The sequence below is a fragment of the Oncorhynchus mykiss genome, chromosome 7, assembly GCF_013265735.2.
Source record: "Oncorhynchus mykiss isolate Arlee chromosome 7, USDA_OmykA_1.1, whole genome shotgun sequence".
Classification (NCBI taxonomy): Eukaryota; Metazoa; Chordata; class Actinopteri; order Salmoniformes; family Salmonidae; genus Oncorhynchus; species Oncorhynchus mykiss.
Genome location: NC_048571.1, coordinates 58635401 through 58706000, shown reverse-complemented (window position 1 = coordinate 58706000; position 70600 = coordinate 58635401). Strand labels below are relative to the sequence as shown.

Here is a 70600-nt window from a genome sequence, read left to right as displayed (position 1 = left end):
ACAGCAGTTTTCAGTTCTTTCCACAGATTCTCGATTGGATTCAGGTCTGGACTTTGACTTGGCCATTCTAACACCTGGATATGTTTATTTTTGAACCATTCCATTGTAGATTTTGCTTTATGTTTTGGATCATTGTCTTGTTGGAAGACAAATCTCCGTCCCAGTCTCAGGTCTTTTGCAGACTCCATCAGGTTTTCTTCCAGAATGGTCCTGTATTTGGCTCCATCCATCTTCCCATCAATTTTAACCATCTTTCCTGTCCCTGCTGAAGAAAAGCAGGCCCAAACCATGATGCTGCCACCACCATGTTTGACAGTGGGGATGGTGTGTTCAGGGTGATGAGCTGTGTTGCTTTTACGCCAAACATAACGTTTTGCATTGTTCAATTTTGGTTTCATCTGACCAGAGCACCTTCTTCTACTTGTTTGGTTGTGTCTTCCAGCTGGCTTGTGGCAAAAACTTTAAACAACACTTTTTATGGATATCTTCAAGAAATGGCTTTCTTCTTGCCACTCTTCCATAAAGGCCAGATTTGTGCAATATACGACTGATTGTTGTCCTATGGACAGAGTCTCCCACCTCAGCTGTAGATCACTGCAGTTCATCCAGAGTGATCATGGGCCTCTTGGCTGCATCTCTGATCAGTCTTCTCCTTGTATGAGCTGAAAGTTTAGAGGGACGGCCAGGTCTTGGTAGATTTGCAGTGGTCTGATACTCCTTCCATTTCAATATTATCGCTTGCACAGTGCTCCTTGGGATGTTTAAAGCTTGGGAAATCTTTTTGTATCCAAATCCGGCTTTAAACTTCTTCTTCAGGTTTTTTTTAAACCTTTATTTAACTAGGCAAGTCAGTTAAGAACAAATTCTTATTTTCAATGATGGCCTAGAAACAGTGCCTGTTCAGGGGCAGAACAACAGATTTGTAACTTGTCAGCTCGGGATTTGAACTTGCAACCTTTTGGTTACTAGTCCAACGCTCTAACCACTAGGCTACACTGCCTCCCCAATGCAGTGCCTTAGACCGCTGCGCAACTCGGGAGCCCCTCGTCCTCATGAAAGTACTATAAAAAGTTCAAGTTAATTGTAATGTCACAAGACAACTTTACATAACTTACATTTTGAAAGTGTGGTGACTGTCAAAGTTCCCTGTTGAATTCCCTCCATTATTACAAAAGTATATTCCAGTCTTTCTGGGTGTCTGTGAAAGCTCTGCGTCTGGACACCACCCTCTGCAACTGGATCCTGGACATCCTGACATAGACCGACAACACCACCACTCTTGTCAAGATGGTGCAACAGCGTTTCTACTTTCCAAGGCGGCTGAAGAAATTCCGCATGTCACCCCTGTCCTCTCCAAATACTACTGCTGCACCATCGAGAGCATCCTGACCAGTTGCATCATGGCCTGGTAAAGGAATTGACCTCGTTGAAAATCTGTTTGAATTGAAGAGGCCAATCCATAAGCGCAGAGGCAGGATACCAAGGACCTGGGAAGATTCTGTATGGAGGAATGGTCTAAGATTCCTCCCAATGTGTACTCTAATCTCATAAAACATTTTAGAGGAAGGCTCAGTGTCATTATCCTTGCAAGGGGAGGCTGCTGGAGTATTAATCATTTTGATCCCTATCTTTTTTAGATGTTTTTTTAATTACTTGTTTGACTAAACCTCTATATCTCTGAGCAATTGTATTAGTATAAAATATAATTTTCCCATTTTTGTGAGAATACAATTTAGTTCAGTATGTGCATTATTTGTTTTATACAGTCTTTTTTGCTTATCTTTGTCAGGGGAGCCAATCATTTGGGACCTGACTGTAATACCCTAAAATAAAAGGTGACACTGTACTGTCTTCTCATATGAAACATTTCATCTCAAATCCAAAATAGTGGAGTATAGAGGCAAATTTAGATTGCAGATTCACTGTCCAAATGTATCTGGAGGGGAGTGTACCTTCTCGTTTAAAATGTCATAACTTGCAAAGGAACCAAGAGCCCCTGTTAACCTCCTGCATTGCTAAACAAATGGGTTACTGTCCCATGAGGCTGAGTTTCTGGTCATTAAACACTCTTTCATGAGAGTAGGTCAACTGTCAGGGGTCTTTTATTTGTGGCTGCAGTGGGAAGAAACCGGGCAGGATGCCAGCAGGAATGAGGTTGGCTGGGGCGATCTGTGGAATAGAATGGAGATAGTGTGGCAGCCTGATGTTTTGGCTGACACAAGCAAGCCTGACTTCGAGAACAGGTAGATCAGTTGGAGCTAGCTCAAATTTCAGCACAAGATTGATCTACACCATGTGGAGTTGTGGGTCCTTAAAAAGGGTCCATCTGTAGTTGCTACATCCATTTCTTGACAAATAAATGAATGCTGTATTCTTAAAGAATCAATGGGTATATAATGTATAAATACCTCATAAGCTTAGTTCAACTGTCAAACCCCCAAAACACTGTATAGCCTCAAAACATTCTTAAAACTAAATGTAATATCTTGGATGGTCAGTTTGTTGTTGCATAGCACAGTCTATACATTTCAGAGTGGTTGCATTTTATACACGCATTGGCTGTTTATTTATTTATTTTTATTTATTTTACCTTTATTTAACCAGGTAGGCAAGTTGAGAACAAGTTCTCATTTACAATTGCGACCTGGCCAAGATAAAGCAAAGCAGTTCGACAGATACAACAACACAGAGTTACACATGGAGTAAAACAAACATACAGTCAATAATAAAGTATAAACAAGTCTATATACAATGTGAGCAAATGAGGTGAGAAGGGAGGTAAAGGCAAAAAAGGCCTTGGTGGCAAGGTAAATACAATATAGCAAGTAAAACACTGGAATGGTAGTTTTGCAATGGAAGAATGTGCAAAGTAGAAATAAAAATAATGGGGTGCAAAGGAGCAAAATAAATAAATAAATTAAATACAGTTGGGAAAGAGGTAGTTGATAGGGCTAAATTATAGGTGGGCTATGTACAGGTGCAGTAATCTGTGAGCTGCTCTGACAGTTGGTGCTTAAAGCTAGTGAGGGAGATAAGTGTTTCCAGTTTCAGAGATTTTTGTAGTTCGTTCCAGTCATTGGCAGCAGAGAACTGGAAAGAGAGGCGGCCAAAGAAAGAATTGGTTTTGGGGGTGACTAGAGAGATATACCTGCTGGAGCGTGTGCTACAGGTGGGAGATGCTATGGTGACCAGCGAGCTGAGATAAGGGGGGACTTTACCTAGCAGGGTCTTGTAGATGACATGGAGCCAGTGGGTTTGGCGACGAGTATGAAGCGAGGGCCAGCCAACGAGAGCGTACAGGTCGCAATGGTGGGTAGTATATGGGGCTTTGGTGACAAAACGGATTGCACTGTGATAGACTGCATCCAATTTGTTGAGTAGGGTATTGGAGGCTATTTTGTAAATTACATCGCCAAAGTCGAGGATTGGTAGGATGGTCAGTTTTACAAGGGTATGTTTGGCAGCATGAGTGAAGGATGCTTTGTTGCGAAATAGGAAGCCAATTCTAGATTTAACTTTGGATTGGAGATGTTTGATATGGGTCTGGAAGGAGAGTTTACAGTCTAACCAGACACCTAAGTATTTGTAGTTGTCCACGTATTCTAAGTCAGAGCCGTCCAGAGTAGTGATGTTGGACAGGCGGGTAGGTGCAGGTAGCGATCGGTTGAAGAGCATGCATTTAGTTTTACTTGTATTTAAGAGCAATTGGAGGCCACGGAAGGAGAGTTGTATGGCATTGAAGCTTGCCTGGAGGGTTGTTAACAGTGTCCAAAGAAGGGCCGGAAGTATACAGAATGGTGTCGTCTGCGTAGAGGTGGATCAGAGACTCACCAGCAGCAAGAGCGACCTCATTGATTTATACAGAGAAGAGAGTCGGTCCAAGAATTGAACCCTGTGGCACCCCCATAGAGACTGCCAGAGGTCCGGACAACAGACCCTCCGATTTGACACACTGAACTCTATCAGAGAAGTAGTTGGTGAACCAGGCGAGGCAATCATTTGAGAAACCAAGGCTGTTGAGTCTGCCGATGAGGATGTGGTGATTGACAGTCGAAAGCCTTGGCCAGATCAATGAATACGGCTGCACAGTAATGTTTCTTATCGATGGCGGTTAAGATATCGTTTAGGACCTTGAGCGTGGCTGAGGTGCACCCATGACCAGCTCTGAAACCAGATTGCATAGCAGAGAAGGTATGGTGAGATTCAAAATGGTCGGTAATCTGTTTGTTGACTTGGCTTTCGAAGACCTTAGAAAGGCATGGTAGAATAGATATAGGTCTGTAGCAGTTTGGGTCAAGAGTGTCCCCCCCTTTGAAGAGGGGGATGACCGCAGCTGCTTTCCAATCTTTGGGAATCTCAGACGACACGAAAGAGAGGTTGAACAGGCTAGTAATAGGGGTGGCAACAATTTCGGCAGATAATTTTAGAAAGAAAGGGTCCAGATTGTCTAGCCCGGCTGATTTGTAGGGGTCCAGATTTTGCAGCTCTTTCAGAACATCAGCTGAATGGATTTGGGAGAAGGAGAAATGGGGAAGGCTTGGGCGAGTTGCTGTTGGGGGTGCAGTGCTGTTGACAGGGGTAGGAGTAGCCAGGTGGAAAGCATGGCCAGCAGTAGAAAAATGCTTATTGAAATTTTCAATTATGGTGGATTTATCAGTGGTGACAGTGTTTCCTATCTTCAGTGCAGTGGGCAGCTGGGAGGAGGTGTTCTGTAAGTCGCTTTGGATAAAAGCATCAGGTAAAGGTCAGAATTTTTTTTTAAACTCAGTCCCATTTTTACCAAAACTGAAGCAGGGTGCCCGCTTTGTTATTGTTTCAACTAAGGATTACCCCTTTAAATACACTACAGTAGACATAGGCCTTTGACCTGCGGCCCTGAACATGTGCTTCTGGTATTCTATTGTTTGGTATTCTGTAATTCTTTTGTTTTTACACCAGAGTGACTCAAGTGCCTCTGCAACTCACTTCATGACATATATAGGCCTACACAGACTTTTATTCAAGGTCCAGGGAAGTCACTAATACAAACAACTATTACAGTATTGTACATAGGCCTAAATACCATATGTGAGTAAAAGAAATAGCATAATCCAGAGACATATTACAATGTAGGCATGTAGCCCAAAATAGAAAGGGCACAACTGTGTGAACTGTGGGTGGGAGAAGTCTACTCTCTGCAATGTCACTCGAATAATCAGGCCAACCTACAAGAAGTCTAAGCCAAGTGAAGAAATTGGTCTGGACTGGAATTTACTCATACTGGAAAAACTTGGGAGAGTTTGAATGTGTGTACACATGGTTGTTTACTGGACGAAATACACATGCTTAACTCAGCCTTTGCACCAGAGAAAATTAATCACGCCCCCCAGAGTTTATGGAAGTCGGCTTCTGCTTAACCGCCACTCTGCCAGAACAGTACACTTTGAGAAAGTATCAAGCAAAGAGAAGACATCAGTGAGAGCTTGAGTTGCTTTAGTTGTGCCTCAGGCATTTAGTAAAACATAGTTTTTAGAAAACTGATATTCAAAGCAAAAGTTTACTTAAAGGAAACCGTAATTTCATTCATTTTATTTTCAAAGAGTAACCTGAAACCGAGAAAGGGAACTCTTCCTGATGTTTGGATTGCAGTTTCACTGTATGTAAAATCTTCAAATATCTATGCATGCTACTTGTTATGTAAATGTAAATAATGGTAACTCAGAAAAGCCTCGTCAGGCTATAGGCTTATTGAAATGTGTTATTTCATACAACTGAACAAAGGAAAGGTTGAATCATTATCAAATCAAAGTTTATTTGTCACGTCCCCCGAATACAACAGGTATTACAGTGAAATGCTTACTAACAGGCCCTAACCAACAGTGCAATTTTTAAGTAGAAAAATAGGTATTAGGTGAACAATAGATAAAGGAAATAAAAAACAACAGTAAAACAAAACAGTGAATAACAGTAGCGAGGCTATATACAGGCACCGGTTAGTCGGGCTGATTGAGGAAGTATGTACATGTAGCTATGGTTAAAGTGACTATGCATATATGATAAACAGAGAATAGCAGTAGTGTAAAAAGAGGGGTTGGCGGGAGGCGGGACACAATGCAGATAGTCCTGGTAGCCAATGTGCGGGGGCACCGGTTAGTTGGGCTAATTGAGGTAGTTGGTACATGAATGTATAGTTAAAGTGACTATGCATATATGATAAACAGAGTAGCAGCAGCGTAAAAGAGGGGTTGGCACACACACAGTGCAAATAGTCCGGGTAGCCATTTAATTACCTGTTCAGGAGTCTTGGGGGTAAAAGCTGTTGAGAAGCCTTTTGGTCCTAGACTTGGCGCTCCGGTACCACTTGCCATGCGGTAGTAGAGAGAACAGTCTAAGACTGGGGTGGGTGGGGTCTTTGACAATTTGTAGGGCCTTCCTCTGATACCGCCTGGTGTAGAGGTCCTGGATGGCAGGCAGCTTTGCCCCAGTGATGTACTGGGCTGTTTGCACTACCCTCTGTAGTGACTTGCGGTGGGAGGCCGAGCAGTTACCATACCAGGCAGTGATGCAACCAAGCATTTCTCTATCCCTCGGTTGATGAGAAACCTTCACTGGTCTTGGTGGCTCTACTGCCGTTGTTTCTTCCCCGCTACTCGTTCCTTCCATAGCTTCCAATTTTCTCACCGCCTCCAGATGGGAGATGCACTCGATGCTGCAGCTGTAGGACCTTTTGAGGATCTCAGGACCCATGTCAAATCTTTTTAGTTTCCTGAAGGGGAATAGGCTTTGTCGTGCTCTATTTGACTGTCTTGGTGTGTTTGGACCATTCTAGTTTGTTGGTGATGTGGACACCAAGGAACTTGAAGCTCTCAACCTGCTCCACTACAGCCCTGTCGATGAGAATGGGGGCTTGCTCGGTCCTCCTTTTCCTGTAGTCCACAATAATCTCCTTAGTCTTGGTTACGTTGAGGGGTAGGTAGTATTTCTAGAACCACCCGGCCAGGTCTCTGACCTCCTCCCTATAGGCTGTCTCGTTGCTGTTGGTGATCAGGCCTACCACTGTTGTGTCGTCTGCAAACGTAATGGTGTAGGAGTCGTACCTGGTCACACAGTTGTGTGTAAACAGGGAGTACAGGAGGGGACTGAGCACCCCTGAGGGGCTCCAGTGTTGAGGATCAGCGTGGCAGATGTTTTGCTACCTACTCTCACTACCTGGGGGTGGCCCATCAGGAAGTCCAGGATCCAGTTGCTGAGGGATGTGTTTAGTCCCAGGGGCTTTAGCTTAGTGAGGAGCTTTGAGGGCACTATGGTGTTGAACGCTGAGCTGTAGTCAATGAACAGCATTCTTTGGAGTGGATGGAGGGTTTCTGGGATGAAAGTGTTGATGAGCCATGATGTCATGGTTCCTCCTGGCGGCAGAAACCGCCCTAGAGACTTTTATTGGACTCAGGTGTGTCTTATTAGTTCATGATTGTGTCCCTGTTGAAAAAGGTACGTTTTCTGTGGTCCTTTGTAGAAGCTTGACTTGTTTACCGTGTGTGTTCGTTTCCTGAGTGAGTTTGAGGCTTAGTATTTGTTATTTTTCTAGTGTACTGTGATCCTGCTTCTACTGTTTCTCAGTAAAGTATTAATGTTCATCCTTATCCACTAATTCCTCATCTGGTCTCTTCGCTGCACCTGGGTCCAACCTCTCCACGCCATACATGACTAGCTACAGACGTGAGTGCTACAGATCGGTAGTCATTTAGGTAGGTTACCATGGTGTTCTTGGGCCCAGGGACTATGGTGGTCTGCTTGACTCACTCATCACTTAAGGAGGCAAACATATTGAGTGAATTTGTTTTCCCCAAATAAATACAGTCCCTGTCCAACAATACTCTATTGTGGCTCTTTGTTTCCACAAACATTCAGTCCAGGTTATTTGTTTTGTTGCATTTCTCAGTTAGCCTTTGGCAGTCCTTTTTGGTTCTGCTGAAGCACTTATTGAAGCAGTTGAACAGCATTCATTGTCAGTGTTCTGACTTTTGTCCAATGCTGAAGGCATTTGACACTTAAGTAGTGTCCTCCTGATGATCCTCAGTCTCTTGAGTAAACGGCTGAAGCCACTCGGTTTCCTCTAAGTTGTGATCCATGCGCCGTTTGGATCTCATAGGAATGCGGTGCAACTTCTCTCTGCACGTGTCCTTGCTGCATCCAGGTTCCCGTTGTGATGTCTCTTGAGTTTTTGGTTTTTCCGTTCAATTAAAACCGACAACCATCTTCACTTCGTCTTCGATGGGGTAAACGGTGGTTGGCGACAGAGCGAGAAAGTTGCATTACCACCACCAGCTGGACGGGATATTGAATAAGAAACTAAAAGAACAGTGCAGAAAAGGGGGGAAACTACATCATATTAAAATAAAACATGTTAACTAAGAAAACCCATCCCACTTCTTCAATCCCAGTCCACTCTAAAATACACCCCTACACAGGCTCAGGGGCCTGACATGGCGGTACATTCACGTCAGGATTTCTTGCACGGCCTCGGCTGTGAAATCACATAGACCCCAAAAAACATTCAGCAGCATTCACAATACCACTTTGATTAGACTTGTTATCTGCTTGTGCTGTACAGTTTATGACCATTGCAATAAATAATACAAAGTCCACCTTTTTAACATGCAGCATTTCTCTATCCCTCGGTTGATGAGAAACCTTCACTGGTCTTGATGGCTCTACTGCTGTTGTTTCTTCCCCGCTACTCGTTCCTTCCATAGCTTCCAATTTTCTCACCGCCTCCAGATGGGAGATGCACTGGACACTCCTTACCCTTGCCACCTCATTCTCCTCCACCCTAACAGGGCACTCCAGAAATGCAGGTGCATGTTCACCTCCACAGTTGCAGCATTCATCTGGCATAAGATACTCTTCCCTTCTGCACACACTTGACACATAACCAAATATTTTACATTTATGACACTGAAGGGGGTTGTGCACAAAAGCTCTTACAGGGTATCTCATGAATCCTAACTTCGTATGAGAAGGGAGAGACTCAAAGAGTAGCATGGATGAATTGAATTTATTTTCTCCATACACGTCAGTCGATTTGCACCAACCACTTCATCGATGTCTTCAGTTATATTCTCTGCCTTTATTTCTTGCGCCACCCTAGAAATCACCCCCTAGATAGCACCCTGCTACGAAAATCCACACAGGAAGCATTCCACAACAATATCTTTGAGTCTTAAAACACGCTTCTTCTCCTCCGCAGACACAAACAATCTAAGATCACTTCTTGTGACTCACCGAGTCCACACTTTCCTCCAACACATTTCACATTTTCCTGGAGACGTTAAACGGATTTCCTAAGTAAGTATTGATCCCAAACCCCAAACCCTCTCGTGGTTTCCTATTTTCCAATACTGCTTTACTTCTCGTTTCCCTTTTTCTTCGCCACTGTAACCTAGTATTCTCACTTTCTGTATTATTAGCTTCACCCGACTCACTAGCAGTTTCAAACAAAACCTCAGTTTCCAACCATCTTCTCAACCGATGATCTTTCGACCTAGACAACCAGGAGAGGGGAGTTCCTTATTAATTAGTGACCGTAATTCATCAGTCAAGTACAGGGGAAGAGCGACAACCCGAAGACGCTCGGCCCTCTGTGGAATGAGTTTGACACGTGACATAGATTTACCCAATTTCAGCATCTATTCATCTACTGTAGTTAACTCTGTATTGTTGCCTGACATCAGACAAGTTTTCACGAAGCTAGTTTGGAGTGAGATTTATTTTCTTTAATCTGTAAATGTCTATCATTATCTGTGCGTATATTCAACATGATTCACAAATGAAACTATGATCTATGAATATATTTAGTAAATAAAATAGGATCTGTAAATGTGTAAAAATATTTCACCAATTAACCTTGATCTGTATATGTATTCAATATAGCTCACAAATAAAGCGAACATTTTAACAAATATAGAACGATGTTTGAGCAAATGTTCAGAAACATTTACAACTGTGGAATGTGCATTTTGCACAATCAAAAAGTGCTTGTGGATCTCTGTATTTTGTTTGTCAAAAACGAAAGTTATGGGTTAACACTGGCACCTAGTGGTTATATGTAGTACTACAGCCACAAGAGTTGACGTCCAGGACTTGTCTTTACATGTCGCTATAGAGGTTTGCCCAGGCATGTACTGTACTAGATCAGGACAGTAGGAGGGCTTTATGAATCATAGTCTGATGGCAAGCAGTTAAATAGAACTGCAGCATCCTGAACACACAGTCCAGTTTTTTGAGAGAGATTTACTTGTGCATAAATGGTAAGTTCTTTATTGGTTGGGGAAGGCTAACTATACAACTTCTTACATCTTGTTGCATTAGCTAGTAGTGTTTCAGTGATTATGGTGTGATATTTGGTTGTTATTGGAATATCTGATTTATTGATGCCATTTACTAACATTTGTTTCAGTTTGATTGTTGGTGATATGATAGGCCGATTTAAGATACTTTAATTGGGTTGCTACCTTAGTTGTTGATGTTTAAATCTGAGAGAAACAGTCTTGGTCTTACATAGCAATAATCTATCATATTTACCTTTGTTCACAAGTTCAGAGGCATCTGATTGAAGTGAAACATTTTTTTTTTTAAATCTAACTTAAGCACTTTTAGATTTGCTATTCTATAGAGTAGAAGACACAAGAAATGGACTTGTGTCACATACTAAGGATATTTCAACAAACTGTCAACTCAAACAATGTACACTATATTTACAAAAGTATATGGATACCCCTTCAAATGAGTGGATTCGGCTATTTTAGCCACACCCGTTTCTGACAGGTGTATAAAATCGAGCACACAGCCATGCAATCTCCATAGACAAACATTGGCAGTGGAATGGCCTTACTGTAGGGGCTCCCTGACTTTCAACGTGGCATCGTCATAGGATGCCACCTTTCCAACAAGTCAGTTTGTAAAATTTCTGCCCTGCTAGTGTAACGGATGTGAAATGGCTAGCTAGTTAGCGGTGTTCGTGCTAAATAGCGTTTCAATCGGTGACGTCACTTGCTCTGAGACCTTGAAGTATTAGTTTTTTCCCCTTGCTCTGCAGGGGCCGCGGCTTTTGTGGAGCGATGGGTAAGGAAAAGGTCAACAACGGATGTGAAATGGCTAGCTAGTTAGCGGTGTTCGCGCTAAATAGGTGACGTCACTTGCTCTGAGACCCTGCTCTGCAGGGGCCGCGGCTTTTGTGGAGCCATGGGTAACGATGCTTCGTGGGTGTCAGTTGTTGATGTTTGCAGAGGGTCCTTGGTTCGCGCCCGGGCTGTTACACTAGTAGTGTTATTGTGAGGTGGAAACGGAACGGTGGGAGCAACAAGGCTCAGCCGCAAGCTCACAGAACGGGACCGCCGAGTGCTGAAGCACAGAGCCCCAACCTCAACCTCATCGAACACCTTTGTGATGAATTGGAACACTGACTGCGAGCCTGACTGCGAGCCAGGCCTAACTGCAGTGCCCGACCTCACTAATGCTCTTGTGGCTGAATGGAAGCAAGTCCCTCCAACATCTTGTGGAAAGCCTTCCCAGAAGAGTTGAGGCTGTTATAGCAGCAAAGAAGGGTAGGGGGAATGAGATGTTGGATGAGCTTTGGGCCTTGTAGTGTAAATGTAGTGTAAATAATGGTCATGTAGTGTAAATAATGGTCATGTAGTGTAGATCAGGTTTGACATGAGATCTTTTTTGATGATCTTATTGATGACATTACTGTTTGCTCTTGCTGTGCCTAGTGGTTAGAGTGTTGGACTAGTAACCAAAAGGTTGCAAGTTCAAACCCCCGAGCTGACAAGGTACAAAGCTGTTGTTCTGCCCCTGAAGAAGGCAGTTAACCCACTGTTCCTATGCTGTCATTGAAAATAAGAATTTGTTCTTAACTGACTTGCCTAGTTAAATAAAGGTAAAAAATTAAAATAAAAAGTCGATATCCGTATACTTAAATAACCATGCTGTTCTCTCCCTTTGTCCCCTGCAGTGTAGAACCAGAACAACCATGGCCAGTTCTAAGTGGATTCTGAGCTCCCTGGGGAAAGGTCCTGCCAGACGGAACCTGTTTGGCCCAGTGGACCATGAGCAGCTGCAGCAGGAGTACCAGAATGCCTTGCGCAGAGACCTGGAGGACGCCTGCCACCGCTGGGGCTTTGATTTCCTGTCAGAGAAGCCTCTGGCTGGGGGAGACTTCCAGTGGGAGGGGGTTCTAAGCACCAAGCTGCCTCTCCTCTACCAACCCTGCCTTTTGGGTCAGGGGGAGGCACAGATGGAGGGAGGCCTGGTGGCCATCACAGGGAGGGTCAGGGCAGGGCCTTTGCACCGTGGCAAAGAGAATATCCCTTGCACCCCTGAGAAGTGCATAGCCAACCACCAGAATCTGGAGAAAACACCAGACAAGAAGGAGAACACCAACCACAATGAAAACAGACTGACCACGAAACAGACCGAAGACTAAACAGACCAACCTCACAGGCAGGAGCGTTTGTGTCGTGTGTGGATGTAGAGGTTGGTTTTTGGGGATGGGTTATAAGTTGGTAGGGTTGAACTGCTGGTTTACTTTAAAATTCCGTTTTGAATACGAAGTCCAATGCTGACAAGGCCTCTATTGGTTTCTGTCTCTGCAGATTTCTACCAAGCCAAGAAGAGAGTGGTGGGTACGCAGTGTAAGTCAGACCAGTGATTTCAGGGCACACAGTCACAGCTGCCAGGGAGCCAACATTCGGGACAGAACCACAGCAAACACTACTTCTCGCAGGAACCCACACAGACACTGGACACAGAGTGGATACTTACCTGGAGGAATACATAACCAATACTCTAGACAAATGCAGGGGGAAATTAAACAACCTCTTTTATTGCATCCATTACCAATGCATACTGTAAAAATAAATGCATGAGATCCATGTATGGTTAACCGATGTACTAATGATTTCAATGTAAGGGGGCTTGTGTTCTTCCTGTGGTAAGGGAGGGACATTCAAGCAGTACAAATGATGCATCCATGTTCATTTGTGAGTCATGTAAGGACATCCTCTAAAACCCTATGACCTTTTGGTGTAAAGGGGACTTTTGCTATAAGAGCTCACCGTCTGGACAGGTAAGTTCCTGTATGACATTCCACAGCACTGAAATGGACCAATCAAAGCCCTGCCTCTGGGTCTACCCTTAACCCCTCTTGTCTTGATGACATCTTGAAATTATGAAAACATACTGTTTATGGTAGAGGTTGAATCTACTACAATATACTGTCACATTGAGAGGACTCATTGAAAAATGACCCCAACAACACAATAGCTTTTTAAAGTATTTCTGGTTCATATGTCCAAATGTATTGATTGATGTTATTTTATTTCATGTTTTTTCATTTTGCTGTATTTCTTGTGAAGAACGCCAGAATCATGTTATTGTCTGTCTTTTGCAAGCACTTCCTGCCCAAAGTATGTATTTTTGTACATATTGTGTAAATTTGTGAAATCTCAACATGTACTTATAGGAAACTAGTGGAAGAGTACTGTAATGAATAATACTGTTATGCTTATAATGCAAATTCCTATATAGGAAATGTCACCAATGTCCTCCACCTTCTATCTAACTAGGGCATTTTGCTATAATACTCCTGGGAATTTGTTGATGGGTACCTCCCCAATACTCTTTCATGCTTTTCTGAACACAAGGCCAGACATGAAAGTTTCCTTTGAATAGTATCAGAGATGTATGTTTTCTTTCAGTATTGCTCAATATTTTTAATTTAGCCCACAGCAGGTGCATCAAGGGACTCAAATTAGTCAAGTGCATGTATGGTATTTTAATCTAAACAGGGAAATTGATTCCTCAAAAACACGTAGCTATTTTAGAGTAAGCTACAGCCAAGTGTAAGTGCAGTAAAATACACATTAAGTGTTTTTATCTGCCTCAAACTAAGGTCCATCACGGACCACGGTTATTTTATGATATGATGGCTGATCCTTCTGCTATTGGTCATTTGAATGGGGGTTAGACACGTCTCTGTCATGACAATTCTTCATGAAAACGGAAATTCTTCATATTCTGCTAATAACATGCATTACACCAAAACATGCATTTGTTTTATAGATGTTGGTGCACAAGTCCTACATAGGGTTTATGCTCAAAGCTACAACTAAAATATGATTTATTGTGAAATAAGGTAGATATGTGTAATTGGTTATTAGATTATTATTTTTTAAATAAATACAGTATGTATATATTATCCTGAAGTACATTTATTGTTTCACCTTTGGGTGTCATGAAAATCTTTTGACCTGAAGATAAGTAAACAATATTTATAAAAATGTTTCTCTCCACCTCAGTCAGGCATCGATTCTGAAATCGAACAAAATATTTATGTAATACAGATCGTAGTTCTATGGAACCATATTTATACTGAACAAAAATATCAATGCAACATGTAAAAGTGCTGGTTCCACGTTTCATGAGCTGAAATTAATTCTCCGATTTTGTGCACAAATGTGTTTAGATCCCTGCTAGTGAGCATTTCTCCTTTGCCAAGATAATCCATCCACCTGATAGGTGTGGCATATCAAGAAGCTGATTAAACAGCATGATCATTACACAGGTGAGCCTTGTGCTGGGGACAATAAAAGGACACTCTAAAATGTGCAGTTTTGTCACACAACACAATGCCACAGATGTCTCAAGTTGAGGGAGCATGTAATTGTCATGCTGACTACTGCAGGAAAGTCCACCAGAGCTGTTGCCAGAGAATTTAATGTTCATTTCTCTACCATAATCCACCTCCAACGTTGTTTGGCAGTACGTCCAACCGGCCTCAAAACTGCAGACCACGTGTAACCATGCTAGCTCAGGACCTTCACATCCTGCTTCTTCATTTTTGTGATCATCTGAGACCAGCAACCCAGACAGCTGATGAAACTGTGGGTTTGCAGAACCGAAGAAGTTCTACATAAACTGTCAGAAACCATCTCATGGAAGCTTATCTGCATGCTTATCGTCATCACCAGGCTCTTGACCTGACTGCAGTTCGGCATCGTAACCGATTTCAGTGGGAAAATGCTCACCTTCGGCACAATGGATAAGTGTCTTTTTTTAAAGTATCTGTGACCAACAGATCCATATCTGCATTCCCAGTCATGTGAAAGCCATAGATTAGGGCCTAATGAATTTATTTCAAATGACTAATTTCCTTTTAGGAACTGTAACTCAGGAAAATCTTCATAAAGAATGAAGACGGGGCCAAGCGTACGTTTGATTACATTTCTAAGTACCTCTATACATTATACATCATTACCACATCATGAACTCTTTTTAATCATGCTCATCATATTCTGAAAACTGAAAGCTCATCAAATATAAATTATTTGCATAAACGATGATTAAAAACTAAATCCCTAGTATTTTTGTATTTATAGCATAATGATTACGAATACTATCATGTCGAGAGCTAGAATAAAAATAGGATTTGTAATTATGTTACTGCTATTAATAGTTGACAGAGCCCATTGTGGTTGTCAGAGGCCTCACCTTGGTCACTCCTCCACTCCTGTGCCCATTTTTCACCTTGGAAACAGAAGATGACCACTGAAAGTAGTGACAACATCGGGATCATCAAGGGCAACTGCTCCACTCCTGAGTTGAACATACACATTCTCCCCAACCTAAATATAAGCATTAAGATATTAGTGATTTAGTTGATGAGACAGTGGATTGTGCAGTCAGATGTGTCACAGGCCGGCTCATAGCCTGTGGCAAAAATGAGGGGACCCGAACAACAGGTATAGGCCAATCAAAAAGGTTCTTTATTATAAACCCAAAACTATTAACTTTAAACAAAGAAAAAGGAATGAGGTGTGAAAGTATCATAATGTAGAGTGTATGTAAAGTGCAGGGATGCGTGAATCTGTGTGTGTGAATATGACGGAGTGAAAACTACGTAAAACTACAAAGGAACAAACAAAACCGGATCATACCTGGAGGAGCAGAGAGAGAGAGACAAAAGTGGTTAATGAAGCAGTTTAAATACCCTGAGCCCAGGTGACTCCAATCACTAACGACCCTCCTCTGCCTGCAGGAGGAACCGCCCCTGCAATGCAGAGGAGGGGCCGTGAAAGATGGAACAGAGTAAACAGGCATTTCAACGTCATAGATTTACCAGGTGGTAACTTGTGTAATAGACAATGGCTGGAATGCGGTTTTAACCAATCAGCATCCAGGATTAGACCCACCCGTTGTATAACATGTACTTTTTACTTTAGATTAAGATGTACAGTGCATACCCACTGTTACAATTTATAGCATGCATCATTTGACATATGCGAACCCAGACACATATACACATATACTATACATACCAGTAGAGGAATCAAAAGCCCCACCGATGTTGGTGTGAGACTCGTTTGAAGACCACAGTGGTGTGATTGTTATAAGGCCCTATGGTGCTCCCCAGTGCAGAAGAGAACACCACCGCTGACCTCTCTGTGGACACAGGGCAGGGACCCTTACCAAAAAGTACCAAAAGGGAATGATTATCAAAATGTTGCTTTGTGCATTACAGTACCAGACATTTCTTTCTTCAGCCCCGCTACCAAGCCCTCACTGACTTTCAGCCTGGCCTCCATGGCTATAATGACAGAAATAATGTTGAAGGATATAAATTAAATAAAACCAACCAAAGACAGTAGTTGAGTTGATCTCTTACTGTACCTTCATTAACTATGGTGAGTTTCTCCACCACACCCTTGGTGGCTCTCAACTTGGCATCTGTGTTACTCAGCTTCAAGCGTTGCTCCACTACCATGTCTCTGACAGCCAGGAGTTCAGTCCAGATGTTGGGGGGGCAGCTGTTCTTTTCATCCATTGTGTTTGCAGGAGCTGCAAGAGCAATGGCCTCCTGCTTTGTGTTGCTCATGGTTCTAATGTTGTGTCTCAAAATGCATTTTCTTGTTGTGTGAGGTGCTCTTATGCCTCTGCTCTGCGCCTCACTTCTGATCAATGATTAACTTGCAACTAGGAATGGCGATGTAGACTAAGACCTCTACGGAACCCAGGTGTATCTAGATTGGGCGAAATCAATCATCAACAATTCTATTCTGTGATAAGTTCAAAAGCTTTATGGTGGTTATCACATCCACAATAATCATATTTTCAAGACATTGCTCGTATAGAGCGGTCAATGGCTGTGATAAACAAAGCTTGGGCCACCACAGTTGAAGTGTGTGATGGACTGTGACAAACTCCAAAAGATCTTAACAATGCTTTCAATTAAAACATTTATTCACCTACTTTGTGAGGGAGAGGGTGGGGTACATTTTCTTCTACAGTAATATACCATGATGAAATTGTTTTGTTAACTCCTACTTCTCCCTGTAAGATCATAACGTTGTGTACTCTGTAACTATGGCGTAAACTCTTGACAGTTTGCAAATAGTTATATCGCTCTTGAAACTTAATTTTGTTTTTTTGTGGATTGTCATGATTGCTGATATCTGTGATTGGACCCTCCAGTATGTGTGCATTGTCTATTATTGAAAATAAATACAAATGTTGATAGAAAAAGATTTATGTTGCTTATTCATAAATAACCCACAATGAAAATTCCTTCTGTCATAAATACAGCTGAGCATGGAAGCATGGCTGTGTGAGACATAATGTATCTGTGGAGCTTTTCCCCAAGGAAGTCTGAGGAGAGCTCATGGCAACCCTCCAAATCCCTACAGACCCAACAACCTCCCAACACATTAGAGAGAACCAAGAGAAAAATAAACATATATAATAAATAAGGGCATCAAATATGAACCCGTCCATCACAAAGAGACTATTATTAGTTCTCTGTTTTGGAAACCCTCACCAAGCATTCCTATAACCGGTGTGTGTAGGCCTATTTCTATTTAACTTTTTTTTATGAAAATGGCTTTCATTTTGCATCTGCCTATATAATGCTGCACTGTGGGACAGAGAAGATAGGGCACTCCTTTATAAGCCTGGCCGTAGATCCACATTCTTTGTAAACCACTGCAGCAGCCCTCCATTAACATGCGTGAGGCGGTGTATATTCAGGGTTTAAGGGATGAAATGGCTGCAATAGGCCCTGACACAAGCCCTGCTGTACTACCGTCCCCCCTTCCTCCCCCTCTCCGCTTCCCTGGCTTCAGTACATATAGGCACCTGCGCGCGTGCGCTAAATTCTCCCCATCCCCCCTCCCTTCTCCCTCCATCATCTGTGCCTCTGCTCACACAGCCGTGATAGAGCAGGACCGCTAGTATTTGCACTCAGACAGCGAGAAGGGGAAAGAGAGAGAGTGAGGGAGCGAAAGAAAGAGACAGACAGAGCAAGCGTAAGATACAAAGGGGGAGAAAGAGAGCAACAGCAGAGACACCGAGAGAGAGAGAGAGAGATGGAGGAAGACAGGGAGGCTGCAGACATCTTTGTTATCAACAATGGAGCATGAAGCTCTGGTAAGGCGATAGGCAGATATTGGGTAGGGGAGAGACATTGAGGAAAGAGGGTCTCGTGTGACCACAGGGGGGAGGAAGGAGGAGAAGGAGGAAGTGGAGGAGAAGGATGGGCCTCGAACACAGACCTGCAGTGGCACTGCCAATCCTGGATTAAACAGTATGGTAACGTTCCCAAATTAATCTGTCACTGCACTGGTTTTGTCTCATCATCCTCTAGTGTTTACTTCCATTCTCATTGACACCCATCACTCATTTCACCCATGTCGCAGTGCGTGTATACTCCTCATGTGAAGACCCTTTTTTTCACGCCATAGCCGTCTGTTATGATTATCTCCCTGCTTCTGCTCTTGTCTCCAGGAGCCTCACCCACCGTGGACCTAACCCTGTGTTTTCACACACACTGTTGGATCTGTGTGTGTGTTATTTTTGTTGTATTTTTTCCCATCCATCCAGAGAGGAAGGAACATTGTGTATTTCTTCCCTTCATCCAGTCTGTAACATAATACGCTTTCCATTTTCTCTCATTGAAATAAAAGGAATAGATGAATAGCCTGGTATTGTAGTGCCTGCAGTCATTCGTCCATTAAAATCACATGCCTCCATTTCAATGCAGCTACCTGATTGTAACCTACTTTCTAAAATTGTCGCCTGCTTGTCAGTGGATCTGTTGGGAAATAGTGCAGGGCACTGTGGCTCCTCTGAGACCTCGTTTACATGCTAATACAATCCTAATAAAGCCTCAGTGGCCTGACTAGATGAATTAGGGCAGCGCTTGCTGAGATATGTGTGGTGTCTGCCCTGGTTCCTGTCTGCTGGGGTTGGTGACAGTGGTGTTGTGATGTCTGCCCGGGCGACATGGGGTAATAATTAAAACACAACAATTCCCACTCCCAGAAACAACTAGATGTTTTCTACCCTTTTTAAACAGTCCACAGATGGTTGTGTCTTTCAGTGAGATGTTAAGAATTCACACTGAGGGAGATTAGACCTCCATTGTTTGTTGAGCTGCCTGCCACGTTGCAGAAGTGGGAGGGTACTCCCCCATGTTTATGTCATGCAGCATCACACCACTAGATCATACATTACACACGTTTAAAAGGGATAGAATGATACATTGATGGTGCAGATTTCTGAACTAATAATCACAGTATTCATCGTTGTCTTAGGCCTAACCATCATCATCACCATCATTATTATCACCATCACATTCATCGGGTATTCATGCGCCAAAATAGTTTTTCACAGTTTAGCAGTATGCACTAAAAAATCTGTTTTTTAAGGCGTAACACAGTAACTTTGTCTGAGTCTTATGCCAAGGATCTGGGGGAAAGTCTGTGAAAAGAGAACAGTCACTAGATCTGTCATTGTGATGGGTGTTCTGCTTTAAAGATCATGTTTACCTTGCGATGCTGACTTCACATCAATCATGGCAACCACTTTCTCCCTGTCCGCGCACTCTGTCACCTCTGCCTCCCCCATCCCCTGTCCCTGCTTAGCTGGATAAAAGCGAAGTGACAACATTGGGCCTGCCCCCCTCAGCCAGCCATGGCGGCTCTGACGGTAACATCAGCTTGGATGGGGCTGGGGTGGGTGTGGGGGCGGGGGCAGTGGCCGGGTTGGGGACTGTGGCTGGAGGGGCTGAAGGGGTCTCTGAGCCTCAGCGAACGCGGGTCGCTCTGGAGCACCTGCAGCAGAAGATCCTGAAGATAACTGAGCAGATTCGGATAGAACAGGAGGCAAGAGATGACAACGTAGCCGAGTACTTGAAGCTGGCCCACAACGCAGACAAGCAGCAAGCCTCGCGCATCAAACAGGTGTTTGAGAAGAAGAACCAGAAGTCTGCACAGACCATCGCCCACCTGCACAAAAAGCTAGAGCACTACCACAAGAAGCTGAAGGAGACAGAGCAGGTGAGTGTGTGTGTGTGTGTGTGTGTGTGTGTGTGTGTGTGTGTGTGTGTGTGTGTGTGTGTGTGTGTGTGTGTGTGTGTGTGTGTGTGTGTGTGTGTGTGTGTGTGTGTGTGTGTGTGTGTGTGTGTGTGTGTGTTTGTTGGTTCCTGCCACACTGGTTCCATCTCATGACTGATGATGACTCCTCTCCATGGCTCAGTTGTTCCTAAGGGACATTTGGAATGTAATGTGTTTGTCTCACTTGAATGTTTTACCCTGACTGCTGCTTTCTGAGGTGATGCACAGGAGGTTGGTGGCACCTTAATTGGGGATGGTAATGAATGGAGAGGAGTCAGTGGAATGGTATAAAATACATTAAACACATTGTTTCCAGGTGTTTGATGCCATTCCATTATTATGAGCTGTTCTCCCCTCAGCAGCCTCCACTGACGTTATGATACATGTTGTCACTTGATAAGTAGGGTTGGGCCATATCCACATTACCCTATGAATTAAATATAGAAATCGTCCCTGGAGTATTTATGTATTTTGAAAGTTACATATCTTTAACACTTGAGTGCTGACAAGCAAAACATTTTTGGGACTATGTCAACAATGAACTAATGAAACAAATATCAAAAGATCATTTTTTGGTGGAATTTCCCTTTAATAAAGGGTTGTTGAAAATACCTATTTCAATACCTGGCTTTGTAGAACATGACATGAGATGTCACTCACTCACTATCTAAAGATGTTTTGTTGTTGTAGAAAAGCAAATAAGAATGATTAGCTTTATCTTTCAACTAATACACACATTCATTTATTTAAAAAGTACAAATATTGACATTTTAAAGAAACTGTTTCCACATTATTGGAAATAATGTCTCCTGTATTTCAAAATTCCTTGGTATAGGTGCTATCATAAACCTGCCCAACCCTATTCCTAGGTACATTATCTGAGGGTTCTGTTCTGACTATGCCCTCTTATTGCTAAAGTATGTTTATATTCTCCTATCTCCCTGCTCTGTTGTGTCACCTCCACCATTCCACTTTAATTTCCATCCCTCTCTCACCACTTATCCACCCATGCATCTGCTACTCCTTTACACCCTGTCAATCTATCCCATTTTTTTTTGTTTCTCCCTCTCATCTTCCATCCCCTGTCCTCCCTCTACCCTCCTTATAGAATGGTCCAGCCCGTCAGCCTAAGGATGTGCTGCGGGACATGCAACAGGGGCTGAAGGACATGGGGGCCAATGTACGAGCCGGGTTCCATGGCTTTGGCGGGGGTATGGTGGATGGGGTCAAAGGAGGGGTAGAAGGGGTCAAAGGAGCTGTGGTGTCCAAGCCACGGGAGTTCGCCAGCTTGATCCGCAACAAATTTGGCAGTGCAGACAACATCTCCCACCTCATAGAGGACGGGGTGGGAGGGCACTCGGAGGACGCGCCCGCTCAACGAGCCCTGAGTGGCAGTGCCACCCTTGTCTCCAGCCCCAAGTACGGTAGCGACGACGAGTGCTCCAGTGCCACCTCTGGCTCAGTGGCAGGCAGTCACTCAGGCGGGGCTGGGGTAGGAGGTGGGATGTCGGGGCAAGGGCAGGCTGGCCTGGGGAGCCCCAGACTGGATGGGCACCACCACCACCACCACCACCACATTCACAGCTCCTGGGACGCCTTGCTGGAAGGCCTGCAGGAGATCAAGGCCAGCCAGGCCCACATGGAGGATGCCATCGAGGACATGAAGAGTCAGCTGCAGAGTGACTACTCCTACATGAACCAGTGCCTGCAGGAGGAGAGATACAGGTGCAGACCAACACCTAGGCCAATACACAGAGCATCGAATGAGAGTTGGTAGTATACATCAATCTCACACTAACTGCTGAAACAAGCTGCTTTGCTTTTAGCTTGTTTCAGTACAGCAGTGTAAATTATGTTCAGTGTTTTTACACTATATGATTTATGCTGAATGATATTCATGAGGATAATTAAAAAGGTCAAGGGAACTTTTACAGATTTTGTACATTTCAAGTTTTGTCAAGATCAGAAGTAGTTGTTTTAATGTATAAAACTGTTCCTTAAATTAAACGGAGTGACGCCTTGAAAATTGCATAAATATGTCAAATCTTTCTCTAATTAGTTGAATTGGTCTTTACTCCGCTGGTCTAAATTATACCGGCTCTGCCTTATACATTTTAAAAAAATCTCTTTCTGTTTAGGTATGAGCGACTGGAAGAGCAGCTGAATGACTTGACAGAGCTGCACCAAAACGAAATGACTAATCTGAAACAAGAGCTGGCCAGCATGGAGGAGAAAGTGGCCTACCAGTCCTATGAGAGAGCCAGAGACATACAGGTAGAGAGATAGAGACCTGGATTTACAGTTTATGATACTTTTCCTGTAGATAAACAAGTATGACTCCAGAAATGAGCCTTGTTCCCCTAATTCAGTTGTAACATTGCAGGAAGCGGTGGAGTCGTGCCTGACCCGCATCACTAAGTTGGAGCTCCAGCAGCAGCAGCAGCAGGTGGTGCAGTTGGAGGGCGTGGAGAACGCCAACGCCCGCGCCCTGCTGGGCAAACTCATCAACATCATCCTGGCACTCATGGCCGTAGTGCTGGTGTTCGTCTCCACCCTGGCCAACTTCATCACCCCACTCATGAAAACCCGAGCGCGGGTGGCCACCACCGTCATGCTGGCCCTGTTTCTGTTCATCCTTTGGAAGCACTGGGACTTCCTGGAGCTGTGGCTAATGCCCAGCTGAGTTTCCTACAGCCAATCACCCACGCCCTTGTGTCTGAATGACCAGGATGTGGACAGAGGGACCAGAGTGATTCACTGAGCTGCCCTAGACACTCTAACAGTCTGAAACTCAGAGAGCGTGAATACAAAACTCATATTTCTGAAAGAGAACCAGTGCACTTTTTTGATAGGATTTATGCTCAGAGAGTCGTACTTAAGAGGGTTGAAAGGTCAAAACATTTCTTTACAAAGCAACTGGCGAAGACTTCCTTCGGATGGGGGGGGGGGGGGGCATTTCTGGTTGACTGATGGTCGAGAGAGAGACATTTAAGGAAGAGTGTTGGGTGTTTTATGGTGATTACCATGACAAGGAACCTGAGGAACTATCTGCCTGGTCGCTTGGCAACTCAAGCATTTGCTCTTTCTCATGACCAATCTAGTGGTGTCAACTCGCCATTGTACTGTAGTCACTATGACCTAATTACAATTCGAGAATTCATGTTGAAATTCTTTGACACATTTTTCTAATGTTAGTATAGGTCTACACTTAAAAATTAAAATGGATAAAAGAACAAATTATACTTTGTCTTTGCTAAACCATGTTTGCTGTTACCTTTTTGTTGAGCCAATTGTATATTTGGAGGACAAGGCCAAGCAAAAAGATTGTTTTTTTGCTCAATGTTAGGGTATGTACTACTCATGCATGTCCTCACGTGCATTTATACCTGTGTGATGCACTTGGCATGAGTAGCATTCCAACACCAACAGAAATACTCTTTGGACTTAATAACATTCTGTTGTCTGTAGACAGTTTCTACCTAAATGTTTTTTTTAAACTTTCATCTCCATATTATTTTTAAAACAGTCAACTCAATCTCTTCTGGTGTTTAAAACTACACCTTTTTTGGTGTATCAGTCATTTTAGTGTCTTATGTGCGATGTAAAGAAGAATTTGAGGGCCAGAAAGTAATCTGGTGAGATGGATCATCAAAACTACTAAATTATCTATAATCTATTCTGAGCATCAATGCTATTTTATAACCACTGTTGTTGTAGAGCAGCTAAGAATATATGTAGTGTCAGATTCATAGGCATGTTAGACCATTGCTTCCATATTTCTATCCAGTTTGCGAAATCCATCACAACTCTGTTGCATTCTTAATAAATACATTCTTAAACTATATGCTAATGTTGCATGATATTGGAAAGTAGGATCATTTGCATGCAACTATGTATATCTAACAGTACTGAGAGTGGAGAAGAATATAATATGGTAAGTAATCTGTGATAGTTGGGTCTTCATTATGAAACAATTACTACAAATGTCAAATAGAGTTCCACAACCTATAAAATCCCAATGTAACCCCCCTTCAACATTTTATTCTAGCCTGGTTCAAGCTAAAGGTTGTTTTTATATCAAGTTATGACATATCTTGTGTCCATCATTTCAGTCAGTGGGGGCTAAAATATGTGTTATATATGTCTAAAAATGTATTCAGTTCCAGCCCAACTGAATATTCACCCACTAATCCTGTGGATTACAGCATTATTTACACTTAACTGCCCCCCTCTCTCACTTTTATTCACTGGCTCAGTAAAACTGCTAATCCTCATATGTGATTGGGTGAGAGGTTACCAACTCTGCACAACTGAATTTCAAATGCTTGAAGGAATACACGTTTAGGTTGGTTCTGTTGCCAAAATGTAATAGTTTACTGTTCTTACCAACAGTACTAAATAAACTATGGAACTCTCAAAGGCTAAGACTGAGCCCTAAAAAAATTAAGAGTTGTCAAGGTTGTCAGATGTAGTAAAGAGGCCAATAGGTTTTTAGTGAGGATTTCTTTGGAAAGGCTTCAACCATCAGACAGACCCTGAAGTATGCTAAAATACACTGAGTGTACAAAACATTAGTATTGGCTTACACCCCCTTTTGCCCTCAGAACAACCTCAATTCATCAGGGCATAGACTCTACAAGGTGTCAAACGCATCCCACAGGGATGGCCCACATTTACTCCAATGCTTCCCACAGTTGTATAAAGTTGGCTGGATGTTCTTTAGGTAGTGGGTCTGGGAAACTGTTGAGTGTGAAAAAACCCAGCAGTGTTGCAGTTCTTGACACACTCAAACCGGTGCGCCTAGTATCAACTACCACACCACATTCAAAGGCATTTATATATTTTGTCTTGCCCATTCACCCTCAATGGCACACATTTACAATCCTTCTCTCAATTGTCTCAAGGCATAAAAATCCTTCTTTAACCGGTTTCCTCCCCTTCATCTACACAGATTGACGTGGATTTAACAGGTGACATCAATAAGGGATCATAGCTTTCACATGGATTCAACTGGTCAGTCTGTCATGGAAAGAGCAGATGTTCCTAATGTTTTGTACACACAATGTATGTCTTGTAAAATAGTCACAATCACATAGTAAGTTTCAGCAGCACAAAGGCACCTCCTAGTGGAAAATATGTATATTTTTTATTTTGTGGACAGTAAAAGGGAAGTCTTCACTGCGCCAAAATCAAGAACTTGACTGAACCTGAAAAATGAGTGTTGACAGTGGCACCGTTCTCTCGAGAAACACAAACTAATATTGTGAGAAACACAGACATAGTTTAAATCCCATGTGTCAATCTAATTAACTCAATGAAAAAGATCCCCATCATAATCCGTCAGTATAAACTAGATGTGTTTTTTTGCATTGGCTGCGTCTCAATCCACCGCCTCCTCCTATGTCAGCCTTCCGCATCTGTGGTGGAAGATGGCTGAGCTACAACAGTGTTTGTCAGACCATGAGACATCCCAAAAAATCAGTCTTCTCACGAAAGTGTCCAAAACTAATAAGGAAAGATGAGACTCATGAACATGATAGACTCGTCTGATGTCGGTACTGCTGATGTGCCAAATTCTGTCTGTAGTGTCCGAACTGTTTGGGCTACAAACTAATGACCCCACTATGGAAAAGGGCAACTCTCACAAACACTATGGTGTTCTCCGTTTAACTCTACGATCCCCACAAAGTCTTGGACTCATCTGAAGATAAACCATACAAATGGGAATGTAAGTATGGAGTTAGTTCTGTGCCAACAAAAATAAAGGCTTAAATATTTCCTGAGCTTTCTCTAGGAGAGAAATCTCTAGGAGATGTAAGAAAGCTCAGGAAATATTTGTTTTTTTTGGGACATATTTAAGCCTTTATTTTTGTTGGCACAGAACTAGGACAGACACTGTAAAACCTTATTCCTTATGATTGTCTTTTTTGCCATTTATGAATGTGTTATTCAATGCATTTCTCTGGGCTATTACTGTAATAAAGGCCAAATTCAATATTTTATCAAATAATGATACCTAAAAGGGTCCTTAAAATTCAAAATCAAATAGCTAAATGATCCATGGTATAACCATCTTATATACCCCCCCCCCCCAGCTTAGAAATTAAGACAGTCCACCAATGTAAGAGGTTGAAGCAGGTAGTACATGGACAAAATACATGCAAATAACACACAAAAAATGTATGTCATTTCTTGTTTTTTAATCAGTATTGTCCGGCAAAACCCCATTTGACTATTACATTGATAACAGGTGTTTTTACAATACATGACTGAACCCAAGATATCATGACAGGCCAATGGAAAGGCCATACCTGACCTCAAAGTAAGACATTCATCGTCATTAGATTGTAAAAGTTGAAACAGTTCACAAATTATTTTTTTATTTGATTCATATCAAGACCAGCAGTCCCATATATCTTCATTACCTGGCAAACTATTAAAGTAACTGCGCAGCATTTCTATGAAATATGACCTATACTTACAATATGAGTAAAATAAATGTCCTTCTAAAAAATTCGAATTAAGTGTTAAAAAGCAGCTTTTCTGTTGGAAAGGTGTGGACGGAACCCAACAACAGAATGGTGTGGGCGTATACCAGTCATTAAGTGGACCGCTGATTGGCCAGCTCATCCACCTCAGGGAGATTACATGTTCTATGAGGACATTTTTTAAACGGTCTGTTTGAGATACAAACTAAGACAGTACAGTATGAAGATATGCAAAAAAAAACTGCTTTCCCAATAGAAATCCCCGATTACACTTGTAGGCGATGTCGGCTCGCATAGCTCATGCGTAGAAACATGTAATCGGGTCTAACGGTCATCTCGCGCTGAACTGCGTATTTGCAGTCCGTCAAAATCAAAGGCACTCCTTCGATATAAAGTCTTTCTTGATAAAAATGAAAACATCAGTTTGTCACTTTCAGAAGGTAGGAGTAATAGCATGTTCAACTACTTAAGACATTTGTATAGAATCTAGGTTGTGCAAACATGGAATAATTTTTCACTTCTCTCATTTGGCTTCTCAAAACCACGACCTCGTGGACCTCCACGACCTGGTGGACCTCGTGATGTTGAGCCTCTGAGTTTAGAAACTCTTAATACAAGTTTGAGGTGGGGTTGTTAAAGTATTTTTTTTTTCAATTTATGCTTCGGCCACCAATACAAGTATAGAATGGGTCAACATTATTTGGATAGGAGTTAACAGAATATTACACAAAAATAAAAAGAAACATGCAACAATTTCAAAGATTTTACTGAGTACAGTTCATAAAGGAAATCAGTCAATTGAAAAATAAATTAGTCCCTAATCTATGTATTTCACCACTGGGAATACAGATATGCTGCCGTTGGTCACAGATACTTATAAAAAAAAAATAGAAAGGACCGCACTTCTCCATTGTGCCAGTGGCCATCGAAGGTGAGCATTTGCCCACTGAAGTCAGTAACGACGCCGAACTGCAGTCAGGTCAAGACCCTGGTGAGGACGATGAGCCAGCAGATGAGCTTCCCTGAGACGGTTTCTGAACGTTTGTGCAGAAATTCTTCGGTTTCATCAGCTGTGCGGTTGGCTAGTCCCAGACGATCCCACAGGTGAAGAAGCCGGATGTTGAGGTCCTTGGCTGGCATGGTTACACTTGGTCTGCAGTTGTGAGGCCTGTTGGACGTACTGCCAAATTCTCTAAAATAACAGAGGCAGTTTACAGTAGAGAAATGAACATTCAAGTCTCTGGCAACAGCTCTGGTGGACATTCCTGCAATCAGCATGCCAATTGCACACTCCCTCAAAACTTGAGACATCTGTAGCATTGTGTTGTGTGACAAAACTGCACATTTTAGAACGGTCTTTCATTGACCCCAGCACAAGGTGCACCTGTGTAATAACCATGCCGTTTAATCAGCTTCTTGATATGCCACACATCAGGTGAATGGATTATCTTGGCACAGTTGAAATGCTCACTAGCAGGGATGTAAACAAATTTGGGAACCACATTTGAGAGATATGTATTTTGCACTTATGGAAAATTTCTGGGATCTTTTATTTCAGATCATGAAAGATTGCACCAACACTTTACATGTCGCGTTTCTATTTTTGTTCAGTATAACTTAAAGTAACTGCCCAGTGAAAATTTAACTTAAAAAGACCCCAAATAGAAACAGCAGAGTAGAAGAAAAAAAGACATTGTATTACAAAGCTGAAGAATTCCTGATTTTATCTTGATTTCATGTCATGATGTCACACGTATATTGCTTGCATGTGATCCACTCGTGAAATGGGTACCTCTCCTATCACAACAACACACTCTTCAATTTCTCAGTCCTTTGTTCACTCTTCCATCTATTTCTATCCATGAACAGACATACAATACATCGAACTCCAACCAGAGCCCAAACTAGCCTCTACAATTAAGGTAGGAGAAGAGAGCTGCCACAGGATACAGAAGTCATTAAAAGATCAGAAGCCAATTGATCATTGGATCAATAAGCTAAGCCCCTCCTCCATAAAGGTGCAGCATGACGCCAGTTGGCTCAATAGTTTCCATCCATCTTCAAAGTGGATGCCTGCCACACAACCCAATACCGCCATTCAACGTAGGGAAACCGAGTACACACAGGAATATCTACACACCATCTATCCCTGTTCATTCCGTTGGCCCAGACCAAGGCCTTTAAGCCTGAGATATCCACAGCAGAATGTGTATGAACAAGAGGTCATAGTGAGATACAGATGACAACTGGGTTAGAGACAAATGCTTTTGGCTGACATCTCATTGTGGTTGAGAATACAGAACAGAGGTAGGCTAGGCAACATTGGTTCTGGAGTGTCTGATAGTATCTGCAGGCTCGTAATCCACCCAGGCTCTGAAACACCTGACGCAAGCAATCATCTCCGCTGCTGAGCCACAATGAAAAACTCCATTAGTTGAGCCACAGGAGGATTCCGATTCCATTCCAAATGGCTGCTGTTCATCAACCCAGGAGGGAGATAAACATTGGAGGACGAGGTAAGTTACCTCCTATACAATGTAAAGCACTTTGACACCAGGTGAAAAATATAACTAACCATATATGCAATTCATCATTATCATCAAAAGCTGGTCTTGAGGCTGGATAGAGCAAAAAACATTGCTGACACTGCCACATTCCAGGATCAACATTGCCTTCCCCTGTGTTACAACGTTCAGTAGCTCTCACATGGCTGTTAGCCTACCAGACTCAACGAATGTGGGCTGAGTTGTTTCAAGCCTGGACACACAACTAGGCTACATCCTGGTTTACAGCTAGTAGATGGGAGTGTAACATGACCAAGCAGACCTCTAGGAAACAAACTCAGATGTGGGTTTCGGTCCCACAGGCCAGGCCTTGGCAGATGGGCCTGGTTGTTGACTCCAGGCAGACAGTACACCCTGGTGTAGGGTGTAAATGTGGGAGGGAGATGGGTCTAGGCAGACCTCTGGGTATAGAACAGAATGTAGGCCTGAGTGTTGCACACCTCCTCCACGCTGCACACATTCATCTCGGAGTCATTACAGTGGACCCAGAAACCTGGAAACACACACAGGGCTGGTTACAGTTTGGCAAACTGTGCCACCTACAGTCAACAGAAACTCATGTAATCTCACAGTATCAGGTTATATTCGGAGCCAATTGTTTATGAGAACCAACTGTACTATACAAAACCCAATGTTTTCAAAATCTGAAATGTCCACAACATGACAAAAATCAACCTAAAATGTACCAGTTAGGCTATTCTAAGCCAGAGTTGTTAGCTTTGATGCCAGTTTCTGGTATCTTGGTCCCACTCACCTCCCTCGGTGTTGTAGCAGTATGCGGTGTAATGCCCTGAGCCAAAGCCTTTTCCGTGGTGCATGACTACAGCAGACAGGTCGTAGATGTAGCCCTCTCTGTTGACCGACTGGCCAGAGTCTGTGCAGCAGTAGGGCTCTATGTTCAAAACCTGGTCAAAAGCCACATGGACGCCGATCTTCTCCCGGTGGTTCCGGCCTGACCATCTGTCACAACAGGGATTGGTTATCTTACGGTTGTCACTGTTACAAGACATCCCTTTGCAGAACAAAATCTATCATACCAACTAAACCACAAGATGACATTGTACTTTAACATGCAACATACATTTAAGAAACTAACAGAAAGTGTGGGTGTAAATCTTGACTGTGTAAGCAGACAAAGTCTTCAAATTCAGTAGACCAACTGGGTGTGTGAAAAGAAAGGCTTCCTGCAGATGTAATAAACGCTCTGAATGACCAAAACGGACTAAAGTTCAGGGGCTAACCTGAAGCGTTTGAGGTGCAGCCGTAGAACCTGAGGTAGGCGGTAGATAAGCAGCTGCTTACATGCCTCTGACAGAACCAGGGGCTTGTGGGACGTCTTTCGTCTTTTCCCTGACAATTATAAAACATACATATCACAGACGTGTAACATTTGTGTGACGGAGGTATAGAATGGGATCACCCAGAAAATGCAGAACTATATTGTGATTACCCGAAAACACAAACTAAGTTTCACTTTAATTATCCACCAATTGACTAGTTTGTCAAATAAAATCTGGCCCAAAATGAAAAAACACACAATAGGCCTAATTCCTTAACCATGATTAGTCTACACCTGTTGTTTATGAGAGCGTGTGACAAAAACAATTATTCGATTTCATGACTCTGGTCAAATAGCCAAATAATAACTATAGAAAAACACAGTACAGGAAGATTTGTCTATTCCACAAACAGACAGATTTGTTTCTGTCCCAGTACTAACTGTTGCAGTGGTTGCAGGCGTAGATGCTGCCCTCCAGGGCCTCTGTCTCAGTGAACTTGGCCAGCATCTCAGTGAGGGAGCAGCTGCGCTGGTAGGCCAGAGACGCAGCCGAGCGCTTCTCCGTGCTGTGGTAGCGCTCTGGGAACTCCAGGGACAGGTCCCAGAACGGCTCCACCGTGTTCGACTTGTGCTTACAGGACAGACACGTCACCTGGACAGATGCAGGGATAACCAAGCAAACATTTTACCAAGGGCTTATTAGTTCAAATCTGACAGAGCCGACAAGCCTTAGTCCTGGTGCTGGAGAGCAACTATTGTCCTGCTTGACTTGAGACGTATAAAAAAAAAGGCTGTGTAACAAGCAATAGGTATCTCTTTAAAAAAGAATGCTCACCTGGAGTGAAATCCAGCAATCAACTAGTATAAGAGTGGAGAAAACATGGTCTAAAGTGGGAATGCTATAGAGTAGAAAGAGCTTAAACATCCTTGTGATTTACCTTTAGCCATGATAGGGTGCCGAAGGTCAAACCTAAATTAATGTGTTATGTACAATTGCCATGTCAATGAGTAGAGACCTTTACCTGGCTGAGTAGCTGCCCGTGAAAGATGGTGTTGAGGACCTTGAGCACTTGCTTGGAGAGCTTCCTCTGGGTGATGGGGATGACGATCCTGCGCTTGCTGCCCTCTGATTCCAGCTCCTGCTGCACCTTGTCCAGCAACTCACACAGAAACTCCTGTGCGTCCTGCTGGTCATAGCCACGGAACGCTGGGATCAGGTTCCACACAGAGTGCAGCATGGCAAAGGGCGACACCAGCGACCAGCGGCCTGACCACATGACCCTGAACAGAGTGTGCAGCTCATGGCACAGTGACATCTGCTGGCGGGTGGAGGAGCGCGGCTCCTTGGGCTGTACCAGTTCTGCTGCATTTAGGCAGGGGGGCGAGCTCTGCTTGCTGCCCGTGGGCAGACCCCCTATGCCTGTCTTTTCCATGCCACGTCCCAGAGGGCAGCCTGGTGTGGCTACACTACCACCAACCACACCCCCTGCCACACCCTGGTTGGTCTTGGCCAGCAGCTCCTCAGTCTCACACATGTCCAATGTGAGGAAGCACTCCCTGAATTTCTGCAGGTGGCTCAGCACCTGTAAGATAGAGTTCATGTAGCACGTGTTCCCAAGGTTGCGTAGCCCTGTGACCCCCGGGGCCAGTCTCCGATGGGTTGCCTTATGGGAGTAGTACCTCCGCACTCTGAGTTTACGAGTCCTGCCATTGCTGGGGGGTTTCAGGGATAGAAGGGAGGGCTTCTTGGGTGGAGGCAGACGCTCCGGAGGGTCACGGAACTTCAGGGGGATAAGTGTGATGGTTGAGCGAGGAGCCTGGGTGAGCAGCCTGGCACTCTTCCTCGGCTGCAAATTGTCAAACTCTCCCATGAGTCTCCTCTTCACCTCGTTTTTCTGGCGCCGGACCTCCTCCTTCTCCTGCTCAAGTTTCTCCTCCCGCTGGTTCTGTTCCTCCTGCTGCCGGCTCCTCCAGTGGCGCAGCATCTTCCCCAGCAGCACCTTCCTGCGGTGCCACAGGGCTGTTTGCATGGCTGGTTGAGGCCCGCCCTCGCCCACCCAGGAAGTGCAGTCCCCCCCTGCAGAGGAGCGCAGGGAGCGCCTGCCAGAGCTGCGCACAGTGGACAGTGCCCCACGCAGGAGCTTGAGGTCTCCCTCAGCGTTGTCATTGAGCACATAGTCCCCACAGGCAAAGCAGAAGATGTCCAGCTCCCGCACCTCCATGGCCAGGGGGTGACGTGACTCCTGGAAGTGTTTGAGGGAGTGCTCTTCCATGAAGCGGCCACAGGCCACGTGGGAGCACTTGAGGCAGGCCCACACGGACTCGGTGGTGCAGCAGTCCACGCAGCGCCATTTCTGTGGATTGAGGATGGAGTGGTCGTGGCCCAGGCGAAGGCGTCCCACATGTTTACAGCGGTCCATCTCTCCAGATGCACATGTGCCTGCCCACAGCGTCAGGACACAAGCCCCTGTGCCAAGCAGCAATTCATCCTACAGGAGGGAAACAGATACACTTCAGTACATCACAGGGACATATTTCAACCACTTCATTTTAGATATGCCAAATGCAAAAATGTGTTCTCTATATGAAATTAAAATGGTGTAGCGTGCGGAAAGGATTTTAAGGCCCAAGAACATGAACTTGTTCACCATGTAGGCTTGTTTTACTTACTGTAAAAACACTGTGTGCTGATGTAAGTCAGTGTTCCTTCGACATATGAAAAGGGCCCTTCCCAGGTGCATTCAGTCAGCTTCACTCATGTCTGATTCCGAATCCTGAATAAACAGAGTATACAAAGCAGGACAAGAAATGGTGCTTATATAGCTAGCTCTTTACATTTACAGGCAAAGAGGCACATTTTGTAGCAAAACAAATGTTTCTAACCAATTAAAGCATATAAACTTGCTAACTGTGGCATTTTACAGTCAGTGTTAAATTCTGCTGTTCAGTTTCTTAGGAGAATGTAACACTGCTTATAAACAAAGAATTATGTTACGCAATTGAGTTTAGCCGGTAACACGTTGACTAGTTAGCAAGTCTGACAAATAACCAATCGATTTATCCATGATTACAAACAAAGGGGTCCAACTGTATTTAACATTTTTTCTAAAGTTTGCCTCACTGGACAACATGCGTTGGGTTGGCGACCAATCAATGGACTCGATATCAAACTGTGCTATATGCTAGCTAGCGCCTGGTACATGGCTTGCCAAATGGCACCAGTTTTGCCATAACGTGGCCACTCGGCTTGTAACACAATGAAAATGTAGCCAACGTTAGTTACTCAATCCACCCGAAGCGGGTTAGAGTGTGTTCTTGTTCATTTAATGAAGTAGCAAGCTCGAACTCATTGTTGCCTGTTTGGTTATAAAGCCAGCTTGCTCGCCAATACTATTGGCAATACAGATAGCTAGTTAGCTACTTGTTGGTAACGTTAGCTAGCCAAGTTACCCATTATGCACTGTATTTCTTGATAATCATTCGGCTAATGATACAATAGGCACATTATTTGATGACAAAGAAAATGTCATTCGCCTCATAATTGTGTCCCTATACTGGAGTGTACTTTCTTCAATTTAAGACAAATACACAATCAATAGCTTGGTGTCTAGCTAGCATTACTAGCTAGGCTTGCTATCAGAACAAAGACTGGTCTGAAACCCACTTTCTTGCGAAAATTCGGGTTGATGTGATTGACAACGACGGAAAAATCACTGACGTTTGCCTGTTAAATAGCTAGCATCCACGGAGCCGCAATGTAAACAAAGATAACTGTGTCTGATATCAACTTTTGAGTACATCTTCAAACAAAACACCGGGAGGTCAACCTAGAATAAAGTCACACATTCTGAGAAAACATACAATATAGCTAGCTAACGTTATGAACCCCTACAATTCTAAGGTTGACAATGTCAGTAGCTAGCTACTTGATCTAAAAAAAAAAAAAGAACGGTTTGATGTATTAGTAAAAAAAAATGCTTCTATTTACCGCCATCGTCTATACGCGAAAGCTGTCACAAACCTCGAGACAACCGAACCATATCAGTCCTGGAATCAACTCATTCTGATTGGATTGAGCTGATCACTCTTCCGTTGAGCTTGAGCTTACATTGGTATAAGAGGTGGCATTCATTAAATTGGTCGTGAAAAGATGTGAGCAGTAAACCCACCGCAGTCCACATTATTTGAGCTCAGTTGGTAAACCCAATGCCGTTTTTACAAGGCATATGGCTTTTCACCTGGAGACTGATTAATTATTATTAGCACAATCATTGATTTATTTCAATTCATTAGTATGGCATGCTTTTCCCATTCATAACAGCTTAAATAGTCACCAATAAACCATTCATGACTGACTGTAGTTGGTGAAAAAGACCAGCGACAATATACACAAAATATGTATATGGTTAATGAGGAACATAATCAATTTGACATTTACAAAAATGTTTATTTAGTGTTTTGTCAGACATTTTTATAAAAATGACCAACTATAAGTAGAACCATAAAGCCCAGGGGTGCATTCATTACGCCGATTCTGTTGCAAAAGTTTCGCAACAGAAACCGTTCACTCCAAACGAAAACGATAGTTTGTATTAGTCAAATCTATGTAGGGCCCTCCCAGTTTCGTTCTGTTTGTTCCCTTTGGGTTCCTAGAGTAAACGGTTTCCGCTGCAAAACGTTTTACAACAGACCAAATGTTTTGCAACGGAATTCGTCTAATGAATACACCCCAGATACAACGTTAGTATCTAATGAATACACTCCAGATACAACGTTAGTAGGTTCTTCAAACCGATTACTCATAAAGACAATCCACAAGACATTTGGGACAGAATTATTCTGTCAAGAGGTCAGACTTCAATACGGTTTTGATCTAATCTAATTTTTAGCATGAGATATTCCTTGCAGTGGTTGTGAAAGCCTTTGAACAGTTTGAGTTGCTGTACTAATGCTCAGTACATACATTTCCTGCTGCCATAAAGAATTTCCTGTACATGACTACCGCTTGTAGCACAAACAGCTTTAGCCATTAATGCTTTGAAAAGCTGGTCATGGCTCACATCAACACCATCACCCCGACCCACTCCAACAAATCCACAGATGATGCAATCTATTGCACTCCACACTGCCCTTCCCCACTTGGACAAATGGAACACTTGGGTGAGAATGCTGTTCATTGACTACAGCTCAGCGTTCAACACCATAGTGCCCTCAAAGCGCATCACTAACACAGATAGAACAACAGACTGATATTTCACTGCATGTATAAAAGTGAAGCACCGGGTTGGCGTTTCCACTCACTACCAATTATGTTAGTAAGAGGGAGCCCACTGCCGGCAGTGGGAGAAGATGAACGAGATTCATTTTGGTCGACATTCTGCACATTTTCTCATCGATTAAACATTTGATCTCAATACAGTTTTCTGTTCCCAAAACTAGAATATGTTATGAACAGAGTTTTGTATTTACTCTTTGCAAAAGTTTTTTAAAGTCACTAAGCTAAGGCCCCTGGGACTGAACACCTCCCTCGCAACTGGATCCTGGATTTCCTGACAGGCCGCCCCCAGGTGGTGAATGGCTGCATCACCGCTTGGCATGACAACTGCTTGGCATTCAACCGCAAAGAGCTACAGAGGGTAGTGCTTACAGCCCCATACATCACTTGGGTCAAGCTCCCTGCCACCCTGGACCTCTATACCAGGCGGTGTCAGAGGAAGGCCCAAAAAATTGTCAAAGACTCCAGCCACAGACTGTTCTCTCTTCTACCGCAGGGAAAGTGGTACCAATGCACTAAGTCTGAGACCAACAGGGCCCTGAAGAGCTTCTACCCCAAGCCATAAGACTTCTAAACAAGACTGCTAAATAGCAAATCAAATGGCTACCTGGACTGGCCCTTTTTTGCTCTAACTCTGACTATGCACACACTAGACTCTACCCACACTTTAGTAGACAGAAACAATTAGGGTGAAGTGCCTTGCTCAAGGCCACTTTGACAGATTGTGTACCTAGTCGGCTCAGGGATTCAAACCAGAGACCTTTCGGTTACTGATCCAACGCTCTTAACCACTAGGTTACCTACCACCCCACACATAACATGTACATACTGACACCACACTCACACACTTTCATACTCACCACATATTTTTTATTTATTTTTATTTCACCTTTATTTAACAAGGTAGGCTAGTTGAGAACAAGTTCTCATTTACAACTGTGACCTGTCCAAGATAAAGCAAAGCAGTGCGACACAAACAACAACACAGAGTTGCACATGGAATTAACAAGCGTACAGTCAATAACACAATAGAACAGTGTGTGTAAATGGCATGAGGAGGTAAGGCAATAAATAGGCCATATTAGCGAAGTAATTACAATTTAGCAGATTACCACTGGAGTGATAGATGAGCAGATGATGATGTGCAAGTAGTGATACTGGTGTAAAAAAGAGCAGAAAAGTAAATAAAAACAATATGGGGATGAAGTAGGTAGATTGGGTGTGCTATTTACAGATGGGCTATGTACAGCTGCAGCAATCGGTTAGCTGCTCAGTTAGCTGATGTTTAAAGTTAGTGAGGGAAATATAAGTCTCCAGCTTCAGCGATTTTCGCAATTCGTTCCAGTCACTGGCAGCACTGGAAGGAACTGGAAGGAAAGGCGGCCAAAGGAGGTGTTGGCTTTGGGGATGACCAGTGAGATATGCTGCTGCTAGTACTTTACCCCTACCGATATGTACGGTACTGTACATAGCTACCTCAATTACTCTGTACCCCTCCACATGGACTCAGTACTGGTACTCCTTATATATAGGGAGTACCAGTACCGAGTCGATGTGCAGGGGTACAAGGTAATTGAGGTAGCAATAATGTTTTGTACACTCAGGGTATAGCCATGTTATTTTATTATTTGTTATTTTTATTTGTTATTCACTGTGTCACTATTTATGTTATATTTTTTATTTTAATCTTATCTTTAGCTCTGCATTGTTGGAAAAGGACCCTTAAGTAATTATTTCATAGTTACTCTACACCTGATGTCTATGAAGCATGTGACAGAGTGTGGTCCCTGGGAGCACCTGCTGTTTGCACACTTTGCTGAACATCTTCAGGTACTGGGTCATGGTGTTAACACAGTACGCTGGCGCGTAGAGGCCCTCAAGCATGGTGGCAAACACAGAAGGCAGCTCCACGATGCTGGGGCCCAGGAAGCTTTGCATTAACTCTTTCATCAGGTTCCAGCAGTCCCCAGGGACCATACAGTTGCAGTACATATCACGCGGGACTAGGTGGGTGAGGAAGGAATCAGGCGCAGAGAGTTCCACTGGGAAAAGATGCTCTTTAATATGGCACAAAAATAAACAAGCCCAAAATACAGGGCGCAGACAGTAAATGTGACTACCCAAAACACAGGGTGCCAAGTCCAGAAATATAAACACCTCTACCTAACGCACACACGTAACACAAATACAATCCCGCACAAAACAAGGACGGGTACACATACTTCAAATAAGGAAGCTCATTAAGCACATACAACAGGACACAGGTGAAACTAATAAGACAAAACAAACAGACAACGAAAAAGGGATCGTGGTGGCTAGTAGGCCGGTGACGACGACCGCCGAGCACCTCCCGAACAGGCAGGGGAGCCAACTTCTAGTAGGCCGGTGACGACGACCGCCGAGCACCTCCCGAACAGGCAGGGGAGCCAACTTCTAGTAGGACGGTGACGACGACCGCCGAGCACCTCCCGAACAGGCAGGGGAGCCAACTTCTAGTAGGCCGGTGACGACGACCGCCGAGCACCTCCCGAACAGGCAGGGGAGTCAACTTCTAGTAGGCCGGTGACGACGACCGCCGAGCACCTCCCGAACAGGCAGGGGAGCCAACTTCTAGTAGGCCGGTGACGACGACCGCCGAGCACCTCCCGAACAGGCAGGGGAGCCAACTTCTAGTAGGCCGGTGACGACGACCGCCGAGCACCACCCGAACAGGCAGGGGAGCCAACTTCTAGTAGGCCGGTGACGACGACCGCCGAGCACCTCCCGAACAGGCAGGGGAGCCAACTTCTAGTAGGCCGGTGACGACGACCGCCGAGCACCTCCCGAACAGGCAGGGGAGCCAACTTCTAGTAGGCCGGTGACGACGACCGCCGAGCACCTCCCGAACAGGCAGGGGAGCCAACTTCTAGTAGGCCGGTGACGACGACCGCCGAGCACCTCCCGAACAGGCAGGGGAGCCAACTTCGGCGGAAGTCGTGACAGTACACTACCAAAACAAACACACAGAGATTCGATAATGGACATCAGTTTAGAAAAAGTGAGACAGATCGAACATCCCCTATACCCTCCTTTGTATTCATTCGCTGTACAGATCACTCACCTCTACTGAAATGCCCCTGGACACTGATTAAAATTTGATTTGATTACCGCACCAACTTTTATCAGGAAATCATAATAGCGGTGGTGGGAGCCACGGCTCTCTACCTTGTGCCTCTTGGCGTTCTGGAAGTGGCTCTTCAACTTAGCCATGAGCATGTCAGGCAGGGACCCCCTTCAAACAGGGCTAAGCAGCTCAGGGTTGTTTCTGAGTTATGCATCCTATACAGGAATTTGGTGGGCTGGCCTGTGACAAACAGAGACAAAGAGGGAGAAAATAAAGATTAGGTGGCTGTTGTGGGTAGTTGAAGGATGTAGTCTGATGAATTACATGACAGATAATTTAGTTTATGTCATAGATTTGCAGTGCAACTTTAGTTACCCCTGGCATTTCCTGTGGCATGGTAAGTCTCACAGTCCACAGTAAATCTTCCTGCTTCACAGCGCCTAACTGCTCCAACTTCTTGTGCAGAATTGATATTGTCTGTTGCACACTCTTTCCCTCAGATAAAGGCACCTGACACACACTAAGCATTGGATACAGCACACAGAGTAAAAATGTTAATAACATTAAGATATTGTTCAGCATTAAAAATCAGATATTGAACAATGTCAGATCTGAATGGTGATGAATGTTGAGAGCATGCTTGGAAGAAATTAACCAGGTGACAGGTAATTTAATTGTGCATTGTTGCATGTTGATCCTGAAGATTTAGATATACACTAGATGACTAATTGGGGGCTTTGTGTTGAAGCCACAGTGCCTTCATTTTGGCACTCCCCCACCGTTGTAAAGTATTTTAGGAAGCTATAGAAATGCATTTATTAAGGTTACATTTGTTTTTACCACGTTTATTCTATTACAGACACATTTATGCATGCATATTTACTTTTACATTATATTATGTGAGCTAAACATAAACATATAGATTTTTTTTTTTTTAAGTATAATTTTTTAGAGATAATATTACTGTCCCCACTATAACAACAAAAAAAACTTAAATACATGTCATTTTTTCCTGGAAGCATTTAATTTAAATACTGTAGAATTCAATGACTTCCTATGGAGGACTGCCAACATGGCCAACAGGTGGATTCAAAGGATCTCATCAAAGACTGTACAGTATGTTTAGAAACTGTGTTCTCAATGGCCAGTATATTCAGTAGCATCAGCAATCCTGCATTTATAAATCACTGGTTGATCCACATGGGATCTTGGACCATGTAAGAGACCAGGTGTGAGAAGTTGTAGCTAGCTAACAACTGATATTTCATGAGTTTTATAAGAAAGCAACCAAAACTAACAATAGATCTCACCAAGTCACCCCCATTGATTTAATCAAGCTTGATATTATGGGGGTAGAAGGAAGAACGTTCAAATGGATAGAGACTTCCCCATCATTTCAGGCAGCTACCTGGTGGATAACGGTACACCAACAGGGGAGCATGATTAGTCCTCTGTTGTTCTCAATCATGATCAATGATGTTTATTCTCAGGTACAGACGGATATTTGGAGGTCGTTAGTTGCAGATGATGGGGCCTTATGGAAGAGGGGAAGAGATGTTCCATAATAGTCAGGAAGGTACAGGAAGCAATTGATGAGGTAGAGCAGTGGGTATTAATGTGGTGATTTAGGTTCTGTAGAGAACTCAGTGTTCGTTACCAGGAAGAAGGTGGGAGATGAGGTATGCTTGAGTTTCTATGTGAGAAACTTGAAGAGAGTCGGGGCCTTCAGGTTCCTTGGGGTATATTTTGGCACTAGACTAACCTGGGCAGAACACATTGAGAGAGTGGTGGGAAAGTGTAAGAAGGGGATAAATGTGATGCGCTGTCTGACAGGGAAGGAGTGGGGGGCTGGGCGTTCCTCATTGAGGACCATGTATGTTGCATTGATCTGATCTGTAATAGACTATGGCAGTATAGTGTATGGTTCGGCAGGCCGGACCTCATTGGAAAGGACTCTGAATATGTAGTGGGGCGTTTCGGACACCCCAATTGGATGCAATACAGGTGGAGATGGGGGATACGCCATTGCAGATTAGGAGACAGCAGCTGGCAATTAATTATTGGGTCAACCTACAGGAACGTGGGGTGTCTCATCCTGCGAAAGGGATTTTACAGGCATGCTGGGAACATGAGCGAAGACAGAACACAAGCTTTGGGTGGGTAATACCCAGGCGAAGGAGATGGGACTGGGAGATGGGAGTTTAGTCCAACAGTAGCTATTCCTGTAAATCAACCATGGCTACTCCTGCCTCCAGTAGTTGATCTAAAGGTGTTGGAGAGACTACAGAAAGAAAGGGAGGGTGTTGATCCATCTGATTTGTTAAGAACAAATTCTTATTTACAATGATGGTCTACCAAAAGGCAAAAGGCCTCCTGCGGGGACGAGGGCTTGGATTTTTTTTTAAATATATTTTATATATACAGTGCCTTGCGAAAGTATTCGCCCCCCTTGAACTTTGCGACCTCTTGCCACATTTCAGGCTTCAAACATTAAGATATAAACTGTATTTTTTTGTGAAGAATCAACAACAAGTGGGACACAATCATGAAGTGGAACGACATTTATTGGATATTTCAAACTTTTTTAACAAATCAAAAACTGAAAAATTGGGCGTGCAAAATTATTCAGCCCCTTTACTTTCAGTGCAGCAAACTCTCTCCAGAAGTTCAGTGAGGATCTCTGAATGATCCAATGTTGACCTAAATGACTAATGATGATAAATACAATCCACCTGTGTGTAATCAAGTCTCCGTATAAATGCACCTGCACTGTGATAGTCTCAGAGGTCCGTTAAAAGCGCAGAGAGCATCATGAAGAACAAGGAACACACCAGGCAGGTCCGAGATACTGTTGTGAAGAAGTTTAAAGCCGGATTTGGATACAAAAAGATTTCCCAAGTTTTATACATACCAAGGAGCACTGTGCAAGCGATGATATTGAAATGGAAGGAGTATCAGACCACTGCAAATCTACTAAGACCTGGCCGTCCCTCTAAACTTTCAGCTCATACAAGGAGAAGACTGATCATTGATGCAGCCAAGAGGCCCATGATCACTCTGGATGAACTGCAGAGATCTACAGCTGAGGTGGGAGACTCTGTCCATAGGACAACAATCAGTCGTATATTGCACAAATCTGGCCTTTATGGAAGAGTGGTAAGAAGAAAGCCATTTCTTAAAGATATCCATAAAAAGTGTTGTTTAAAGTTTGCCACAAGCCACCTGGGAGACACACCAAACATGTGGAAGAAGGTGCTCTGGTCAGATGAAACCAAAATTGAACTTTTTGGCAACAATGCAAGACGTTATGTTTGGCGTAAAAGCAACACAGCCCATCACCCTGAACACTCCATCCCCACTGTCAAACATGGTTGTGGCAGCATCATGGTTTGGGCCTGCTTTTCTTCAGCAGGGACAGGGAAGATGGTTAAAATTGATGTGAAGATGGATGGAGCCAAATACAGGACCATTCTGGAAGAAAACCTGATGGAGTCTGCAAAAGACCTGAGACTGGGACGGAGATTTGTCTTCCAACAAGACAATGATCCAAAACATAAAGCAAAATCTACAATGGAATGGTTCAAAAATAAACATATCCAGGTGTTAGAATGGCCAAGTCAAAGTCCAGACCTGAATCCAATCGAGAATCTGTGGAAAAAACTGAAAACTGCTGTTCACAAATGCTCTCCATCCAACCTCACTGAGCTCGAGCTGCAAGGAGGAATGGGAAAAAATGTCAGTCTCTCGATGTGCAAAACTGATAGAGACATACCCCAAGCAACTTACAGCTGTAATCGCAGCAAAAGGTGGCGCTACAAAGTATTAACTTAAGGGGGCTGAATAATTTTGCACACCCAATTTTTCAGTTTTTGATTTGTTAAAAAAGTTTGAAATATCCAATAAATGTCGTTCCACTTCATGATTGTGTCCCACTTGTTGTTGATTCTTCACAAAAAAATACAGTTTTATATCTTTACGTTTGAAGCCTGAAATGTGGCAAAAGGTCGCAAAGTTCAAGGGGGCCGAATACTTTCGCAAGGCACTGTATAAATATAGGACAAAATACACATCACAACAAGAGAGACAACACAACACTACATCAAGAGAGACCTAAGACTACAACATAGCAAGGCAGCAACACATGACAACAACATGGTAGCACCACAACATGGTAGCAGCACAAAACATGGTCCAAACAATATTTGGCACAGACAACAGCCGCAATGTCAAGAAGGTAAAGACAACAATACATCATCATGCAAAGCAGCCAATTTGAAGGAGCGAATGGCCCAACGGTTCTACAACATGGTGCTACTGCCAAGGATACGAGAGGACATTGCAGAGTATAAAATTTAAAAAACTTGCACATGGCCCTGAAGAATGCTTTTTTCAAGCCAGGGGCATGGTTCAAAGGTGAGACAAATCAAGAGCCTGTATCAAAGGGGAGAGATATAGTCAGGTAGATCATCTGAAAACGTGGTTGATAATCAGATGTAAAGTTTCCAGGATGTAATAATGTGGAATGAAAGTAATTAAGATAATATACATTTTGCTGTCAGGCATTCAACATTTGTGGACTTCTCTATCTGTATACTGGATTTAGTTCTGTGTGCGTTTTACAGTCACTGCCACTAGGTGGCAGTATTGTTTAATCAGATCATAAACTCGACCAGATTTATTTTGGTTCCTCAGTAAAGAAAGCAAGGATTTGAGTGGTCAGAAAAGCTATGATGCTAACCAATAAACTAAAACATTTTTACCTTAGGTTGAGTGTTTATCTCAAGGTAAATAACAATGATCATCTATGATCTATTTAACATGTTCAACTAACGACTAACTCTAAACAGCATGTTTCATGTGTCACTGGATGTGTGTTCACACATTGGCTCGCTTTCTCACTCAGGCAATCCTGATCCCGAGCTGTGAATTTCCAACATGCACTCTCAGAGAGGCTATCATCATTGGCAGCATATTCACAAAGTGCTCAATCCCTGTAGTGCATTCCGGGTAAGAGACACACTTTTACCTGAGTTATGTGTGCAATTTTGTATGATCTACGATGCCCTAACGTAATTGCTCGGCTTGCCGTTCTGGTTAGGGACTTAGTGTTTAACCTGGCGTGGCAGTTTGACTATCGCTGATTATGTAAATGGTAATTAATGTGAATGTATGGTACAGTATTGAAGGTAGTAGAACTGCAGGGTTTGCCACCACTTGTCCTCTGGAAATAATGCAGGAAACAAATTATTATTATTCTTTTTTGCAGTGCTGCCATGCTCAAACTGGCAGCGATTGAGTACAATGGATCATCTTCCTGCGACTCTTACTGGACAAGAAATACGCCCTGCCCTTCCGTGTTCTGGATGCCCTGGTCGGCCACTTCCTGTTCTTCCGCAGTGGCACCAAAGTCTGCTCACCATGGCGCAGCACTACAAGGCCGACCAGGCCTCGGAACATTGGGATGCTCTGCTGGAGCTGCTCAAATTGCAGACACCCCCCAGATTTCTGCAGAGATCCGTCGGGAGCTGCAGAACTCGGTCCCGTGATCTGGAATCCGCCATGCCTTTCCAAAAACATTTCGACATGTTTTTTTTTAAATAAATTGTTTGGCTTTTTAAAAAGTAAAATGTCTTAAGTTGTATTGCTACCATCCACAAAAAAGGCCAGAATCCCCCCCTGACTGGTACCCTGGCCTGGCCTTCCAGATGACTCCAAGGTGTGACAGCTCGAGCTGCGTTTGAAATTCCCATGGTGCTAGGGGGCATAGCGTTTCGCATCTAGCTAGAACTCGTAGCTGCATCTCGCTTCTACACGTTAGATTTCACATATATAACATTAGCGAATTAAAGTCATGTGAATGAGAGGAAAGGAACCCGACCTGCTATTTGACGACAAATGACATTCTGAATTTTCAGAAAATCCAGAACATTTCTGCTCTGTTAGCTAGCTATAATAGCTGATACGGAGGTAGAGGTAGAAAACTTCGCTAACGCCAATTAACGTATTGTGTTTGTTAGCTAAGCTAGCTAACTGAGAGAGACCCTACTAAAGTTGTCTAAACAACCCTCTAATGGAGTTGTTGTGTCACGAGGATGGACGATTCCAAGCCGCCTCAGAAAGCACCACCGAATATATGAATTCCGCTGCTCTTCGGGCCAGCTCTGACCCGACCCTGACACGGGACCGTCGAGCATTGCAGAACCTTCTGTCACTGGAAAAGACCAGTCGGGCCTCACCATCATACTTCGGCACGATTCAGACAGACATTCAGCCATATATGCGGAGAATATTGGCAGTATGGATGCTACAGGTAATGTATGACAAAATATCCAAAGTGAAAGACATTCAGGTCACGGTTAGTGTTGATTTTGATACGTTTCTGCTGTCAAATCGGATGTAATTCTTTAATTGACCATCGTCATCCAATATTAACGTTAATTGTCTCAGTTTGCTTTCTTATGGAGCTAATGCACTCATCAGCCTGCATTGCACCCGAAAGTAAGAGGGACTCGCTTGGACTGATTGGGTAAAATACCAGGGGCGCAACTTTCACTGGGAACGGGGGACATGTCGCCCCCACATTCTGAAATTGCATTTTTGTCCCCCCCAGTTTTATCATTGCAATGTGATACAAAACAAGGCAACGGTGTGCTTTAGGACCATGTGGACAATTCTGCGTGGTCTGATAGGCTGTTTGGAGAGTGTATCCGACTGGATAAAAAAATCCAAAATATCGAGGTCCCCCCCCACTTCTAAAACCAAAGTTGCTCCCCTGTAAAATACTATCGCCAAACGAGAGAGACATGGAGGACAGGAGTACAAGAAAACATGCATGTGTATAGAAACAAATCTATCCCTGAAACCAATAAAGTCCTTACTTAACATTGTTTAACAAACTTCTTTCTTCCAACAGGTTTGCGAGGAGCAGAAGTGTGAGGAAGAGGTGTTTCCTTTGGCCATCCACTATCTGGACCGTTACATGAGTTGCTTCCCTGTTCAAAGGTCCAACCTGCAGCTTTTAGGTGCTGTTTGCATGTTCCTGGCCTCAAAACTGCGTGAGACAGTACCCCTGAGTGCCAGCAAGCTCTGCATCTACACTGACAATGCCATTACAGTGTCAGAGCTCCTGGTAAACACAAGATCTGTTTACAAGTTCCATGTGCTTTCGCCATAAGCATAATAAAATGGCTGATAAATTTAATGAGCTTTGACTCATCAATAAGTGTGTTATTCCTTCATAATAGCAGGTTGAATGCACTTTCAGTTCTCTGTTCTGCTTTTGTCAGTGGGAGCCTATTTTATGTTATTGTAATAGCCTACACAGTGGGGCAAAAAAGTATTTAGTCAGCCACCAATTGTGCAAGTTCTCCCACTTAAAAAGATGAGGCCTGTAATTTTCAGAGGTACACTTCAACTATGACAGACAAAATGAGAAGAAAAAAATCCAGAAAATCACATTGTAGGATTTTTTATGAATTTATTTGCAAATTATGGTGGAAAAATAAGGATTTGGTCAATAACAAAAGTTTATCTCAATACTTTGTTATATACCCTTTGTTGGAAATGACAGAGGTCAAATGTTTTCTGTAAGTCTTCACAAGGTTTTCACACACTGTTGCTGGTATTTTGGCCCATTCCTCCATGCAATATCTCCTCTAGAGCAGTGATGTTTTGGGGCTGTTGCTGGGCAACACAGACTTTCAACTCCCTCCAAAGATTTTCTATGGGGTTGAGATCTGGGGACTGGCTAGGCCACTCCAGGACCTTGAAATTGTTCTTACGAAGCCACTCCTTCGTTGCCCGGGCGGTGTGTTTGGGATCATTGTCATGCTGAAAGACCCAGCCACGTTTTATCTTCAATGCCCTTGCTGATGGAAGGAGGTTTTCACTCAAAATCTCACGATGTATAGCTCCATTCATTCTTTCCTTCCTTTACACGGATCAGTCGTCCTGGTCCCTTTGCAGAAAAACAGCCCCAAAGCATGATGTTTCCACCCCCATGCTTCACAGTAGGTATGGTGTTCTTTGGATGCAACTCAGGTATTCTTTGTCCTCCAAACACAACGAGTTGAGTTTTTACCAAAAAGTTATATTTTGGTTTCATCTGACCATATGACATTCTCCCAATCTTCTTCTGGATCATCCAAACTTCAGACGGGCCTGGACATGTACAGGCTTAAGCAGGGGGACACGTCTGGCACTGCAGGATTTGAGACCCTGCCAGCGTAGTGTGTTAATGATGGTAGGCTTTGTTACTTTGGTCCCAGCTCTCTGCAGGTCATTCACTAGGTGTGGTTCTGGGATTTTTGCTCACCGTTCTTGTGATCATTTTGACCCCACGGGGTGAGATCTTGCGCGGAGCCCCAGATCGAGGGAGATTATCAGTGGTCTTGTATGTCTTCCATTTCCTAATAATTGTTCCCACAGTTGATTTCTTCAAACCAAGCTGCTTACCTATTGCAGATTCAGTCTTCCCAGCCTGGTGCAGGTCTACAATTTTGTTTCTGGTGTCCTTTGACAGCTATTTGGTCTTTGCCATAGTGGAGTTTGGAGTGTGACTGTTTGAGGTTGTGGACAGGTGTCTTTTATGCTGATAACAAGTTCAAACAGGTGCCATTAATACAGGTAACGAGTGGAGGACAGAGGAGCCTCTTAAAGGAGAAGTTACAGGTCTGTGAGAGCCAGAAATCTTGCTTGTTTGTAGGTGACCAAAATACTTATTTCCACCATAATTTGCAAATAAATTCATTAAAAATCCTACAATGTGATTTTCTGGATTTTCTTTCACATTTTGTCCATCATAATTGAAGTGTACTTATGATAAATTACAGGCCTCTCTCATCTTTTTAAGTGGGAAAACTTGCACACTTGGTGGCTGATTAAATATTTTTTGCCCCACTGTATGTATTTATGTTATGCAGCAGTTGAAGCTTATGCGGATTTAATGTATTGTGTGTGTGTCTGTTTTGCAGCAGTGGGAACTTGTGGTGGTGGCAGGGTTAGAGTGGGACCTGGCTTCTGTGTTACCCTCTGACTTCCTGGAGCAAATTCTTCATGGCATACCCATAATCCCTCACAACCTCCATGCCTTGCGCAGGCATGTCCACTCCTACATTGCACTGGCAGCCACAGGTAGAGGCAGGCATTGGGTAACTCATGGTGATGTGTGACTGTTGCTTCTAGTAATGCAGAAACATTTAGGCCTACAAGTCAAGTATCATAGAAAAACAAACATCACTTTGTTATTCTATGTGCGTGTTATTCTATGTGCGTGGCACTTCTTTGATTAATGATGATAATAGCTTGTGTTTCAAGAAATCAAGTGGCTCTGTGTGAGGCAAACAAAGGGCACACAGCAGCCATAACTTTGATTACGATGTGTCAGCGGTTCATTTGGGGGTGGGGGTGAGTTTGTGTAATCCTGTATTGTGCGGTGTGAAAGACCCATGCCCGTCCATTCAACGGCCTGATTTCCCACAAATCTCCCACGAGGTTGCCCGAGGCAACCAGTCACTGGGATACAGTCATGGTCATTTTGAATAGGCTGTTTTATTGTATCTGGATTTGGACCATTCCGGACTTTGAAACTTATTCTATGAGGTATGGGTGAAAGGATTGCCTGAGATTGATTCATTGTCTCGTCTTTAAGCACTTCCTATTGTCTGTCTGTCAGGGCGGGTCTATAATCGCAGCATTCCTCTACTCCTATGGCATCCTGCCTCAGCGATCAATGATGTCTGCTCCAAACCACTAACTCACAATTGTTAAGAAATTGTTTTCTGTTGCACATCTGGTATTACGTTCCTTGTCCACAAAGTGGGTCTGACAATTGCTCTGTCATCTAAACAGATTAGGATAACAGACTTGTCAAACCTATAGGTATTACATTTCCGCTGATCTCTTGTTTATCTCCCTGCTTTTAGAGTTTAAGTTCTCTGTGTTCCTGCCTTCCACTATTGCCTGTGCCAGTGTGGGCGCTGCCATTCGCAGACTGAAGCTCCTGGAAGGAGCTCTATCCAATGATTCACTTATGCAGTTGCTAGCTAACATCTTGGCCATTGATCTGGTGAGGCGAATATTTAACTAGAAACCTGCTGCTCCTTTTAACCTTGTCTGCTTCCTCTTCAAGCAAATGCCTGTATTTTTCTTGTTTGTCTGACTCCTCCTTGTTTGTCTGGCTCCTCCTACTCTACAAGGTGCAGAAAAAAAGGCCTCCTTTATTTAAAGAAGCAAGCAAACTGGTTTTTAAACTAATAGTACAAATGTCATTGTTTTCTCTGGGCCTTGGTTGGTGAGGACTGGAGTTTGATGTTTCAGATTTTCATTTCACCAATCTTAAACTCTTTCTTTACTGCTCTGTCCCCAAACAGGAGTCTCTCTGCTGCTGCTCTGACCAGTTGGAGGGTGTGCTGGAGCTCAGCCTGCCCCCCTGCCCCCAGACACCAGGGGCTTGCTGTTCAGGGACGCCTGGCCCAGAGTTCAGCTACACCCCCACTGACATCCAGGACGTACACCTGTCACCACTGGGCTAGAGATGACACCAAGCAGACAATCACTTAACAATGACTGGAGCTTATTTATACCATAATGAGGCAGGTGTCTTAACTACCCCGTAAGACTATTTTTGGCAGTCACTAAAACAAATGTATGTGGTAAGAAAAGACATGTCTTATAAGCATTACTGTGTTCACACATGATGGATTGTGGAGATCTTTTTGATGTCAAGGTTTTTTTCTGTTTACATTACATTTCAGTGTATTTGAGTTCTTTGTCGTTGCTATGCTGTTGCTGCTAAGGTTATTTTAAGGACGTTTTAAAACTTAAGTTACTGTCGCTAGCTTCAGGGAACACAGTTTCTCACTGCTCTCTGAAGTTACCACGGAGGGGTATATTTTTAACTGAAACATGCTATTTGTGATATTGCCAGAAGTATTACTGAATTTCCATTTCAATGTTTGCACTGTGTGAGTTTGCTGAGTGGTGTTCTGTGAATACATTATGAATTATTATTAAAAAAATGATGCTTTTCATGGAGTTGTATTAAATACCCCTTCTGATATCTCTCGCATCCTGCGAACAGTCACTCACTCAGGACGGTTACAATACACCTCTATATCTTGGCTAATGCCAGCAGAATTTGATAAGCACAAGCAATGCCATGCATTGTTTCCTGGTATCAGCGTTTTACCATAATCAGCCTACTAAATCAATAGTAAAGCCACAACTACCATAAATGTCACAAACGAGTTCAAAGACAATAAAGGAATCATTCATATGGGTACAGTTAATTTCATTTTTTTTTTAATGATTTACTTGGCCAAGTCGACAACAGATAAGCCAGGCACTTTGGCAAACATGGATCATGTCCAACTCATGAAAAACAAATTGCTTACATTTACCTGTATTTATTAACATGGCAACATATTATGGTTGAGTTGGCTAACAAGACGGGCCTGGATAGGTCACTTAATGGAACTGTATGAACATTTTGTAGTTCCTGTATAATACTGAGGGGGGGAAAAAATAATCACCTGAATCTGTTTGAGCATCAAAGTGTGAATATCTTTGTGTTTTAACCTCCTTTGTTGATCGCTCTTGTATACTACTAAAAATAGTTCTATTTCCCTTTATCCCTACAGTGTTAAATATAAAATCAACCTATTAATAACCAACAATAAGAAATCACCACATTCCAGTCATTGAACAGCAACTTGATGTTGTAGCCCCTTGTGCAAAGCTCTGTGTGCAGTTTGTTCCACATTCAAGTGAACCCTGAAACATTTTATATAATTATCAGATTTCAATAGTCTGAGCAGCTCCTAGGCACAATTTTTCATAGTATTAATCATGTTTAGGTGTTAAAACAGAATAAATTGAATCGATCCTAGTCATAATCATGAAATGCCCAGAGGGCACATCAAAGTTGCAAATACCAGTCTTTGGCCACATGCTGTTACTGGGAAACCGAAACGCACCTTTAGACCCGTCCTTGTAAATTCATTAACTCATAAAAATGTCACATATCGGTCTGAACTAGTTCTTCAGTTCACTCTGGGGAAGTTACACATTAACTAGTTACCACACATGCTAAAGATCATGGTTTAATTCCAGAGAACAACTGGAATACTGCTACAATACTTAACCCGCCAAAAGACTGAGGAACATTTACTGTAAACCCCCGTTTTCATCTGAAATGCACTGTACACAGAGTAAACTTAGGCTGAATAGAATAGTAGCAGGTTAGACAAGTTCGTGCTAGTGTGCCTCAGGGCTTAAAGGGGCAATCTGCAGTTTGAACAATAAAGCGGTAACCCGGTAAACAGCTGAGGGGTGGGGCTGGAGAAATGTAACCACTCAAAATGTACAGAGCTATGTATAAAGGGACTGACCATCCATGATTTCAAGATTAGTTTCAGTTTACATTTACATTGTTTAAAACAAAAGGAGTATAACAAGCTCATATTTTGGGTTCTGATGGGGTACGACAGTTGAACTAAGCTGATGAGGCATCTATAAGTTATATTCATCATTCATTTAAATGTTTAATAATGGATGTACCAACTGCAGATTGCCCCTTTAATGGATGTCATTATTACCATTACTTATTATTGTGAGTCATCTTTCCATGTGTAAATCAATTCCAGTTCTAAAAGTTTAACCATAACAGTCAGTAGTAGACTCTGTAGGCCCAGATGAATCTGTCTTATTAACATGGTGATTGGACAGAGAAAAAAATAGTGCTCTACATGTTTTCACATTTTAGCTTTGGTATTAAACTGTCAATTCCCTCAAACCCTGAACAAAAATGCTACATTTTGAAATCAAAATCCAAAAGTCAACATTGAAAACCCCCCAAAGTCAATTGGAACTTGGTCCAGACAAAATGTCACAATTAACAGCTACCAATATTTTTGAAAAACACTGTTTTTCTGACTAAACATTTAGTCCCTGAAAGAAAATATTGTATTGAAGTCTGGATATCCCTGGCAAAGAAACAAAAAAATGGGAATAACTCAAACCTCTGATCTAGTTAACTAATTGAAAGGCATTTATTTTACAATGTTTGTCTAAACTAGCAATAAGTCTGATATGAGCCTAGATTCTTTCTCCCTTTGCTAGAATCTGTTTTTGGTAAAGTTCTTATAGTACTGCATCAAAACAATGTCACATCACGAGTGGCTACTGTAGCTTCGCACTTCTCCTATACCACTTTGGCTATCAAGTCACACATTACCACAAATGTGTTCAGCTATCAGCCAACTTTAAACAACTGCCTCAGTCCTTTGAGAATGCTGTATTATACTGTCCTGGGACACTTGCTGGTCCTCAGCTGGCTGCAGCTCCTCCGATCACCATGGCATGCTTGTAGGCTTCTGTCACGTTCTCACAGTCTGTGATGGAGAAAGCGCTGTCAGCCACCCCAGACTGGTAACAGGCCATGTCCCAGGGTCCTCTCTGCCTCAGCAGGTCTTGCCCAAGCCCCTCTTCTCGGATGTCCAGGAGGTTGTCAGCAGACACGCAGCCCCTCATGGTGCCCTTGGCTGGGCGTTCGCTGGGTGCCTCTGGCCCCACGCGGTCAGGCAGATCCAGCTGGTCAAAGGACTCCGAGGAGAGGATGCTGTCCTCGCTGATTGCCCCGCTGGGTCGTGCTCTCGTGCCCCCCCTTGGCAGGGAGGCCGCCAGCTGGTCCAGAGACCCAAACTCCTGCAGTAGGCCTGAAGAGAACTTACCATGGCGCTTCAGGATTCCCTTTCGGTGGGGCGGTGCTGAGGGGCAGAGCTGGGCCTGGGGTGTCTGGGCAGAGTCACTGCTGTCTGGGGAGGAAGAGTAGTAGCCAGACTCTCGCTCGGCTGGTTTCTTCAAGATGCCTTTGCGGGGCAGTGATGCAACAGGCAGGGGCTGGGCCGGGGTGGAGAGTTCATAGTCCCTCACTGGTTCCTCCATCACTGAGGTTGTAGCCTCGCTGAGGGCCTTCTGCTTCAGGCTACCTCGTCTCTTCAGTATGCCCTTGGAGGGCCGAGCGGTGGCCCCATCATTCATGGTCTGGGACACGTTGTTCTCCTTGCGTGACCTCCGTAGGGACCGCTGACGCACCACATCCCCTCCACCGCTCCCGTGGGACCGCAGCAGACAGCGCACCTTGGAGCTGTTCTCCAGTAAGGGCCGGGAGTTTCGACGCAGCCAACTGGCAATGCTGGCAAGGCCTCCAGGCTGCTGTGTGGATGCAGTGGTCTTCTCACTTGGTTGTAGCAATGTCGCATTCTCACCCTCGGCCAGTAGGGGTTTCTGGTAACCCCAGTTGAGCCACCAGTGTCCAGCGATCTCCTCTATGGTAGCTCTGCGCTCAGGATTTACCATTAGCATCCAACGAATCAGCCCACAGGCATCTGAGACAGGGAGGAAGAACATACAGCAGTATTTACAACTGATATATCTTATTGTAGCCCAGCAGAGATGTAACTAAAACACACACACACACACCACTACATGGCAGAACTACATCCCAGTTAGGAGAGGCAATACTCTCACCTGAAGGGTTGGTGGGTTTGCGGTAGTTTCCAGTGCTAATCTGTTGGACCAGGTTCTTGTAGTTTTGCCCATCGAAAGGCATGGCACCATGGACCAGGGTGTAGAGCAGAACACCCAGCGACCAGGTGTCCACCTCGGGCCCTTTGTACGGCCGCCCGTTAACGATCTCTGGAGAAGCATACAGAGGGCTGCCACAAAACGTCTGCAGGTACTCATCACCACGGTACAGGTTGGACAGCCCAAAGTCAGCAATCTGGAACAACAATCAAATAGAAGTTTGCCATTAGATACAATCACTATTCAATGAACACTAGGAACTACAAACAAGTGAAAGTAGAGAGAACCAAATTGGAGTGGATGGCGGGAATCATTTTCCACCAATATGTGAGTTGTTCATGAGTAAATTCTCCAAGCAACATTGCAGTGTGAACTGTGCAGGTATGAGAGTGACCTACGTGTGAATGCCTCAGGTGCGCACATGATAAAGATTGTAGATTGTCACAGTAGCCCTTTGTCCATACCTTAATATTGCCCTTTCCATCTAGTAAAATGTTCTCCAGCTTCAAGTCCCGATGTACTATCCCATTCTGTGTGATGGGAAGAAGATAAACTATTAAGGTCTTCATGTTGACACAGCTGACACCTAAGATGGCAGATATGAGTCTTTGCTATTTGCCCACAATGTGTTGAAAAAATAAAAAAAAATTTAAAAAAGAGTGAAGCCCTCAACATTTGGGTCAGAACAGAGGTTGTTCCAACAGAAGATTGTTCTGGAATGTCAGCTATGCTCCATTGTCCTCCACTCTACAGGGGGGCATGCCTCTGACAGGCGTGGAGCAAGAGCTTAAATTTAGTTCAACTTCAAGAAATGCAGGTCAAACTATTTGTCTTGCAACTCCTGTTACAATCACTCAAAAATGGGCTAAAATTTTAACTATGCGGAATTTCCATTTTAATTTGATGTATGTTTTCTTCACCTCAAAGCAACAAGAGCCAGTGAACATAGAATAATGCTTTTAGTAACTGTAAAAGGGTTCAGAACATACTACTTATTGATTTGATATACATTTGTTTCTAAATGTACTGTACATCAAATTGATAATACAAAATAGTTGACTTAATGAGGGACCACATTCTATTGGACCAACAATATTCTACCACGAAACAACCAGCCTAAGAGCAATTTCATACAGTTCAAACAGCAATAAAGTACCTCAAATATTGACATGTCTGACAAAAGACAAACAGAATAGACAGCTGGATAGCAGAGAGAGAGCCTTTACCGGCCCATTTCCTCCACTTTGTCAACTCAGGTCGGTTTTATATGGTACTAAACTCTTCCTACCTCACAGAGAACAGGCCTAAGTGGTTCTTACTGTAATGTACAGAAAAACAGTATACTATCACACCAAGTACTCTAAAGACAGTGATTGTTTGCAACACTACTTTGGGCCTTGGGGGAGTAACGAGTAGATTTGTGTGTGCATGTGTGTTCACAGAGCCTGTCTGTTCCCTCGCATCCTCATTAGAGAGAGACAGAGAGAGGGTGTGTATGTGTGTGATTGTGTTGAGACGAATGGCCTTTGGCCCTGACGCTGGCTCGCCATAAACCTAACGGTTCATTTCACCCTACAGAGCTGGCTGACGGTGAATGATGCCCATTATGTAACTGCCAGGGTGGCTTTGCCAGCACTCTAGGGAGGAGGCTGATGAGTGGGCAGGCTAGTGGGGTTCCCTGCCTACTTACTGTCCCTGTGTGCCCAGTCACAAATATGCCCATGAGGTACAGCATGTTGTGGGCACTGATGGAGATTTAACAGTGGTCTGTTCTTTGTTTCAGCTGATTTAAGAAAAACAAGATGGCTGTAATTATATATGAGACCACTCTATTGGTAAATACAAAACAAGTGTACAGAGATGTAGGCTAATCTCAGAACCAAATCTCATACTCTGTCAAGACAGACTAATAGAGATGCAATGCCTTACCCTGTGGCAGTAGTGTACAGCTGACACGATTTGTCTGAAGAAGTGTCTGGCCTCGCGTTCTGAGATCCTCTGCTTTTCAGAGATGTAGTCGTAAAGGTCACCTCGGCTAGCATACTCCATCACAATCACAATCTTGTCCTTGTTCTCGAACACTGCGAGGCCACACACAGGAAAACAGTCAAACAAAAGGTACACGGCAACATAGGCGGGATGGGTTGTTACAGGGAAAACACGTCAGTGGTGATGGGGAATTGTGAAGCTCGAATGGCACTGCAGCGGGTTATGTAACCAATAACGGCTCAATGTCAAATAAAGTCTTCCGTGACCAGACTCTGCTCCACAGAGTTCAGTGTGAAACATCTTATTCAGGTGTCACGTTTCATCACATATGCAATTTGATCACATCTCATTGTTTTGTTCCCGATAAGTTTTAGTACTGTATCTGTGCGTGACTATTGTAAAATCAACAGGGCTGACCTGGGTCTCAATGTGACTTCCCTGTCTAAATAAAAGGGCAAATTAAATAAAAAAATACCTCATTGGGATTTGAGACACAGACGTATGTACCTTCATATATGGTGATGATGTAGGGGTGATTGAGTGAGGACATGATCTCAATCTCTCTGCGAATGTGCACTAGGTCCTGCTCATCCTGGATCTTCTCCTTTCTGATGGACTTAATGGCAACCTGGGTAAACGTAAAGAGAAGAACAATAAAATAAGGCTTTGTGAAAGGTATGCATTAGAACAAACTGTGTTTACTTTAAATTGCACACGTCAAACTCATTCCACAGAGGGCGTAGTGTCTGCAGGGTTTCGCTCCTCCCACATTTTATTGGTCCGATACACATATTTAGCAGATGTTATTGCAGGTGTAGCAAAATGCTTTTGCTCCTATCTCCAACAGTGCAGTAATATCGAACAATACACTCAAATCTAAAAAGTAAAGCACTGGAATTAAGAACATTAAGAATTAAGGTCACTGTTTAGTAAGGAACTCCCCCTCCCCTGGTTGTCTTGGTCTTAGTTGAAAGGAAAAAAAACTTAAACCAGCAGACACCAGGCCAGGGTTTTCAACTGGCGGCCCACGAGACGGATTTCCCCCCCAAGTTTTCTGAGCAAAATTGTATTATTGCTGGACATAAAAGGCTGTACATTTGGGTTCTCTCAGAAATCTTTTCCCAAGTATTCCCACAAATAACAGACACATGATCGTATACAAATGTAAGCGAGATTTGAAATTATTGTTTTAGTCAAACGTGTTTGGCCTTCTTGCAGTCAATTTGCAATCCAAATGACTTGAAATAAAAAATAAAATAAAAACTGGGTGGTTAGAGCCCTGAATGCTGATTGTCTGATATCCGTGGTATACGGTCTGATATACCATGGCTATGAAAAAAACAATTATTTGTATTGCTCTAATTACACTGGTAACCCACTTATAATAGTAATAAGGCACCTCAGGGGTTTGTGGTATTTGGTCAATATACCATGTCTTAGGGTTGTGTCATGCATCAGATCAGGGACTTATTACCTCGACCATCCGCTCGGAAAAAAAGTTATAAATAACAAAATCCTCCCACGTCTAAATCTAGTTGAGGATCCCTGCACTAGACCCTCCATGGAATGAGTTTGGCACGCCTGATATAAAGCATCCACCATCACTGACAGGTTAAACATGAATCAGTTTATTCTCAAAGACGATCAATATACTAAATGTTGTAGCAAGTCCTGCCAAGGGAATGTCACAGAAACCAAACAGCACAATATAAAGACAGTTAATCAAGTAGATGTTAAAATCAAAGTCAGAAGTTTATATACACTTAACTTGTTTTTCAACCACTCAAAAAATGTCTTGAAAACAAAATATAGTTTTGGCAAGCCGGTCAGGACATCTACTTTGTGCATGACACAAGTCATTTTTCCAACAATTGTTTGCAGACAGATTATTTCACTATCACAATTCCAGTAGGTCAAAAGTTCACATACACTAAGTTGACTGTGCCTTTAAACAGCTTGGACAATTCCAGAAAATGATGTCCTGGCTTTAGAAGCTTCTGATTGACTCAAATTATGTCAATTAGCCTATTGGAGGTGTACCTGTGGATCTATTTCAAGGCCTAACTTCCCAGTAAAATTAGTTCTATAATCGACATAACCTGAAAGGCCGCTCAGCAAGGAAGAAGCCACTGCTCCAAAACCACCATAAAAAGCCAGACTACGGTTTGCAACTGCACATGGGGACAAAGATCATACTTTTTGGAGAAATGTCCTTTAGTCTGATGAAACAAAAATAGTACTGTTTGGCCATAATGACCATCGTTATATTTGGAAGAAAAAGGGGAATGCTTGCAAGCTGAAGAACACCATCCCAACCATGAAGCACGGGGGTGGCAACATCATGCTGTGGGGGTGCTTTGCTGCAGGAGGGACTGGTGCACTTCACAAAATAGATGGCATCATGAGGCATGAAAAGTATGTGGATATATTGAAGCAAAATCTCAAGACATCAGTCAGGAAGTTCAAGCTTGGTCGCAAATGGGTCTTCCAAATGGACAAGACCCCAAGCATACTTCCAAAGTTGTGGCAAAATGGCTAAAGGACAATCAAGTCAAGGTATTGGAGTGGCCATCACAAAGCCCTGACCTCAATCCTATAGACAATTTGTGGGCAAACCTGAAAAAGCATGTGCAAGCAAGGAGGCCTAGAAACCTGACTCCGTTACACCAGCTCTGTCAGAAACATTTGATTCAAGTTAAACAATTTATGCTGCCAAATACTAATTGAGTGCATGTAAACTTCTGACCCACTGGGAATGTGATGAAATAAATAAACTCTACTATTATTCTGATGTTTCACCTTCTTAAAATAAATTGGTGATCCAAACTGACCTAAGACTATTTTTACTAGGATTAAATGTCAGGAATTGTGAAAAACTGAGTTTAAATGTATTTGGCTAAGGTGTATGTAAACTTCTGACTTCAACTGTATGTGCAGATGAGGATGTGCAAGTTAAAATGCTGGTGGCAAAAGAGCAGAAAAACAAAAACAAATATGGGGATGAGGTAGGTAGTTGGTTGGATGGGCTATTTACAGGTGCAGCGATCGGTAAACTGCTCTGACAGCCGATGCTTGAAGTTAGTGAGGGAGATAAAAGTCTCCAGCTTTAGTGATTTTTGCAATTTCCAGTCATTGGCAGCAGAGAACTGGAAGGAAAGGCGACCAAAGGAAGTGTTGGCTTTGGGGATGACCAGTGAAATATACCCGCTGGAGCGCGTGCTACGGGTGGGTGTTGCTATGGTGACCAGTGAGCTGAGATAAGGCGGGGCATTACCTAGCAAAGACTTACAGATGACCTGGAGGAACTGGGTTTGGCGACGAATATGTAGCGAGGACCAGCCAACGAGAGCATACAGGTCACAATGGTGGGTAGTAAATGGGGCTTTGGTGACAAAACGGATGGCACTGTGATAGCAGATTGGATGCAGTCTGAGTAGAGTGTTGGGGGTTATTTTGTAAATGACATTGCCAAAGTCAAGGATTGGTAGGATAGTCAGTTTTACGAGGGTGTTTGGCAGCATGACTGAAGGAGGCTTTCTTGCAAAATGGGAAGCCGATTCTAGATTTAATTCTGGATTGGAGATGTTTGATGCGAGTCTGGACGAGAGTTTACAGTTTAACCAGACACCTAGCTATTTATAGTTATATTCTAAGTCAGAACTGTCGAGAGTAGTGATGCTAGGCGGGCGGGTAGCGATCGGTTGAAGAGCATGCATTTAGTTTTACTAGCATTTAAGAGCAGTTGGAGGCTTGTTGAGGATTGTTAACACAGTGTCCAAAGAAGGGCCAGAAGTATACAGAATGGTGTCGTCTGCGTAGAGGTGGATCAGATAGTCACCCGCAGCAAGAGCGACATCATTGATATATGCAGAGAAAAGAGGAGGATGTCTTCACCTGTAACGCACAGTGTTAAGAATGCCTGCAATGACAACAAGCTCAGGCCGATGATACTGTGACACACCGCCCTAGACCATGGGACCCTCCACCCCCAAATCGATCCCGCTCCAGAGTACACGCCTCGGTGTAACGCTCATTCTTTCGACGATAAACATGAATCCGACCATCACCCCTGGTGAGACATAACCGCAACTTGTCAGTGAAGAGCACTTTTTGCCAGTCCTGTCTGGTCCAGCGACGGTCCCATAGGAGACATTGTTGCCGGTGATGTCTGGTGAGGACCTGCCTTACAACAGGCCCACAGTCCAGCCTCTCTCAGCCTATTGCAGACAGTCTGAGCACTGATGGAGGGATTGTGTGTTCCTGGTGTAGGTCGGGCAGTACTTGTTGCCATCCTGTACCTGTCCTGCAGGTGTGATGTTCGGATGTACCGATCCTGTGCAGGTGTTGTTTCACGTGGTCTGCCACTGCGAGGACAATCAGCTGTCCGTCCTGTAGCGCTGTCTTAGGCGTCTCACAGTACGGACATGGCAAGTTATTGCCCTGGCCACATCTGCAGTCCTCATGCCTCCTTGCAGCATGCCTAAGGCACGTTCACACAGATGAGCAGGGACCCTGGGCATCTTTCTTTTGGTGTTTTTCAGAGTCAGTAGAAAGGCCTCTTTAGTGTCCTAAGTGTTCATAACTGTGACCTTAATTGCCTACCGTCTGTAAGCTGTTAGTGTCTTAATTACCGTTCCACAGGTACATGTTCATTAATTGTTTATGGTTCATTGAACAAGCATGGGAAACAGTTTTTAAACCCTTTACAATGAGGATCTGTGAAGTTATTTGGATTTTTACAAATTATCTTTGAAAGACAGGGTCCTGAAAAAGGGACGTTTCTTTCTTTGCCGAGTTTACAAAGAAAATACCAAACTAAAACAAAGTGAGTAATTGTTTGTTTTTTTAAAAACCTAATCAAGTGTGTTAGGCAACATGTAGCCTGGGGAAGAGGTTAGGCAACATGTAGATTAGAAACAATTTATTCAAATGAAAGGAGCAATCAGAAACGTAGTTTAGAAAGTGTTAACTGAAAACACCATAGTGCTACTGTGACAGGGCAGTAGAAGGAGGGACAGTGTACTGGCTGCTGTGATGAAATGCATTGTCTCGTATGACGTCAGTGAGGCCCACAGAATTAGATCATTTGAATAGAAGTGACAGAGTTTAAATGCACACATGCATCAGGGTGTGACTAAATGTCAGCATATCTGTGTGTATATGGTTGCCTGTGTGAAACATGCGTGTTGAGATGCTATCTGTGATTGGTGCTAATGTTTACCTATATGCCTTTTATATTGTTGTATGTATAATAGATTGCACTCTATCCATGTGTACATGAAGGAGTGTGCATGCGTCTTAGCCCATGTGATGCAGGCTTGTTTAGATGTATGGGATTCCACACCAACTCAGAGTGCGTAAAAGTATATCAAAAGGAGAGAAGAGGGGGTGATGAGGGGCAGCCGATGGTTAGAGAATGTGGTCTTCTTCAGCCCTTCACATTCACCCTAATAAAGACCACAGAAACACTCCTTGACAGGAGGAGGAATACCAGACAAGACCTTCACACTCACAGCCTCTTCCTATGAGTCATAGTCTGGATACGTCTTCTCCTATCAATGTTACTTACCTCAGGATGAATCCTGAGGTTGTTGTGTCTTGACTGGATTCATGGCCAAACTAATGCTCAAGTCACACTGAGCCAGTGTTAACGTCATGTTAGTGTGTTATTCCTCAACACAGGTGGAGTATAGCCACCAAATACTGGCTCTGTAAAACACTGTGGCGAGGACCAATTGTATTTAATTTATGTAACTAGGGAAGTCAGTTTAAGAACAAATTCTTATTTACAATGAAGGCCTACCCCTGAAGATGAAGCTCCTTTGATTATGTAATATGAAACATACAGGATTTCACAAAGGGATAGGAGCAGCAGAACACAATGATAAGAGACTGTAGTTCAAAATGATGCCCTCCATTGTATGAAAAGGTCACTCCCAGCATTGAGTTATACATCGCTGTGCCATTAGACTGGAAGAGATGGAACAAGCCGTGTGTGATGATACAGCCAGCCCAGCCAGGTATGCAGACACGACACTTATCTTCCAAGTCTATACAGAAGTTTTGGGAGGGGAATTCCAATCGTCACTTTCTTCAATTTTCTCAGGATGTTTCCCCAACCTTTAACAGCACACTGCTTGGAAAGGGCCCAACCCCAGCTGATTTAGCATGGACTTTCATGGACAAATAAACCAAACTTATTTTTAGACACCTCAGCACATGCATGTTTTGAAGGTCAGCATAGAATGTTCAACTGTTGTTTTCTCCCTGCTTCTATCTCAAAATATAATGAGTGATATACTGCATCTTTGTGCTTGTGCATGTCCACAGTCAAGAAGGGTGTGAGCATCTGTCTGTTACCGTGGAATTGCCCTAAAGGGAAATATATACATTTCCTTACAGAACAATCCTTTACTATGACCACATCAAAGGAAACCCCAAAATAAAAACCCCTCGTGTTCTTTCCTACAAATTGTGTTTCCTGCTTCCTTAAATGGTAAATGATGAATAGTGTAATGAAATGTGAAACTGAATATTGATGTTTAACATCTCCGTTACTGGTCAGGATGCAGGGTTGCAGTCCATTAATCTCTCCGAGACAAATAAATTAACTTTCTTTAGCTAAGACTATTGCCCTCCTCTCTCCCCCTCTAACCCCCCTCCTTCTGATCAATATGACAGAAGTCCAAGGTTACACCATAGAGGCATCGTGTTATGACCCAATGTTGCCTAGTTTTGGCTACAAAACTGCTGCAACTGTTCACCGAGGTTAATACTGACAAATATATTATTTGTTTTGAACATACAAATTACATACTGAATGTTTGATGTTTGTCAGCAAACAAATTGTGAATAATCACAAGTAAATGTTGTTGTTTTTTAAACCTCATTCTCCCATCCCCCTCTCTTTTTCCCCCTAGGCTACAGGACAGGAATGCACCTCAGCCAGGTGGGAATTTACCCAGCTGTCCCTCCTTCATACCTGAGAGGTAGGCCTAGATTAGAGAGCCATTTTAGGATGACCAACTACCACCCCATCAGGAGACACCAAAACTCCAGTGTCCTTTCCAAGGACAAATCTGGGTTACAGATTACACCTCGGTGTCACATTTTACACATAATAAATACCATGAGGACAGGATTATGTGGGACTTGAAAAGTGTTGAGATTTTGGGACATGGACTTCCACTTTGCTAACTCACATGTCAGTAAACTACAAGGTAGTGGTTGTTATCCACCCAACTCCTGCATTTCAAATCCCCTGCATTAAATGTATGTAACTGCCCCAGTCAAGTCTAAAGATGATTTTGATGGATCACTAAATTGTATTTGGAGGTGGGTTGCCCTTGACACAGGAACATGTTACGCACATTTCAGTCTTGTGCTTGATTAGATGAGAACTACACTTTTAATGCCCTGTTTGAAACTTCAATAACAATGTGTTTTTCCAGTATGGCTCTCAATTGTCAGTACTGGTCATTCATAGTCATTGGCATCTATTGCCAAGTAGTCGGTCATTATAACTCATTCTTGTATACAACGTACCCAAGAGGTGAATGAGCTCAGACTGTTTGGAGATGTTCTTTAGGACAGATAAGAAGTGCACATACATTGTTATGGTCTGGATATGTGGGAGGTATATTGGACTGTACTGAACCATCCCAGAGCATGTCCTGTTGTCTTAACCGTTGAACTCTTACTCAAACATACATTTGTCTAAATCTTTACTCAACACATTCCAAAACTGAGGGTAAATAGAAAGTGGCGTGCCTTCCCAGAAACCTCTGATACCAGTGTCAAATTGCCAACTGTCTGCCCACAGAGCTATTCACTGCCAGGCAGGCATTGCAGAATAGGCTACAGGCCAGTTTGGTGCCTCTTTGTTCTGACATGTTGGGTGCTCAATAGCCTGGACATGTTTAGTCTAAGTAGATCCAACCAAACAAGGGTAGGTCACAGTGTGGAAAAGATCACAGAATTAATCTATTGCCGATTTTGTAGCCTACCGGTTTATAAAGTCTCATCAAAACATGTTGGCTGCACACAGATAATGGTATGGGTGAAATAACACAGGCCTATAAACACCAGCAGGCGAACACCCACTTTTAGGAGTTTCTACAGTGTAAAGGCGATATGGGTGTGCTAATGGAAAGACCTGTTTTTGTTTTTAAAAGGAAAGTCTATTCAAGCTCCTGGTGAACCACTCACAGGGTGTCATTGTTTTGTGTCATTGTAGTTTGAGTGAGTCATGACAGAACATACACAATTACGTGTGCTTGCTTCAGTCTCCTCTGTTCAACACAACAATTTGGTCTGACATGGCATCAGATACACTATATACGCAGAAGTATGTGGACATCCCTTTAAATGAGTGGATTCTGCGATTTCAGCCACACCAGTTGCTGACAGGTGTATAAAATGGGGCACACAGCCATACAATCTCCATAGACAAACATTGGCAGTAGAATGGCCTTACTGAAGAGCTCAGTGACTTTCAATGTGGCACCGTCATAGGATGCCACCTTTCCAACAAGTCAATTTGTAAAATTTCTGCCCTGGTCAACTGTAAGTGATGTTATTGTGAAGTGGAAATGTCAAGGAGCAACCACTCAACTGCGAAGTGATAGGCCACACAAGCTCACAGAACGGGACCTCCGAGTGCTGAAGAGTGTATTGCGTAAAAATGGTCTGTCCTCAGTTGCAACACTCACTACCAAGTTCGAAATTGCCTCTTGAAGCAACGTCAGCACAAGAACTGTTAGTCTGGAGCTTCATGAAATGGGTTTCCATGGCCAAGCAGCCACACACAAGCCTAAGATCACCATGAACAATGTCAAGCGTCGGCTAGAGTGATGTGAAGCTTGCCGCCATTGGACTCTGGAGTAGTGGAAAAGCGTTCTCTGGAGTGATGAATCACGCTTCACCATCTGGCAGCCCGACGGACATACCTTGGTTTGGTGGATGCCAGGAGAACGCTACCTGCCCCAATGCATAGTGCCAACTGTAAAGTTTGGTGCAGAAGGAATAATGCTCTGGGGCTGTTTTTCATAGTTCTGGCTAGGCCCCTTAGTTCCAGTAAAGGGAAATCTTAATGCTACAGCATACAATGACATTCTAGAAGATTCTGTGCTACCAACTTTGTGGCAACAGTTTGGGGAAGGCCTTTTCTTGTTTCAGCATGACAATGCCCCCGTGCACAAAGCGAGGTCCATACAGAAATGGTTAGTCGAGATCGGTGTGGAAGAACTTGACTGGCCTGCACAGAGCCCTGACCTCAACCCCATCGAACACCTTGGGATGAATTGGAACGCTGAATGCAAGCCAGGCCTACTCTTCCAACATCAGTGCCCGACCTCACTAATGCTCTTGAAGCTGAATGGAAGCAAGTCCCAGCAGCAATGTTCCAACATCTAGTGGAAAGCCTTCCCAGAAGAGTCAATGTTATTATATCAGCAAAGGGGGGGACCAACTCCATTTTAATGCCTATGATTTTGTAATGAGATGTTCGAGGAGCAGGTGTCTACATACTTTTGGTTTTGTAGTTTATCGCATAATGTACAAATACTACAACAGTCTACATAATTAAGCCAACAAAGTAGGCCAACAGATGAATTAAAGGCCTAAACCTTAAACATTCTATGAAACTGTAATGAAAAATCATTAAATATTTTTAAAAAAAGGCTACTCATTACACATTTGAAAATGAGAATAAGCATTAAAAAAACCTTACCATTCTACCGGATCTCTCGATTGCTTTCTTCACTTTTCCGTAAGTCCCTTTTCCAAGAGTTTCAAGAAATTCATACCGATGCTTCAGATTGTGTTTATGATGATGTCTCTTCACCGCTTGCCTTTTCACGGATGCCTCGGAGACCGATTTTCTAACAAGCGAGTGGCCATGACCAGGTGACTGTTGTCCATTGTCGGATAAAGTTGATGATCGCCCACCACTGTTGAAATCGTTAGGATCCATTATAGATTGCAACCACTTTTTATTTCTCCTACAGTTGAATGACTAGACTATACAAATATAACACATTTAAAACATGTAGTTTGTTGTATATACTCTTCCTCAGGTAGCCTTCCTTGTTTCCTGTGTTGGTTTCATGAAGTCGATGAAGGTGACCACTCCTCCTATTTGAATATCCAATAAACAGGCATCGTTGCCCATTTGCTGTTGTTTTTACCAGGAGGCGTGTGAGCTTCATGATGCTTTCCAGACAACGGGGAACTTGGAAATAACCGAGGTCAAGTCATGACTTCGGTGATCTTCAGTTCGGAACGTAAGAGCTCAAGTTCTCGACTTGTAATTTCAAGTTGAATGACCGTTCAAACAAATTTCCCCATCTCGGGGGCACATTTTTTTTCCGAGTCCCCATTTGTCTTGAACACACTGAAGTCAGAGAATTCCGAGTTCCCTGGCGCCTTGAACAAGGCATCATTGTGGGCGGAGTTCGGATAATATGTTCAAAACACCTGGGAACTCGGTACTGGGAAATCGGAATTATCAGACTTCCGACTTCAGTGTATTCAAGACAACTGGGAACTCAGAAAAAAACGAGCTCAGACTGGGAAAAATCTACTTGAACGGTCATCCAACTCGGAATTCCAACTCGAGAACTCTGGCCTCAATCTAGACCTGAAGATCACTGACGTCATGATTTGACCTCGTATTTTTCCGAGTTCCCAGTTGTTTTGAACTGGGAACTCAAAAAAACAACCAGATCAAATCATGAAGTCAGTGAGCTTCAGGTCGGAGCTGTAGAAAGATGCCCAGGTTTCCGACTTGGAATTGCGAGTTGGATGACCGTTCAAAACGATTTTCCCATTCGGAGCTTGTTTTTTACAAGTTCCCAGTTGTTTTGAACGCACTGAAGTTGTAAGTCGGAGATTTCTCAGTACCCAGTTGTTCTTGAACTCGGAATTATTTCGTTTTCTGCCAGTGCAAAACACTGAACCAACAGTCACAAAATGTCAGGCAAGCTAAATCAGGTGCATCTCTTCCTCACAAAGAAAATGTTCCTACATTTAGTTTCACAAGTTCTTATCTGTTCTCTTCAACATTGCCATCTGTTTGCCAGGCTATGTGCATGGATTAGAGTCGGTAGTGAAAAAAGTACTCAATTGTCATACTTGAGTAAAAGTAAAGATACCTTAATTAATAGAAAATGACTTAAGTAAAAGTCACCCAGCAAAATACTACTTGAGTAAAAGTCTAAAAGTATTTGGTTTTAAATATAGTTAACTATCAAAAGTAAATGGAATTGCTCAAATGTACTTAAGGGTCAAAAGTCAAAGTATTAACCATTTCAAATTCCTTATATTAAGCAAACCAGACGGCACCATTTTTGTATTCTTTTTTTATTGACGGATATCTAAGGGCACACTCCAACACATCATTTACAAACAAAGCATTTGTGTTTAGTGAGTCCGCCAGATCAGAGGCAGTAGGAATGACCAGGGATGTTCTCTTGATAAGTGTGTGAATTCAACCATTTTCCTGTAAAAATGTAAGGAGTACTTTTGGGTGTCATGGAAAATGTAAGGAGTAAAAAGTACATAATTTTAGGAATGTAGTGAAGTAAAAGTCAAAGTTGTCAAAAATATAAATAGTAAAGTACAGAAACCCCCCCAAAACGACTTAAGTAGTACTTTAAAGTGTTTTTACACCACTGAATAGAGTTCACACTGTGGCCTAGCTGAACCCTTAAAAATACAACTATAGTGATAGAATACGCCAAAGACTTTGTGCTTTTCAGTAGTCTGCCTATTATTTGGTCCAAAGTTCCTGGTTTGCTGCTGCAATGCTCTGATTCACATGATCTTACCCAAATTTCAGCCTGCCATTTAATAGTCAAAGCTATTGACAACCTTTGATCTGTATAGTCAAATACACTATGAGGTCCAACTTGAGTGTTGCCAAATAAATTTAGAGATGAGACACCAATATTTTTGTATTTGTATTTATTATGGATCCTCATTAGTTCCTGCCAAGGCAGCAGCTACTCTTCCTCGGGTCCAGACACATTAAGGCTCATCACAAAATAAATAAACCAAACTAAATAAAACAGTACATCATATAACATCACCACACCACTATATATCTACAACACAAAAATGTACAATACCACCACACAACAATAGTAAAATGTATATGTGTATAGAGAGTGTGTGCTAGTGTGTGTGTGAGTATGCGTGTGTGTGTCCCTGTGTATCTCTTCACGGTCCACGCTGTTCCATAAGGTGTAGTTTTATCTGTTTTGTTTATTTAATTTCACTGCTTGCATGAGTTACTTGATGTGGAATAGAGTTCCATGTGATCATGGCTCTGTGTAGTAATGTGCGTTTCCCAGAGTCTGGTCTGGACTTGGGGACTGTGAAGAGACCCCTGGTGGCATGTCTATTGGGGATGCATGGGTGTCTGAGTTTGAACAGACACCTCAGTACTTCCAACATGTCAATCCCTCTCACAAAGACAAGTAGGAATGCAGTCAATCTCTTCTCTACTTTGAGCATGTCATTGATGTTAGCTCTCTGTGTACATTTAAAGGCCAGCCGTGCTGCTCTGTTCTGGGCCAACTGTAATTTGCATATGTCCCTCTTTGTTGCACTTGACCATATGACTGGACAGTAGTCTACGACCTGTAGAACTTGTTTTGTTGATAGCCTAGTTAAGAAAGCAGAGCAACGCTTCATTATGGACAGACCTCTCCCCATTTTAGCTACCATTGCATCAATATGTTTTGACCATGACAGTTTACAATCCAGGGTTATACCAAGCAGTTTAGTCTCTAAACTTGCTACATTTACACATGATTTATTACAAGATTTAGTTTAGGGTTTAGTGAATGATTTGTCCCATATACAATGCTTTTAGCTTTTGAAATATTTAGTTCTAGCCTATTACTTTCCACCCATTCTAAATATGACTGCAGCCCTTTGTTAAGGGTTGCAGTGATTTCACTTGCTGTGGTAGCTGAAGTGTATAATGTTGAGTCATAAGCATACATAGATACACAGGCTTTACTCAGTGCCAGTGACAGGTCATTAGTAAAGATTGAAAAAAGTAAGGGGCCTAGACAACTGCCCTGGGGAATGCCAGACTATCTGTATTATGTTGGAGAGGCTTCCATTAAAATAACACCCTCTGTGTTATTTTAGACAGGTAACTCTTGATCCACAATATAGCAAGGGATAACACAGGTTTTTCCAGCAGCAGATTATGATCGATAATGTCAAAAGCTGCACTGAAGTCTAACCAAACAGCTCCCAAAAGAATCTCACTGTAATTAACACAAGTCGCCTCAACTGTAAATTGAAATGCCTCTTAATGAGTGAAGAACTGACAAACAGGAATGGAAGCCAAGATCACACAGCATATGTAAATATGAAAGTTATATAGTCTTTAAAACAGGTACTGGATTTTTCATCATCCATACATTAAAATTAAATGATGTCCTCTGAACTCAGAGGGGATTTTTTTTACATTGAAATGTTTTGCATGTTAACACACTAGTACTGTACATACCAACATACCAATGTTTATATATACACTGCTCAAAAAATAAAGCGAACACTAAAATAACACATCCTAGATCTGAATGAATGAAATATTCTTATTAAATACTTTTTTCTTTACATAGTTGAATGTGCTGACAACAAAATCACACAAAAATTATCAATGGAAATCAAATTTATCAACCCATGGAGGTCTGAGTCACACTCAAAAGTGGAAAACCACACTACAGGCTGATCCAACTTTGATGTAATGTCCTTAAAACAAGTCAAAATGAGGCTCAGTAGTGTGTGTGGCCTCCACGTGCCTGTATGACCTCCCTACAACGCCTGGGCATGCTGCTGATGAGGTGGCGGATGGTCTCCTGAGGGATCTCCTCCCAGACCTGGACTAAAGCATCCGCCAACTCCTGGACAGTCTGTGGTGGATGGAGCGAGACATGATGTCCAAGATGTGCTCAATTGGATTCAGGTCTGGGGAACGGGCCATAGCATCAATGCCTTCCTCTTGCAGGAACTGCTGACACACTCCAGCCACATGAGGTCTAGCATTGTCTTGCATTAGGAGGAACCCAGGGCCAACCGCACCAGCATATGGTCTCACAATGGGTCTGAGAATCTTATCTCGGTACCTAATGGCAGTCAGGCTACCTCTGGCAAGCACATGGAGGGCTGTGCGGCCCCCCAAAGAAATGCCACCCCACACCATGACTAAATCACCGCCAAACCGGTCATGCTGGAGGATGTTGCAGGCAGCAGAACGTTCTCCACGGCGTCTCCAGACTCTGTCACGTCTGTCACATGTGCTCAGTGTGAACCTGCTTTCATCTGTGAAGAGCACAGGGCGCCAGTGGCGAATTTGCCAATCTTGGTGTTCTCTGGCAAATGCCAAACGTCCTGCACGGTGTTGGGCTGTAAGCACAACCCCCACCTGTGGACGTCGGGCCCTCATACCACCCTCATGGAGTCTGTTTCTGACCGTTTGAGCAGACACATGCACATTTGTGGCCTGCTGGAGATCATTTTGCAGGGCTCTGGCAGTGCTCCTCCTGTTCCTCCTTGCACAAAGGCGGAGGTAGCGGTCCTGCTGCTGGGTTGTTGCCCTCCTACGGCCTCCTCCACGTCTCCTGATGTACTGGCCTGTCTCCAGGTAGCGCCTCCATGCTCTGGACACTACGCTGACAGACACAGCAAACCTTCTTGCCACAGCTCGCATTGATGTGCCATCCTGGATGAGCTGCACTGCCTGAGCCACTTGTGTGGGTTGTAGACTCCGTCTCATGCTACCACTAGAGTGAAAGCACCGCCAGCATTCAAAAGTGACCAAAACATCAGCCAGGAAGAATAGGAACTGAGAAGTGGTCTGTGGTCACCA

At 43.2% G+C, this 70600-nt stretch overlaps 5 protein-coding genes and 1 pseudogene across 10 annotated transcripts; 3 read left to right on the top strand and 3 right to left on the bottom strand.

Moving 5' to 3' along the window:
• Positions 1 to 10144: 10144 nt before the first annotated feature.
• LOC110528083 (cyclin-dependent kinase inhibitor 1) lies at positions 10145 to 12773 on the top strand. Of its 2 annotated transcripts, none has more exons than XM_021609880.2 (3): positions 10145 to 10286; positions 11993 to 12513; positions 12633 to 12773. In XM_021609880.2, the coding sequence occupies exons 1-2, from the start codon at positions 10284 to 10286 to the stop codon at positions 12461 to 12463; spliced, it is 474 nt and encodes a 157-aa protein (XP_021465555.2). In that variant the 5' UTR covers positions 10145 to 10283; the 3' UTR covers positions 12464 to 12513; positions 12633 to 12773. The 2 variants fall into 2 exon arrangements, with proteins under 2 accessions (XP_021465555.2, XP_021465556.2); XM_021609881.2 differs by lacking the exon at positions 10145 to 10286 and adding an exon at positions 11533 to 11582.
• Positions 12774 to 18206: 5433 nt separating this feature from the next.
• Positions 18207 to 24270, top strand: LOC110528082 (transmembrane and coiled-coil domains protein 2-like). Its single transcript, XM_021609879.2, has 5 exons — positions 18207 to 18621; positions 19956 to 20369; positions 21535 to 22151; positions 22565 to 22700; positions 22810 to 24270. Exons 1-5 carry the CDS (start codon positions 18619 to 18621, stop codon positions 23107 to 23109), a joined length of 1470 nt encoding a protein of 489 aa, XP_021465554.1. The 5' UTR covers positions 18207 to 18618; the 3' UTR covers positions 23110 to 24270.
• A 4176-nt stretch (positions 24271 to 28446) lies between these two features.
• LOC110528081 (ubiquitin carboxyl-terminal hydrolase 49) lies at positions 28447 to 34938 on the bottom strand. 4 transcript variants are annotated; one of them, XM_021609874.2, is made up of 7 exons: positions 34746 to 34938; positions 33428 to 33531; positions 31780 to 33246; positions 31199 to 31409; positions 30720 to 30828; positions 30233 to 30438; positions 28447 to 29971 (listed from the first exon to the last, which is right to left on the bottom strand). In XM_021609874.2, exons 3-7 carry the CDS (start codon positions 33175 to 33177, stop codon positions 29868 to 29870), a joined length of 2028 nt encoding a protein of 675 aa, XP_021465549.2. In that variant the 5' UTR covers positions 33178 to 33246; positions 33428 to 33531; positions 34746 to 34938; the 3' UTR covers positions 28447 to 29867. The 4 variants fall into 4 exon arrangements, with proteins under 4 accessions (XP_021465549.2, XP_021465553.2, XP_021465552.2 ...); XM_021609878.2 differs by having other exon boundaries at positions 34779 to 34938; XM_021609877.2 differs by lacking the exon at positions 34746 to 34938 and adding an exon at positions 34422 to 34715.
• A 2811-nt stretch (positions 34939 to 37749) lies between these two features.
• On the bottom strand, positions 37750 to 40459 carry LOC110528982 (annotated as a pseudogene).
• Positions 40460 to 43789: 3330 nt separating this feature from the next.
• Positions 43790 to 50192, top strand: ccnd3 (cyclin D3). The gene is made up of 7 exons (XM_021609873.2): positions 43790 to 43919; positions 44039 to 44142; positions 44402 to 45445; positions 46049 to 46264; positions 48108 to 48267; positions 49059 to 49201; positions 49506 to 50192. Exons 3-7 carry the CDS (start codon positions 45206 to 45208, stop codon positions 49665 to 49667), a joined length of 921 nt encoding a protein of 306 aa, XP_021465548.2. The 5' UTR covers positions 43790 to 43919; positions 44039 to 44142; positions 44402 to 45205; the 3' UTR covers positions 49668 to 50192.
• Positions 50193 to 50422: 230 nt separating this feature from the next.
• nuak2 (NUAK family, SNF1-like kinase, 2) lies at positions 50423 to 65956 on the bottom strand. Of its 2 annotated transcripts, XM_036983633.1 has the most exons (7): positions 65777 to 65956; positions 65441 to 65660; positions 56218 to 56338; positions 55651 to 55802; positions 54186 to 54251; positions 53665 to 53917; positions 50423 to 53522 (listed from the first exon to the last, which is right to left on the bottom strand). In XM_036983633.1, exons 2-7 carry the CDS (start codon positions 65441 to 65443, stop codon positions 52462 to 52464), a joined length of 1656 nt encoding a protein of 551 aa, XP_036839528.1. In that variant the 5' UTR covers positions 65444 to 65660; positions 65777 to 65956; the 3' UTR covers positions 50423 to 52461. The 2 variants fall into 2 exon arrangements, with proteins under 2 accessions (XP_036839528.1, XP_021465547.1); XM_021609872.2 differs by having other exon boundaries at positions 65441 to 65951.
• Between the last annotated feature and the right edge of the window lie 4644 nt (positions 65957 to 70600).

Bases quoted from the DNA above. Each gene is read 5' to 3' on its own strand.
- LOC110528082 (XM_021609879.2), top strand. The intron at 20,370-21,534 runs GTGAGTGTGTGT...CCCTCCTTATAG, and splicing joins AGCTGAAGGAGACAGAGCAG to AATGGTCCAGCCCGTCAGCC. The intron at 22,701-22,809 runs GTAGAGAGATAG...GTAACATTGCAG, and splicing joins AGAGAGCCAGAGACATACAG to GAAGCGGTGGAGTCGTGCCT.
- LOC110528081 (XM_021609874.2), bottom strand. From the start codon at position 33,177: ATGGACCGCTGTAAACATGTGGGACGCCTTCGCCTGGGCCACGACCAC. The intron at 30,829-31,198 runs GTTAGTACTGGG...TATAATTGTCAG, and splicing joins CGCCTGCAACCACTGCAACA to GGAAAAGACGAAAGACGTCC. The intron at 29,972-30,232 runs GTGAGTGGGACC...GTGTGTTTCCAG, and splicing joins CTGCTACAACACCGAGGGAG to GTTTCTGGGTCCACTGTAAT.
- ccnd3 (XM_021609873.2), top strand. From the start codon at position 45,206: ATGGAGTTGTTGTGTCACGAGGATGGACGATTCCAAGCCGCCTCAGAA. The intron at 45,446-46,048 runs GTAATGTATGAC...TTCTTCCAACAG, and splicing joins TGGCAGTATGGATGCTACAG to GTTTGCGAGGAGCAGAAGTG. The intron at 46,265-48,107 runs GTAAACACAAGA...TCTGTTTTGCAG, and splicing joins TTACAGTGTCAGAGCTCCTG to CAGTGGGAACTTGTGGTGGT.
- nuak2 (XM_021609872.2), bottom strand. From the start codon at position 65,683: ATGGATCCTAACGATTTCAACAGTGGTGGGCGATCATCAACTTTATCC. The intron at 54,252-55,650 runs GTAAGGCATTGC...CCCATCACACAG, and splicing joins CTGTACACTACTGCCACAGG to AATGGGATAGTACATCGGGA. The intron at 53,918-54,185 runs GTATGGACAAAG...TTGTTGTTCCAG, and splicing joins ATGGAAAGGGCAATATTAAG to ATTGCTGACTTTGGGCTGTC.